The following is a 72,089-nucleotide window of genomic DNA, read 5'->3' as shown; positions in this document are numbered from 1 at the left end:
CGCTTTCTTTGTGTTGGAATTTTAAACTCCGGTGGATTTATGAGGACTATGGTTGACTGCACCTCAGATCTCTTAGCGCCGCCATGACGATCGTGATTGGTTTAAAGAAATGCCAATAAACCTGAGCACGTTCTTCTCCCATCCCAGAATGCTATGTAGACTAGCAAGACCCTCCTCTGCTCCGCAGCGTGTGGATGGTCTGGCAAAGCAAGACTAAAGAGGCTCTAACGCATCAATCAGGACTAATCAGGACTAATCAGGACTAATCAGCCTGTTGATTCCAGCAGGAAACATTTAGTGTTAAGTGCAGACTCCTGCTAACAATCTGTTGTTTCTTGATCTCTTAGCTGGGAGAACGACAAGTGCACCTCCATATTAATAATAGAGAGGAATCTCACCTGAAACTAATCTGATGAAACTCTGTGTACTGGTTCACCAGCTGGAGCTAAGATAATGGAGTTGGCTGTCTGAAACTTGCCAAGGGGACTCGGCTCTTAAGAAGAAATTATGAGCCGAGTGAGATGAGGAACAGGAGAAGTTGCGAGTGCCGGCTTCAGGGGGTGTTCCCACAGAACTGTTGGTAAAGATAATGACAGCAGTAAATGTGTGTGTGTGTGTGGAGGAGGGTGGCTGCTGCATTATTCAAAGTGTTACTGTTCCCATGTCACATTGCCTATAGCTGCATGCTACACTCAGTCTCAACTAGTCTGCAGAGAGATACTGTAGTAAAACTCCCGCCGAGATGCTGTTAACTCAATCAAGCATGAGCACACTTGAAGACAAGGAGCTCCAGATGTCATTCAGTAAATGCACTGTAAAAAAGTACAGACCTATTTACAGTGTTGGGAAGGATACTTTCAAAACGTATTCCGTTACAGAGTACAGAATACATGCCCAAAATGTAATTTGTAACGTATTCCGTTACGTTACTCAATATGAGTAACGTATTCTGAATACTTGGATTACTTCCACATTGAATTGCATTTTATAAGAAGGCATGCGGCCATCACATACAGCTTATTAAACAGGCCTATTCTGGTGTGTTCTTCTATTCCAACTGGCTGAATGTGTACCTGAACAAGCAGATAGATTTTTGTATTTGTAGTCCCGAACTGCATACTACAAAAATCTAACCGCAGTCTAAGCTACCACGAGCTAATTTTAGCTAATGTTAGCTAACATGTCAAACGGGGCTAGTCTTTCAACGGCTCTGTGTCTAGTAAATCAGCATGTAGGAGAATGTAAAGTCGCACGTCAACTATAAAATAGCAAGGTGACCAGTAAAACTACAGCAGACGACTACCCTTGGCTATAAAAATAACTTACTTTAAGATGCTTCTTCAGGTTGGAGGTGGGGTAATTTGGATGCTAAAAGGAAGTTGGTTGCTGGCAAGCAGAAGTTGCACTGCAGTGCACAGTTATATTTCGTTCTCTCTTCTCTTTCTTTAATGTGAAATGCTGTTTGAATTTCCAAGATAGAAACGCATTCCTGCCCTGGCTCTGTTGTGCCGGTTCCGGCTCCATCTTTACCTCTATCAGTGATCACGCAAATAGCTAATTTTTTTGTTTTCATATTGGGGCTTCTGGGAAATGCATGGAGTTGCGAGAGTGAAGAAACCCGTGAAACAGAGAAGTTACGTCATGTAATCCATTGATTTCAACAATGTAACTGTATTCTAAATACCAACTATTTAAATTGTAGCTGTAACGGAATACAGTTACTCATAATTTGTATTCTGAATACGTAACGCCGGTACATGTATTTCGTTACTCCCCAACACTGCCCATTTAGTTACGTCCACTTATTTCTTATTTTTAACTGAACGAGCTTATACAAGTTGTGGATTTTGAACTCAACTTTATGAGTTTTTGAAAGTTAAACTTGCATTCATTGGGTCGACTATTTAAATTTTTTGTCAGATATGTATGTGTTGATTGAACTTGGGTATGTAAGTTAAGTTATCAGTTGAAAAACTTGTTGTGTGTGTTGCAACAAAAAAGAGTCTTCTTTCACGGCAAAGTTAACCTCATTAACTTTAATTTCTAAGTTGAAACAAAGGCAGTCTTCAAGTTGAGTGAACTTGGATTTCCAAGTTAAACTACCTTGAATGTTCTTACATTGTGCTGGAATCTTGAAGGAATCATTAATGTGACAGTTGTCTGGCTGGAGTTAAAGGAAGTGGACATATTTATTACTTGAGAGCTTTGCACGTCATTTTTACCTTTAAGTGACATTTTATGACTGCATTACTATAGCGATAAGTCTGTCTCGCACAATCTCTAATCTAATTGGCTCACACCCCACAGTTGCATTTAATGACTACATATAAGTGCAGATCTGGAAAAGTCATGTGAGGAAAGGAAAAGGGACGAAATAATTCAGTTCATTCAGTTGAGGGTGGTATTCTTGCAACCTTGACATTCTCAAAGTCTCTTTTTGTCTGGTAGACATTCAATTGCTCTCAATTAACACGTAGCAATTGGTGCTATACAGCAAGGGATGTCCGTATTTCCCTTGCAGTGTATCACTGCTTGAGGCAAACCGCTGGTTTTGATTAGCAGCAGCTCTGCCGTGTGTGTGTGAGTGTGTGTGTGTGTGTGTGTGTAGCGCTTTAACTGCTGTGCTGATTCCTTTTTAATGTTTCAGGTAATGAAAAAGCATTTTAATCCAACTTGTGACACTGGTGACTGGTGTGTCTGTCTTCCATGCTGGCATGAAAAGCATTAATTTTGTGAACAGAGGGAAGAGTCTATGTTCTGTCCTTTTTTTTATCACCAAAGGGTACTTTTTGAAGGCAGTTCCATCTGTCACCAGACACCCGCAGCAGGTTGCTTTGAGTTGTCCATTTTATTATGTTTCATCCACGCCCTGCTCCTCTTATGTCCTGAGGAAGATAGCTTTTGAATTTCGTAGACAGACGTGACTGCTTGGAAATGTTTATGAGGCAGACAAAAGCCAATGTGGAGGGGAAAAAGAGATTAGTTTTCACTTCTGCTAAAACATGAATTGATATGCTTTAGCCAGAGGCAACAGATTTAAATGGCTGTGTGTGTTTTTCTCGGTTGTGTGTGTGTGCACACCGGTGTCAGACTGTTAATCAGTTGTATTTGAGACATAAATTGATTAAAGATGTTTAAGTCTGTACTCATATCTTGTAGCATGTTTAGACTTATTACCTCCGCCAAGAAGGTTATGTTTTCGGTTTGGTTTGTTGGTTTGTCTGTGAGCAGAATTACAGAAAAACTTCTGGCCCGTTTTTTTATGAAACTTAGTGGAAGGGCGTAGCATGGGCCAAGGAAAACGCCTTTCAATTTGGGAGAACATCCGAATGACAGGGCGGATAAATAAATTATTTTTCTCTTTCATCAACATTGCGAGATAGGGCGTTTGTGCTGCATTCAAGGGGTGTTTGAATAATCGGAAAAACTTAGTTCTCAGCTAGGAAAATTCCTACTGCATTGTGAGATAGGGCACGCCTTGGCGGAGGTCTGCGTTTCTAGTTGTTATTCTTACTGATGTTGATTGACAAATGTGTTTATTACTTCATTCACTAGGTATTTTTTAAAGGAGTAGTTTCATATTTTCAGAAATATGCTTGTTTGATTGCTTGAGAGATGAGGAGAAGATCAGTGCCACTCTCATGCCTATACGGTTAATACGAAGCTACAGCCAGCAGCTGATTATCCTAGCTTAGTACAAGAACAAGACTGGAAACAGCTAACCTGGCTCTGGCTCTAAAGCGCACTGATAAACACGATATGTCTCATTTATTTAATCCATACAAAAACCGAAGTGTGAGTTGTGGTTTGAGCTGCAGGTGCTGGTAGTTGTTCCCTTTTGGACAGATTCATGCTAGCTGTTTACCCCTGTTTCCTGAATTTATGCTAAGCTAACTGGCTGCTTGCTGTAGGGTTAGGGTTAGCATGCGTATTTCACAAAATGTTGAATTATTCCTCAATAAAGCAAAGGCTTAACAAATGTTCCATTTAAACAGTCTGCAACTGAATAATGTAACTTGTATGAATCTGTTATCCACATTGATAACTGCTTTGTCGGCTTTTTACTTAATCTCATCTTCCAAAAAAAAGATATATTCCCCTCAGCCGCCCAGCTGCTGCCTCTGACCGACTTTGAATAGCTGTACATTCATAGATTCATCTGTACAATTTCATGTTTCCCCTCTTAGACGCTGCTTTTCCTTACTTGCTTTGATAATAGTTGATAAAGAAATATTTACATAGATATCTGCCTTTCTCTCTCTCCCTCTCTCTCTCTCTCTCTCTCCTCTCTCTCTCTCTCTCCCTCTCTCTCTCTCTCTCTCTCTCTCTCTCTCTCTCTCTCTCGCTCTCTCTCTCGGCTTTAAAATACATAACATTTGTTCAATCTCGCCCCCTTTTTCTCTCCTTGCTTAGTGCAAGAGCAAGATAAAAGCCAAAGTTATGTGAAAACATAATGTGAAAACACTTTCATTGCATTTGAATGGGCTTTCCTGGAAAATGCACAGCCTATGCTCTCTGAGGTGTGCAGAGTCATAGAAGAGAGCAAGTTTTTTTTTACTCTGTACGAGAGGTTCTCAGTCAGACCTGCATTATTCACTCACTCTTCAACAGCAGTAACAGCCTGGATATCTCCCCGCACTCCCCCCCACTGCTGCAAGGTAAACAATGATCCTGACGCTACTTAGACATTTTACATTTGCAAATAATTGCACAATTTAATTCAAGAGCTTTTTCCATGCGTCTCTTCTTGACTCAAACTGCCACAAATTCAATATTGTGGAGGCATGCTGTAATCGAAAAATCCAGTCTCACAATGAAAAGGCTCCCACATTATTTGTTATGATGCCTGATATCAAACTTACAGGTGTAATTTATTTGTATGACTCTAATGATGATTAAATTTGTCTTTGTATGTGTACAGTGTCTTTGCGTCTTCTCTACAAAAAGTAGCACTAATTCCACATCACTCCCACCTCAGTGACGACTCTCTCCATCCACGAGAGGGACGTCAACAGACTCTTTAGGAGTCAGAATCCCAGGAAAGCTGCTGGAACGGATGCTGTCTCCCCATCAAACTTGAAGCACTGCGCTGATCAGCTGTCTCCAGTGTTCACTGACATTTTTAACACCTCACTGGAGACATGTCACGTGCCAGCCTGTTTCAAGACCTCAACCATTATCCCTGTCCCCAAGAAGCCAAGGACCACAGGACTTAACGACTACAGACCCGTCGCCCTGACCTCTGTGGTTATGAAGTCCTTTGAGCGCCTTGTGCTTTCTCACCTCAAAGCCATCACTGACCCCCTCCTGGACCCCCTGCAGTTTGCCTACAGAGCCAATAGGTCTGTAGACGATGCAGTCAACCTGGCCCTCCACTACATCCTCCGGCACCTGGACTCCACAGGAACCTACGCCAGGATCCTGTTTGTGGACTTCAGCTCTGCCTTTAACACCATCATCCCCGCTCTGCTCCAGGAGAAACTCTCCCATCTTGGTGTGCCTGACTCCACCTGCAGGTGGATCACTGACTTCCTGTCTGACAGGAAGCAGCATGTGAAGCTGGGGAAACACGTCTCCGACTCACAGACCATCAACACCAGATCGCCCCAGGGCTGCGTTCTTTCTCCTCTGCTCTTCTCCCTGTACACCAACAGCTGCACCTCCAGTCACCAGTCCGTCAAGCTTCTGAAGTTTGCGGACGACACCTCCCTCATCGGACTCATCTCTGATGGTGACGAGTCCGCCTACAGGTTGGAGGCTGACCACCTGGTGAAGTGGTGCAACCAAAACAATCTAGAGCTCAATGCTCTAAAGACAGTGGAGATGGTTGTGGACTACAGGAGGAACTCAGCCCCATCTGCCCCCATCAGCCTCTATGGCTCTACAATTGACACTGTGGAGTCTTTCCGCTTCCTGGGAACTACCATCTCCCAGGACCTCAAGTGGGAGCTGAACATCAGTTCTCTCATCAAGAAAGCACAACAGAGGATGTACTTCCTGCAGCAGCTGAAGAAATTCAACCTGCCAAAGACAATGATGGTGCACTTCTACACAGCCATCATTGAGTCCATCCTCATATCCTCCATCACCATCTGGTGTGCTGCTGCCACTGCCAAGGACAAGGGCAGACTGCAGCGTGTCATTCGGTCAGCAGAGAAGGTGATTGGCTGCAATCTGCCGCCGCTCCAGGACCTGTACGCCACCAGGACTCTGAAGCGTGCTGGATGATTGTGGCCGATCCCCTCCCACCCCGGACACAAACTCTTTGAGCCACTCCCCTCTGGCAGGAGGCTGAGGTCTATCAGGACCAAAACCACACGTCACATAAACAGCTTTTTCCCCTCCACCACTAGCCTTATTAACAAGGCCCGGAAACCACCCTGACTCGCCACCCCTGGCTCTTCATGCCACTGTTCTCTCTCTGCTGTAATGCTCTTTGCTCTTTATTTATTTTATTTTTTTATTTCTATCTTTATTTTTAATTTAATACATACTGTGTACATATACTTATATTGTTTATACTTATATTGTTTAATATTCCATCTAGAGAATGTGTGACGTGCACCAACAACACCAAAACATATTCCTTGTATGTGTTAAAAAACGTACATGGCAATAAAACCCTTTCTGATTCTGATTCTGACTGATTTGTCTCAGTGTTAACTGCTGCCAAACTAAAGGTGAGGATTTTGATGCACGTCTCTCAATCTAGTGCAGGTATTTCAAACTATTTTTCATGAATAACTAACCGCACAGTCTTCTAATCAGTTATTCAGCAGGGGCACAATTTTCTTCTCTCCACCGAGGTTTCCTTATTGAAAGAGATAAGTAAAAGTGAAGATACCCACAAAGAATATTCAGTCTAAATATAGAGACTGGATATTGAGGGATAGGTACAGATCCACAGCAGCATTCAGTTTGGAGATATCAGTTATTCAGTTTGGAGATATCAAATAAGTTTTTTTTTTTTTTTTTTTTATGAGCAGAATACTTTTGTGATGGTTAGCCGTAGCCTTAGGGACTGCTATGGAAATGGAGCCCAAACAGCCTGGGGCCCGGCTAGTCTTGCCATCCAAGATGAGAATATTTAGAGAACATCTGTGTGCTTTTTTTTTATGGTTTGGGGCTTTTGAGACAATCAGTTTCCTCTCAAGTGCCCACTCCTCAACGCCCCCCCCCCAAAAAAAAAAAAGGTCTTGCATTACAAATTCACAAGGTATTCTAAACCAGCACCTGTTCATTGTGCTATTTTTATAGAATGCCTGAGTCGCTTAAGCTAAATAAGCCTCTTTATCTGAGGTTGCAATCTGTCCAAAAACGTTTTTTAATGCCCCAAGCAATTCCATCAGAATTAGCATTTTCTTTCTACCAAATCAATGAAAAAAATCCAATCCACTAGGTTAACCAAGTATTGATATTAGAAAATGATTTGCATTGTTTATTATTTTACTGCTGTAGGGAAATGAGAGTAACCTCAGTGGGAGGAGGCTACCCGTTCGCTTTTCATTTTCCTCAGCTTCCTCGTTGGTATGAAATCCTTATAGGGTGCCTTGAAGGCACTATATATCTCCAAACAAAGAGGAGAGGAGTTTGGAACCTCAGGATTACTCTGTATTGCACCCCCAATCATCTGGGAGGTTGGGAATATGATTGCCTGCAAAAAATGTACAACAAAATGCATATTCTTTCCATTCCTGTTTCTGTCTTGTGGTTTACAAAGGCTCTCGTCTTCACCTCTGTAGGAAAACAACTGAGTTTACTGCAGGGAAAACCGTAGCTAAGAAAAGAATCACACTCAGAAAACAATCAGTGAGGGATATGTGTCATGCGAGATGTAATTAAAACACAAATCGTACCACAGTGTGAAAGCTGATCCACGATTCCTTTTGCCTAATCCACCCGTGAACATTATTACTGGAAGCTGTAAAACTCCACTGACTTGCAGTTCTTGTCATGTGTGGGCAAGTGTGAGAAGCCCATAAAGTGGAGGTTTCCAGGGTATTGCGCCATCCTTAATTGAAACACAATAACCAATCTCAAGAACCGCACTTGCAGAAAAAGACTGCAGTTTAGCATTGTAGCTTCCAGTTAGAAATACGAGGAGAGCAAATAAAACCACACTCATTTCTCTCTCCCACGGTAATCTTCGGCATGATCCTCTTATGCGGACAAGAAATGGTTGTTGAAGTGATGAAAACTGACTCATCCACATATGAGAGGAACTGGGAGAGTCAGACATTGCATTTTTACAGTCAAATCAAAAAGAAAAAAAACTTCTATTCTGTAATGATTAAAAGCATTTGATGATTCTATTCGTAGCTTTATAGTAATAGGCCCTTTTCCTAAAAATCTTCCAACTTCACAAATCATTTTTAAAGGGAGCATGTGAAATCCCTCCTGCACTGTCTTGTTTGTTTAGGTGAAGTCACGGAATGCTGGGAAACACAACAGTCTTCTTTTGATCTATTGCGCTTATTAATTCAATCTGCCTGTGTCTGCTGTTGAGCACAGCCTGTTTAGCATATTCTCATGAAGGGGGAAATAAGTGGAGCATGCTCTTTGTTTTGTGTTATATGAGAATGTTTCACCCCTGATGACTAGGCAAGCATCTCAACATCGTCTATTGTGCTGCAGCGTGTTCACTGACAAAGACTTCAGCGTGTGACTCACCACTTACTCACTCCTGTAATAAGAGCTCTTCCCCAGCTGCTGCTGCAGTCACACCCACTGTTGTTATACACTGGCAAGCTATGCTATCCTATATTACCTCCGAATCAGCTTTGACATAATTTGGCTGCATGTAGGGATTACTGTTTTTAACAACTCACCTGTTTATATTATATTCAGGCTTAAAGTTATGCATGATTAAGGGCCGCTTTGAGTGAAAGGTGGATGCCATCGCAGGTGGCTAACATAGACTTTAGGCTTCATTTGGCCTGCCTCACGTCCATCCATGCTCCACACTTGGCTAGCAGTAATGAATTAATGGTTAAAATATATAGTTAAATCTGGGTTGAAACCGTTAAGATAATGATAAAATGGTTTGCTAAAAGTAATGAACAACAGCTGACAGCTTAACTGTTGAAATGGCTAAAAGTTGAAATAAAGTATTTAAAAGTAAAACAAAGTATTGAAATAGCTAAAAGTAAATGGTTAAATAGCTAAAAGCCATGTGTTGAAATAATGAAAGTAATACAGTTTTAAAATAGTTAGCTAAAAGTAACAAACAGTTGAAATAGTTCATCCAATTCATATTCCATTCATAAGAAGATAGTGGGGTGGTGTCGATGAAGCGGTACTTCAGCTTATCTGATATAACTGTTGTGGTACGTCAAACAAAAAAGTTGTATTATTATTCTAAAATTAGTAAGGACTGCTGTAGAAAATATACCACGTACCTGACAATCCCAAGCCACTAAATCTCTGTTAGACTGCAAGAATGTGACATCAAAATAATATAGAGGCACAGTGTGAAATGTCAGTTTGTCTCCTACCTGTATTATTTAGTGTGAAATGTTGAGTGCGGCTTTGCGTTTATGTTCAATAACCATGATGATGACGGTGTACTTTCCTGCCCGCAGCTACAGTATGAGAACACTACAGCTACAAATTTCCGAGCTGCTCCTCCATCTCTTTCTGGCAAAACCACCTACACTCCATGACTCAGTCTGTGTTTGTTTTAGCTTTAAGGACAACTCAAGCATCTCAATTACTGGGCCAATTCTCACAGGTCATTGTTGTGGAGGGTTTTTTTTGGGATATAAATCTGTCTACAGAGCTTCACGTTGTATAAACCAGGGATCTTCAACAGGGGGTACAGGGCCCCTAGGGGGTCCTCCAAATTATTGTTAATTTTTTAATTTCTTTCAAAAAGTCTTAACATAAATCTAACATATTATTAGCAAATATAAATCCCCACTGATGATAGGCATACTGGCCTATAGGTAAGGTAGTCACTGAGGCCATCCACATGTATGTTTTAACATTCAAACATGATTTATAAAATCATGCCAACAATTATTAGTTAATAATTAATTAATATTATTTTAATAGCTTAGTATTCTATGTAAAAAAAAGTTATGTATAAAGGCTTTAGGCTGCCCTACATGTTGTAGGCCCAGTTTAATATGCAACTCAATTTATACAATAGATGTAGTAGGCGGTCCCTGAGCTGTCTCTCTTTAAGTTGAGGGGCCCTTGGCTTAAAAAACGTTGAAGACCCCTGATATAAACCACAGAAAAAAAGTGTTTTACTTTTAAGAAAGGACATCCTTCCTTTCTGATTTATTTGTCATTACATTTGAACATGTCTTTATTTGCACTATGTACATGTTGCCTTCACACAAGATAGGAAACAAAATCCCCAAAACATAATAAAAAAATGTCATCTTCTTTAATTCGGCTTAAGAGCACAACACAAATAGAGCGCTATCACCCTGGCATTGAGCAACGCATTCAGCAAACGTCTTTGTTGCGTGGATGTGTACATTAACTCATCACGATGAGAAGGAAATAACAACAGCATTGAAACCCATGTACTGTTGTAACACATTGCACAATACCAGATTGCCAAAGAAGCCAGATAAAAACACATCATTTTGAATGACACGCTACATAACACAACGCATGTTCATCGTTATCAGCAATAAAACTTTCTCCGAGAGATGAAAGCAGGTGTACAGAGTATTTCAGTATAGTTACAGTGATGGCCATGATGTGTGCATACACTGATGAGGAATCGGTAGCTCACCACTGGAACGTGTGGTCAGAAGGGCTCAGAGGTTACAAGGGTGTATTGATCAGCTTTTCACATGACCAGAAACTCAATGAGGTGAATAATAGGGCCCCAAACAAATACCTAGAAATCAATCGGTATTCAGCTCATTATCTGACTGCCTTGATGTTTATTCATACAGGCAGCCAAATATACTATTCTATTCTAAATATACAAGGAAAGTCTTGGGAGTCTTGGCTGCAGTTTTATTTAAGCAAAGTGCACTGGAAACGTAGCCTGGAAATCCAGACCCAAATCCGAAAAATTAAGGGTCTAGCATTGAGTAATGAAAATGGCCCAACTCGAGGGGCGGCACCAAGCATGCATTTGAAAATCTCACTGCACGCAATTAGATAACACTACGATAAATTACAACAATGCATGGGGTGACGTATCCAGAGCCCCATGCGCTTAGCTACCAGCGCAGCTAACTGGTAGATTACACTGTCGTCATCTGTTTAGCTCGCCTCTGGCCCGCCTATATCAGATACACCGATGTGATTGGTGCAGCTCGGCTACAAGGGCATAGTTAATGAGCATCATTACTCAATGCCAGAGTGACTCGCTGAGCAAATTCAAATTGTGCTCTCGCGAGAACTCTGGATTTCCAGGGTACTGGAAACATCCCCTCGTGGAGAATAAGGGCAATATTCACTCTTCATTAGCACAGCAGAACCAATTTACATGGTTATTTCAAAATGTTCACAGAGCCATGGATGTCTAAATGGATTGTTTACTTGCAGTTTTTGACAGCAACCAGCGACGCCAAAAGTGGCTTATTAGTGAAATTAATGTGGTTGTGCTATTTTAGGGCTATGCTCCAGAGAGTACACATTCCTTCAGAAAAAGCCATTACGAGGAGCTAATTGTGCACCATAAATGTCAGGTATGACTAATGCAGTACCTGTGCAGAGAAACTAAGCGTATAATGTCACCTCTTGAGGCTTGGACTAGCATCGGCCTGCATCTACAATATCAAAACAAAAAAAGTAATAAGCCCTCCATACGAAGAGAACCAGTGAATTTGTCATTCAACTTCGAGTAAAAAATCTTGAAATTGTGAAGGAGCAAATTGAAGTGTCTCAATGCTTTATCACTGTGACATGTCCTCTGTTTTAATAGCTGAATTGGGGAATGTGGGTTTAAGCATTGCACAAAATATGAGCCCCTTCACAGCCTGATCAATTTTAATCTTTAAGCTTTTTTATGATCTGACAAAAACAAGTTCTCAATCCAATCAATCATGCGTAGCAGTAATACTGCTGGCATACAGCTAGAGTCATGCAAAGAATAATTGATCACGGCTAAATTTAAAGCTGTCACACTGCGACACTTTGTTTACATTATATGCGCCGCCGTGGAGGACACGTAAGGCCTACCTACCTGATTTATAACTCTGTCGCCCATTGTGAATGGCTGATGTTTAATTTAATATTGCCTCACCAGATGCAGTGTTTTGGGGAGACACTGTGCACCCTTTCCCTCTGAAATTGTTTTTTTTTTTTATTTATTTTGTAAAGATTTTTTTGGGGCATTTTAGGCTTTTATTTGTATAGGACAGCTGAAGACATGAAGGGGGAGAGAGATGGGAAACGACAGGCAGCAAAGGGCCGTAGGTCGGAGTCGAACCCGCGGCCGCTGCATCGAGGAGTAAACCTCTATATATGGGCGCGCGCTCTACCAGGTGAGCTTTCAAAGCGCCCTCCCTCTGAAATTCTGACCATCTGGCCACCTCGCATGTGCTTTACTTCAAAGGGTATAAATGAACATTCCTTAAAGCGAGATTAATCAAGGTGCCTTTAGACAGCAGGGAACACAAAAAGACAACATAAAAACTAAGCACATTTGCGTGTACGTAGGCAAACCATATCTGGCATAAACAGATTTTTTTAGCTTTCAGAGCCTGTCTTTGATGGACACCTCAGAGGTCAAAATACAGGCTTGAGGCTCCATTGAGATTCTTGTAATTCATGCCAGTGCATATTGTTCAATGAGTCAGGAACCGCGTCTGATTGTGTTTTCTTTTCTTCTTTGATTTAAATTATAATTAGCAGTTCTGTATTTTCTTTCCTAAAGTTTCTCTGCAAAAGGAAAACCCTCGTTTGTCATGATTTCAGAAAATGCGAGTGTGGTCATCTACTGTGAGGCAGTGAGCCCAGAGACAAATGCAGCCTTAGTGTTTTTGAGTCGATGAGGGCAGTTCAAGTCAGATGGCAGGAGACGGGACTCCGCAGAGAGGCTCTTATTTTAACTGCAGCTCAAATAGCAATGACATAGAGTTGGTTTAAGAGTGATTTTGTGTTGATTTCTAACCCTCCTATACCTCTGCTCTTTAATAATTGCTTGAGTGTGCAGCGTTATCGCCTCAGTCTCTTCTCCTCGATGTGTCTGTCGGGGTCTTGGAAGTTAACACCAGGAAAAAGAGGATGAAGCCAACAGGGGTTTAAGTCAATGGAATGCAAACTGGACTCGAACATGGAACACTTCCATTACTCAAACCCTCTCACTGTCTCAACAAAAGAAAAACTTTGTCTATCCCCAATTCCCCTTCTTCTCACCCTCCAGCTTGACCTCTCTCCAGTCACTGTGGCTAATCGTGGCTGCCAGAGGGCCTGTAGGGAGAGAAAGCTGGAAAGAAAGGAAGGCGGAGGGAAAAACTGTGCATCCCCAAAACCCAAAAAACATTTCCTCGAAGTGTGCAGGAGCAATGCCGTTCCCAAGGGAGCGGGGGGAGGTTGTTCTTTTCCTGGGCTCCTGGGAGGTGTGTTGGAGAGAAGGTGCAGCTGCTATATGTGTCCTGGTTTAGAAAGGTAGGCGATGAGAGCTACCACCACCCCCACATACACACCAGTGCCTATGGTGATGGAGAGGGCAGCCAGGAACAAAGCCCGTCTGGAGGCGATGTTGGCCAGTGGGAAGTCACCTTTGTTCACTGCCTTGCTGGTCTGGAAAGGAGAACATGCAAGAAAAGAAAGTCAGATACAGTTTGCATGGAGCTCAAGAGAAAGGGTGACATATTTAAAAAGCTATTATCTCTGTGTGTGTGTGTGTGTGTGTGTGAAGAAAAAAATGCAATGGGAGGATGAGTCCATTGATCGAGCGGCTCGGCATAACCTGGGAGCACTCGTGTGCATGGCAGGACTAAAAAATGGCAATTAGTGTGAAAATGTCAAGGACCAGAGGTTATGTTATATCGGCTGCAAGCGCTGAATGATAAATGACAAGTGAGAACAGCAGATTTATCATAATATCTCATTAAAGGGGAAAAAGAAAACTCCACAAAGAGCAGCAGAGATTAAGCTATAAAACAACATCTTTCAAGACTCATGAGAGTACATTTTGAGAGTGCTGCTATTGTTTAACATGATCTTCATCAACAACTCTGTGAAAACAGGTGAAAGCTAAACGCTGTAATGCGTATTGAAACTGGTCATTAGAAAGCAGGGATGGTTTTATACTTATTTTCCCAGACAACAAGCCCCATCAGCATGACCCAGTTACCAAGTATTAAGGTTCTAGTGCATTTTTACAATCCACTATAGGCACATATAGATCCTGTGAGGTGTTGCGTTAACCATTCTGCTTAAATAACAGTTGTTTAACTCTGACCAGCCCCAGTATAAAACAACTGAAGTCTCTTAGTACAGTGTGGGTTTGATCCATTGATGAACATATTGATTACAGCAGCTTTAAAAATGCGTTTCTTAAGTTAAAAACTCAGTCTTGTCCTGTCTTTGTCTTTTTCTAGTATCTAATACTATTAAGACCGTTAAATAAATCATCCCTTGGAGTCCCTGTTAATGAGTGAGACAAAGTAAACTATCCCACTGTGTCAACGTTTATTAATTAACCACAAAGGAAACATTAGCTATGTATATCATTCCATACTATCTGGATAATGGATATGAGTACTTTGCTTGAAAAAAACGACGACGAATGAACAGGGGCTTCTCTTGTTCATCCTGCCCATTGTTGATGTGTTCACACACTGCTGCTTGTGCTGGGTATCTTCTAGCTATCTTACTATTTTTGAATGAACTTGCTTGCCAGGAGGGAAATGGAGACAGGAGAGACGCCTGTTTTGATTTGTTGTTTTCATTCATATAGCTGAATAGAGGTCAGCAGAAATTACACACACTGACAACAGTAAGAATTGTTAACAGTGGCTTTGTTTGGACTTTGTTTCCATCTCCATTGTCTTTCCCTAAACTCATTTCTGTTCTACTTTTCTCCAAATGACATCACATATTAATCTATTAATTTTTTTTGTTGTTGATTAGATTCACTGATTTCAAGGCACAACACAAGGTTATTTATTTTACCTATAACACAATACATTTAATTATGAAGTTCAAATATTTCATTTTGATGTCCTTGGCCTCACATATTTTGCTATGAGCAACTATCATAAAGTTAGTTGCGTGGGTTGTTGATACATTAGATGTTACATTGTACATGTTTTGTGCCAGTTAACACATTCACAAAAGTGGTGCTTTTAACAAGATTAGGGCTTCGGTGTGGTGTAGATAATTTTTATTTGGGGTGGGATTCATGGCCGTCGTTATTTAAAAAGACACTTGTTTATTTAAAAAAAAAAAAACTGACTTTATCTATGGACCTTTGGCAGTGGGGGGGGGGGGGACCATCCAAACCCCCCAAAGCAAGGCTCTACACAAATCCTTATTTTGACCTTCGCATGCGGATAGAAGAGGCTCAAATGAGGATTCTTTGCAGGACGCCCAGCCTGGCTTATCACAACAGAACGAGAAGCTCAGAAATCTGGGAGGACTTTGAAATGGAGCCACTGCTTTTCCTCTTAGAGAGGAGCCAGTTGGTTCAGGTACCTGACCCTGTGGCTGCTTTATTTTTAGGTGTGCTCTGCATGGCTAACTGAAAAGAGAGCCTGAGGTAAATGTAACACACCGGAAAGACTGTTAGCGAGTCAATTATTCATAATTTCAATTATTCAAACCAATTTGAAAATGGCAATAACAAACAGCTCACAAACATACATGTTAAACTTTTTTCAATGTATGTGCCAGTATTTTAGTTTAAATTTTTTGTTGTTGTCAATAAATTTAAGATTTACTGATACCTTTTTTTTTTAAATGCTGTATTATTCGAAGCCTCTCCCCATTTGCATAACAATCATGCAAACTGGACCAGAGCAGTCGCCCCAGACAGCAAACTCCCATCCCCTCTACTATTCCCTGTTTAGCTCTGCACTCTGTCTGCAATTTTGTTGCCAAGTCAATTCAGTTAGACGGATGCAAATTACATTTGAAACAAAGCGTGATGTGTTGATACAGGGTTTTGTCTATAATATAAGACAGAAATGGCACATATAATTTATCATTGCAAAATACTGCTAAGCAAAGCAAATGCAGAAAGGACAGATGCCTCTCTAAGTGCATAACGGCTGCTTACTCATTTCAAGTGGTTTGTTATGTATGTCGTAATGGAATGAGAGGTGAGTTCTTGATTGCAACGTTGCATGTCACCGGGGTTGTCTTAGGGTAGGGAGACTTTTTTGGGACATTTATTGAAACAAGATCAGATTTGTTAAACTTTATCCTGAGTTTTTCTTTAGATAACGACGCAGTGAAAACACATTGTCAGTGTCATTACACTGAGAAAGTGATAGGTAAAGGCTGAAGGTAAATGGCCTACATTGTTGTTAGGATTTATACTTGTGCGCTGGTGTGTCTGCATCGTTCTAGCGTATCGCTTTAAGAGAATAGCAGAGCCCATATGTGTGTGTGTGTGGGGAGTGTGTGGTAGAGCGAGTGAGAGATTGACAGGGGTTAGCTTTGGAGCAAGTTCCGACTCCGGCAGTGGAGACGGAGAAACAAAGTGTCCCCCCCCATGTGCTTTCTGACCAGGGTGTGGAAAACTGTAGCAGGAAAGGTTAACCCTTTCCTTGATTTCATGTTGTTGAAGAGAGCGCGGGAAATGAGTAAAAGGGAAATGCGACACTACCAAGCTACGGCCAAGCGGACCAATCACAGTTATTGCACTCTGCATGCCCGCGATGTGTAGTTACATTTCTGAAGAGGTGCACAGCGGAGGGTCCGTATCTACGCGTAACTACGGTGTAGATTCAACGCAGAACCATAAATCAGGCATAAGGTAGCCCTGGCACAGACTCAGTGCAAATAGCTGAGCCTTTCTTCCTGTTATACCTGTATACTTTTTTCTACTTATGAAGCAGCAAGCTCTGCATCACATAGCACATACTCATTAAGAATAATAAATGAACAATAAATCCTGATTGAAACCCAAAGTCAATGAGGTTTTGCCGACATAATTCTGTGACGTTGGTCATCTGTGATGCTGTTCCATCCTCATTTTAGTAGTTTTACGTGACTCATGTTAAGCCAATCTCTGATTTCCTAACCCAAACTAAGTATTTTTGTTGCCTAAACTAGTTCCATTTCACAACATTAACTACGTGTTTAAAACCGCAACCATTACGTTGAATAGAATGGTCACTTTATTAAAACTGCGCGTCACATGTTATGGTCGCATGTTATGGTCACATGTTATGGTCACATGTTTGAAATGGCCACTATGAGACCATATCACTGTGTTAAATAGAAAGCTCCTAAATGTTGTTTTTTGGAGTCATTGGCAATTGACCTGTTGTATCGTTTAGGTATGATGACATGTAAAAAACACTACACATTCGGTCTTTCACCACTGTGCACCAAATGTTTTATTAGTGGCAAGAAAGGTTTTAGAAGACAATGCCTAATCGTCCAAGACAAAGACAGCCATGAGAGCCAGGGAGAAAGACTCCTCAGACAAATGCCTCGAAAGGTCAGGAAGCAAATCTAGACAAAGGACATATATCAAGGCAGAGACTTCAATTTCCAAATCAATACAGTAATTATTGAAACAAAAGCACCGTTATGGAGGCCTTATGGGAAATTAGGCTCGAGTTTGCTTTCAAAACGAGACCGTGCCCTCTCCTTTTGACTCCAGCAAGTTCTTTAGAACATCCTAAAAAGATTCGTAATGTAGCGGTTTCAATTCCCACATCACTGCCAGGAAGTTGAAGGACACATGCTTGTTATGTAATTTGACCAGTGAAAGCATTTATTAAACACTGTATTTGATGCATCAAACTTTTTCCCCACCGAACACAAATAATTAAATAAAAGCCAGTCCCTCCAGGAATTCGCGATGTCGCGATCACAACAATTCGCGCAAATTCAACCAATCACCGTGAATTCGGTGCAAACTCGCAATTTTGACCAATCACGCAACTTTACCGCAAATTTGACCAATAACCGGAGTTTCCCGCGACTTCAACGAATCCCAGCAGTCCAATAAGTAACGTTACTTTAACAAACCGTATGAATGTGTGTCCTAGCCCAGGATAGGAAATTAACTAATAATTCAGCCCAGAGTAGTTTTATTCTTCCCGAAATAAGTTTCCTTTTTATTTTTAAAGAATTATACCCCAAAAAATTGCAACTTCATTGCAACAAAAATATCCTAGAGGGACTGAAAATGGACATGTTGTAGCTCTTTCAGAGGGACACGACTCATATATTAATGCTATAATGTGCACAAAATAGATGAGTATAGAAGGTTGAAAGTGCGTGTGCCTATGCTCTCTTCTCTGTCAGCATCCGTGTATGTCGTTGTGAGGATTTTTCCTTGAATCCCCTTGAGAGCGAAGCAGTTAGAAGCATTAAGTCTTTATCTCCACAACCTTGACAAAATGATTGAAATGAGGCGTCGTAGAAAAAAAGATAACATCTCAGACATGGCTGCATCGAGACTCCTATTGCGATGTGCTCTCGGAAGTCAATTCAGCACCCTTAACAGGTTTTTCTTCCGAATAATAAACACACAAATCCCTCTCTTCTTCTCCTCTCCTCCTCTCTGTGTATGTCTCTCGGCCTCCCACACACAGACAAGCATGCAAATACATAAACTCTTTCACAATAATTAGCACATTCATTTTCATCCATTATTATGACTTGTATGCTGTGAGATAACTTCAGGGGAGTCTTATTTGCATAATCATGGTAGGAATGCGGCTCCTCAACTCTGCACTTTTCAGCACAGCTGTCTCAGAGCTTAGGGAAACATTTATCAGCATCTCCAAACAAAACACTCACCCTATTAGTGGCGATAATTGAAACTCAATTTGCTTCCCAATGAAATGCTCCGAGCTAATTTTCCCGCAGTTATCCACATTATTTTATTCATTATCGGTTGTGTGTGTGGGCGGTTAACGCTGAATCCTAAAACAATAAAACACTACTTACCATAAAGACGATACACAGAATTAAAGATAGGTATAGTCTTTGGCAAATAGGATATGAGCATATTTAAATTAGTAAATAAATGCATGTCTGTTTCTGTGTGTTTGTTGATGCTCTCACTTAAACTCCTCTCCTTGGGAAGCCATGCAGTGGCTCTCTTAGTTTGACAAGATCTGACCTTCCATTGGGACAAAAACACTATTGATTGGCCGTCCACAGACTCTATTACAGTCGCTAAGCTGTTTGTTTGTAAATGTCCTCCGAGTAAATTACGAAGCTCAGGTGCTATCAATTCTAAACTTTTCGCCTCGGCTCATTCTGCCGCCCTTGTCTAATCCCATAATGCATCAGCTTACACTGCCTGCCGAATGCAGAGAGCAGTAACAACAAAAACTGTAGCCATTAAAAAATTGTCCATCCAATTTTAAGCAACCTTTTGAAATGTCGCAATAAAGAAATGTGAATTAACTATGCATATATAAAATAAACTAGGCTACAGTGTAGTTTCGTCAGACGTTGGCGCTATAGACTTTGCATGTAATCAGTAGTAGTAGAAGTAGAGGTTGCTAACCAGAAACAAAACAAGTCGTCCTGGTAAACTTGCCTATCTACGAGAGAAAAATGGAGAGAGGTCTTTAGGAATTTGGTTCAGTTGGGCAAGTTTCGATTGTTTCAGTTAGCTAGTTTCATGTTGTCTGGAGATAAAGACAGCTCATCAACTCTTTTTTGACAAAGACCACCAGGTAAAACTGTCGTAAAAACTTTTTTGCGCAATCGAGGAAGTTTTATCAAATGTTGTCGTTTCCATCCAGCTTTTCTAATGCAATACCTAATGAATGAATTGAAACACGGCTAGTGAAGTTGAGAATAAAGGGTTTGAAGTTTTAAGGCTATATTAACCAAACTGTGCAGATAAGGCATTATACCTTAATTCTGTCTTTTTAGGCAGATTTTCACCCCCAAAAATCATTGTCACAGACTTTACATATGACGTAAAAAAATCTAGATATTGCAGTCTGGCTTTGTTGGTCCAGATCCTTACACTCTTTTCTCAGTACAGATGGTGCAGAAGTTGACACAGAAAATCAAATTCCAGGCTGTGTTCTGACAAAACTGAGAATATCCTCACACCTATACAGAATTAATTCATTTAGTTAGGGGGGCTCCCTGAACGACTGAATGAAATGAAGACCAGTGAAGTGGGTTATTGAGCTATAAAAGGAAACAATCCCAGACTCCCACCATATCTTTTCCTGACAGCTCTTCTAGATGGCACCTTTTAAAGGAGGGAGATTAGCAAAAAAGCCATCCATTCCTAAACACAGCCATCACTTCTCCATAATTACCCAAGAAGAATCAAATTAGCCCCTGACCAGATAATTCACTGACTGCCTTCATCTGCCTCGGACTACTCACCCCCGCAGATAAGTAAGCTAAATGCTCAAGCTTTTGATTGACTGAGACTTGTCTGACTCTAGTGTGTGTGTGTGTTTGCATGTGCTTTTAAACACATGCTGCACGTGTGTGAGTCGGCCTTTTAATGTGTTTGGCCTTTCATGTTGAATGTTGAAAGAGACAGAATTGATTAGCAGCAAGATAAGGAGTGATCCCTCTGCTCTTTGTTTGAATTACATGTCGTCATTGGAGTTGTTTCCTACAGAATTGAAAAGAGGGAGGAATTCCGCGTGAATTCCCTGCTACTTGAAAACAAAGAAGACGGCTGCTGCTGCTAGTGAACAGCGGTCTTTGGAATCGGCTTTAGCCGCAACTCTGGAAGACTTGGAGTTAAGCACTGAAGTCATTCTTAAAAAAAGAAGATGTGTTCGGAGTTTTGCCGACCGGATATGGCAAGGGTTTAATCTATCAACTAGCGTTGCTCTGGTTGGCTATGAGTGCACAGGGAATTTGAAAGACAACCGTTTATCACGCCCCTCGGATTGAGCCCTGCCAATGGTGAGTTCCCAGACCCAACATCTTGATGTGGGTCTGGCTTGTCAGGCTAGTTTATCTATTACCCATTAAGGATATCAAACACCGAAGCTCTGATCCATAAATAGACTCTTTTGGTTTAATTCCTTAACATTCCTTAACATTCAAAAACAGGATAGTTGTGCATGAAAGCCAGATAACTGACTAAACACTGTGTTTTTAGTGTGTTTTCATGCATTTCTTCCGACAAATACTGCTTTCCAAACTACAGCTCCAACAAGGCCGTTTAACGTGTCTGAGATCACCTTTAATCCGTCGGCACACCTGTAATTGGGTTCATCTTTAGTCCTCTTGAAAATGACACTACTTCAAAGGCCGTCTCATCTTAGTATTTTGGTCACCTCCTTTTTTTGGGGGGAATTTGCAGATAGAGCCTTGGAAGAGAATATATATATATATATATATATATATATATATATATATATATATATATATATATATATATATTCTTCCTAAAGGCAGCTTTCAGCCTGTTTACAGAGCATCAAGCAGCCATTACAGATTGGCCTTGAGTTATTGATGGGTTGCCCAGTAAAAAGTGGCCTTGTGTTGGCAGTAAGAGAGTCAGCTGTCAGTCCTTTTTATGTGTGATGAGTATGTGACATACATAATGCTGGGTAGTATATGTGCATGTCTGTTTGTGTGGTCGCATGTCTCAAATTCATGAAGGTGTGTGTGTGTATGGGAGGATGCACCTGTTTTATGTTAGAGCTCAACAAACTGATCATGTATCATTCAGCAGCATGACAGACCACAACTTTGGAGGCGTCTGTATTGCATGTGTGTGTGTGTGTGTGTGTGTGTGTGTGTGTGTGTGTGTGTGGTGTGTGTGTGTGCCCGTGTGTGTGTGTGTGTGTGTGTGTGCGCGTGTGTGTGTATGTGTGTTTGCGTGTGTGCGTGCATGTGTGTGTGTGTGTCCTCACCCCCTGTGAAAAGTAAAATGCTGCGATCCCTAGAGGCCAGAAACAGCAGAGCATGGAGAAGATGGCAAGGCCCAGGTGGTCTCGTGGAGGGACGACTATGAAGTTGTCCTCGCTCTCGCTGTCACTGGAGCAGTCCGTCTGCACAGAGAACACCAACTCAGGTCAAAACACACACACACTTTCTTTCGAAGGGTTAATTATAAGATCGATACCTCACTCATGTTTATATGTAAATTTAGGCTACAGACACTTATCTTAGCATAAAGACCTAAAACAGGAATACAAACAACATATAATCACATCTCAAGCTCACTAGTTAACATTTTTATGTTTTGTTTGTTTAGTCCTTACAAAAGTATTAAAATGACAAGTTGTGGCAATTTACGTCTGGCACATACTCAACCGTAAAAACACTTTTGACTTAATGCAGGAACAATACGTTAATTAATGCATCAATTAAGGTATATTAATCATCATGATTTCTGATTTATTAATGATCATGTCTTCTTCATAGGTACATCAGTAGTTAAAGTGCCAGGCTAAAGAAACTGAATTGTAGTGTTGTAATCTTTAACATTGATAAATAAGATATGATTAATGGTGGCATACGCCCCAATCTTTGTGACCCCTTTCTTGTGTTCAGACACTTCATGAATGGGCCTTATTTTCATTCACAGTAAACTATTTAAGTTTAACTGCAACTTCAGACAAGACATACATAGTTGCATACATAGTTTGACAGTTTTTATTCTTCCCTCCATCATTAACACATCATATATTTGCGGCACCCTTTCGGCCAATCACAATTATCGGTCAGTGCATCCATTTCGTGCAGGTGGGTTGAGGCACATTTCACTGTAAACGATGAAAGAAAAAGTTTTCCTTTATCTGTGTACAGGTAGAGGTGATTTTTAAGTCGACTGGGAGGAAAATCTGAATCTGCATTCATTAAAAAAGACAAAAGCCATTTGTGTAATGGGAAACAAAACAGACGAGTCTCTGCATGCCGGATCATTTCCTTCCACGTAATGTCATAGCTCGTATTCATGGTCTTTTTGTGATGGCCCATTAGTTTCTCATTAGTTTTGAGATATGCAGATTCCTACATTTTGGCATCTAAACAACAGATGGCATAAAAAAGAGATACTGTTGAAAGTACACTTTGCTTTCAAATGAGAAATAGTTATGAATCAAACACACCTCCTTCCTCCCTAAAGCTTTATGAAACTATTTCACGCTACACGCAACATTCCTCACATGGAACTGAAATGCCTTCAGCAAAAGAGAATAGACACTCATCCATCTGCATGCTGTTTAGGGGGTTCTGATCCACAGCAGTCAAGTCAGTTTCAGACAACCGTTAACGTATTGTACATATAAAGTGTATTTTGCCCCACAACAGAGGCAGGACTAAGAATAGAGATTTATTTTCCACAGTGCCTGTAATGAAAAGAAATCACAGATTGAGGCCATGGTTTCTATAAGAGCCATTAAGCTGCATCCTTCACACATCATCCTGTTTGAAGGATGATCCATGTTGGTGGGACATGAGAAATAAATGAAAGAAATCAAGGCTAAGAATGTACTGTTGTGTTAAAGAAATTGAGATCAATATAAAGCTGAATATTTCAATTAGAGATGGGGGGGTATATCGAAAGTCCAATCATCAAATTTAAGATGGCAATCTGACAAAGGAAATTATTTTCCCTGATTTCCATTGAGCAATCTGACATCTTGTCGCTATAATCCTTATCAGTGGGTTTATAACTCTTAATCCCTGCACTTGTTTTTGTGGTTGTGGTGTACCCATTGCCAGACCTTCCTCCACAGCGCTGCAGAGGATGGTCTGGGGGAGTCCACACAGCATTCTGGGATGGGAGAAAAACATGCTCTCGTTTATTGGCATTTCTTTAAATCAATCACAATCGCCTTGGGCGCTGCTAAGCGCCGGACAGAGCCACGGTGCTGCTGCAAAATAGCCTCGATAGGAACTTGTTTTGATGGAACATGTGTACGTTCAAAGGTTTTTAGAGGTCAGAGTTGTTGGTTTTTCCAGGGCTGGTGTTATTGCTCTAAAAAACATTGTAATCCTGACTCACACCGGGCTCATGACTCCCTGAATTTTCAGGCTTCTCTTGGTTAACTGTGCTGTTAAATCAAAGGAGCATAGGAATTGTTTTTACTGTTTTTTTGCTGATTTTTTGAAATTCTTCTATTGCAGAGAGAACAATAAAGAGGTGAAGCAGAACTAGGTACGATGCGGCTCACATGTGGCACCTCAACACCTAGGCCACCAGGGCATCCTCAGCTTGCTTGTTACATTTAAAGGACAACTACTTAAATAGGGTCAGCTTATTACAATGGTGCAAAGGTTTGTGGATGAATAATTTGAAAGAACAAGGGTTGTGCACAGTGTGTGTTTTATTTCAATAAGCAAGAGTGCAGTGTAGTGGTGTTTGCTTTGTATTAAAAGTAAAATTACTGTAACTGGGTGGGAGTGTTGGGAATGAATTTGCTTTGAGAGGTGAAACCGTTTTCAATTAGTTTTAATAACATGCAGCCCTTATAGCCATGTTTCCTGATTGATGGTGGGGATTAGTGGGTGGGTGGTTAAAATGTGTGTGGGGGCCCTGCCTACTAATGGTAGGGGGAACACACACACACACACACACACACTTAATTCAAAAATAGACGTCCTAGAGGACAAAGCAAGTAAATTATATTAAACTCCAAAAGAGACTGAGCAAGCGAAACCTTTCCATCCGTCTCTGCAGCCTCAGAATGCCACTCTGTGTTGTCAAGCTGTGAAGCTTATGGATCTGTTAAAAGCTGTGAACACAGACCCCTGCTGAGATGATCGATATATCTTCATTCTCTTCATAATGCAATGCGGAGGCCATCACACGAGTATAATGCTGCCTACATTCTGCATAATGTCATCCTGCCTTCATGGCCTTAAGCAAACACTATAGCGCAATCTCTGCAGAGGCAGCCTTCCTCTGCCCTGTGCCTCAGAGCTTACTGACAATATCTGCACAGCCTTTTGGCTGTTTGGAGAATGAAAACATACATCATCCAGGGATGCTAGCTGTTTGGTTGGCTTAGGCTACCAGGGAAGCTGGAGAGAGAAGTTAAAGAAGCAGAGGAAGTCAGTGAAGCAGGCGAACAATGAGGCCAGCTGGAGTCAGTGCAGGTCTGCAGACAGGGCTGCATGTGCTCTACATGCAAACTTGTCTGGATGTACAGGAAGGCCATTAATCATGAAACCTTCAAATGGTTGCAGGAGATCCAAAGCAGATGAAAACAGGCTGCCAATCCCTCTGCAAAGCTGTCTCATGGGAGTGTGATCCCACCAGTATCTCATTTTTCCTCAAATTCAAGTCGTCCATGAATTTAAATCCTACAAGAAGCTCGGCAAACCAGAAGTTACAGGTCAGACTGACAGGCTTTGGATTTACTGCAAAGCTGTGTGATTTAAAGTTAACAGAATTTTGTTTTCCTATCTGACTTTTAATGAGCATGTGTGTGCGTGTGTTGACATTTGTTCACCATCTCTCCTATACCTGAGAGCCTTAATGACTATGCATGCCGGTGCTGCTAGCTGTACTCAGATATGTCTTGTTGGGCGTAAATCATGTCAACATGTGGCAACCGATGAAGAACTAATGGATGGTTTCACCACTCTGCCATGACAGCATAACCAAGAGGAGGGCTCGTCTAATTTCTTTGTTGCAAAATTGCCTCCACAACACAGGAAATGTGCCCCTGTCCACTTTTTTTTTACCCTCTGCTCTCCATCCCCAGGAGATCTATCATACCTTTATTCTTGCATCCTGATATCAAGTGGATGTCTTGTACTGTACCTTAACTCCTGTGTGGGAGGCAGGTAATCATATAAAGATGGCATGACAGTGAACATGAGCATTTTAATGCATCTTTGAACTGAACCACTCCACCGTGTACAAAGTATCTCACAGGATGTGGCATTTGATTCTCTTTTTATTTGTGACGCGCTAATGTGTTCAGAAATTCAAACCTAAGGACGACAGAGATCATCCCTGTTCATGATTTACTTATGACAGTAAAATAAATACATAAATATAGACTTAGTCACAGATTGCAAAAAGACACAGTGAATCTGGCTGGAGCACACTGTCATTTTGGGTATTTAAGTAAATGAACCCTGTCACCATTATTTGTCTGTCCCCCTTCAAATATAACAATAATTAACAACACATCATCATACCTAAACGACAGAATAGGTCGTTTCCAATGACTCCCAAAACGACATATGTGACTGTTTTATTTACGAGAGGTCGCTGCCTAACAGCAAACGTAAATATGGGATGATATGAGCTGATTGCACAATCAACGTGTGTACGGTCGTTTTGAATGATATCAAATCAAACAGTTTCTTTGATATGCTTTGAATGCAGATTCATGTTGTGGAAGCTGACATCTGAAATGAAACACCATAGGCCTCTATAGGGGAACAACGTGAATATATAATTTACCCTTCCATAGTGAGTCCAACTGTACAATTAAAGGTTGTATACTGGAGGAAAAAAGGCATATTTTGGATCTGAGCAATGCAGCTTGCTTGCCTGAAAGTATGAGAGAGGAAAAATTAAAACTACACACCACAAACACAAATTCCTGAGCACACTGAATCGGGATTAAAGCACCCACAGATATTAATATTGTCTCTTCAACCATTTTATGAAGCAAAAAACAGCTACACAAAGGTAGAAGTATATAGAGAGTGAGTTCTGATTGCAGACAGAAACTACTTAACAACCAAAGGGAATTCAATTACTTGGCTGAATGCATAAGCAAAGTTAATGAGCGAGTGCCATTAAAGATGCAATACGGCACAAAATTACATTTTCAGCACATTTACAATCCTGATAACAATTCATTGGGAAATTACAGAAAACTATGAATGATGTCATCTTCTGATTGCAACAGTGTCCTATGTCCATGAGAAAACACGCCATTTCATTAGGATCTGGGCCCTCTTAATAGTCCACTCTCATTTGATTATATTTTGACAAAACATGCAAAACTAACACGCACCATAAGAGTCCTCTGCAGGTCATCTGGCCTCCCTGTCTGTGGAGAGGCAGATCCAGCCAAGACAATATACAGTCGCACCCTTTGCATCCTAATGCTGCATCAGTTCAACATACACACTCTGTCTCTGTGCTCCAGGTGGTCATGTTAAGTTATTAGCTCATGGCTCCAGATGTGAGGGTGTTGTCTTAAGGGTTTGTAATTTATCAGGCGGCGTGATTAAGTGCTACCAAAGGGGGCGGCTGGTCAAAAGAAATACAAGCTTTACCACACTGTTTATTAGACCTTGTGATTTACACAGTGCCTGGGCTCAGCAGCCCTATGAGGTCTACCACACTCAGGAACCTCAGAGGGCACTCAGTCACACAGTGTGTGATTCCAATGATAAGAGCCTCGTCATGATGCAGTCCTCTCAAATATGTATTACAATCGTCAGTGGAGGTGCTTGCCTGCCTGCCAGCCTGTCTGCAGTGAATTAATGAACAAAATATTTGTTGTTTCTTTCTCTCCATTGCCCCATGGCCTATTGTTGACAGGTGTGCAATTTAGGATGGTGTAATGAGGCTACAACAGGGGAACACTACACATCATGCTTGGTATTCTCACCGTGCTCTGTAAACAGGCTGAAATGCACAAGCAAAAATGGGTTGGGAAGAAGTTAGCGATTAAATCTTACAACAAATGAAAAATAAATTCTTGACTTATGGAACCAGAATACCTCTTGTATATTACACGTTTGTTAGAATACACGTTTGTTAGAAAACAGTTGTTTTCTAACAAACGTGTAATACTGCACGTGTGACAACTTCTTCACCTCGTACGAACTGGCCCAGCGGCTCCTCGTCGAGAGGCGCCTCACCGTGGTGTAATATTGCACCCTTGTGGCCTAGGAGTTAAGGTGCCAACCTGCAACATGCCCAGTATAACCTTTCAGAATCCATAGGTCAACTCAGGTAGAAACATTGCAACTAACAAAGCAAGCAAATGCATATAAATACATACACGGCAATAGTGTTTAAACAAGCAGGCGAACAATATATACAAATGAAAACTCACACACTTGACCCGAAGGCCACAGTTGGGACTGGATTAAACTGTCTAAACAGCTTTTGGACTGTATACACATATTCATCTTTCCATACAACAAAAACCAGATCCAAAGGTCCTACCTCCAAATACTTCAGCTACAGTAGAACTAAGGCAAGGCCAGAACTAAGACCAACACCTTAAGATAAGTGCCACTCTGACTGAAATTGCTGCATTAGAGTGAAGTATAAATTTTAGAGGGTAATCGATTAGCCTGTGCATATAGCCATTTAATATGGCATATGCCAAGGCTGTAATACAGTGGGGCAAAAAAGTATTTAGTCAGCCACCAATTGTGCAAGTTCTCCCACTTAAAAAGATAAGAGAGGCCTGTAATTTTCATCATAGGTACACTTCAACTATAAGAGACAAAATGAGAAAAAAAATCCAGAAAATCACATTGTAGGATTTTTAATGAATTTATTTGCAAATTATGGTGGAAAATAAGTATTTGATTCAATAACAAAAAGGTCATCTCAATACTTTGTTATATACCCTTTGTTGGCAATGACAGAGGTCAAACGTTTTCTGTAAGTCTTCACAAGGTTTTCACACACTGTTGCTGGTATTTTGGCCCATTCCTCCATGCAGATCTCCTCTAGAGCAGTGATGTTTTGGGGCTGTTGCTGGGCAACACGAACTTTCAACTCCCTCCAAAGATTTTCTATGAGGTTGAGATCTGGAGACTGGCTAGGCCACTCCAGGACCTTGAAATGCTTCTTATGAAGCCACTCCTTCGTTGCCCGGGCGGTGTGTTTGGGATCATTGTCATGCTGAAAGACCCAGCCACATTTCATCTTCAATGCCCTCGCTAATGGAAGGAGGTTTTCACTCAAAATCTCACGATACATGGCCCCATTCATTCTTTCCTTTACACGGATCAGTCGTCCTGGTCCCTTTGCAGAAAAACAGCCCCAAAGCATGTTGTTTCCACCCCCATGCTTCACAGTAGGTATGGTGTTCTTTGGATGCAACTCAGCATTCTTTCCCCTCCAAACACGACGAGTTGAGTTTTTACCAAAAAGTTCTATTTTGGTTTCATCTGACCATATGACATTCTCCAAATCCTCTTCTGGATCATCCAAATGCTCTCTAGCAAACTCCAGACGGGCCTGGACATGCACTGGCTTAAGCAGGGGGACGATCCGGATCGAGGGAGATTATTAGTGGTCTTGTATGTCTTCCATTTTCTTATAATTGCTCCCACAGTTGATTTCTTCACACTAAGCTGCTTACCTATTGCAGATTCAGTCTTCCCAACCTGGTGCAGGTCTACAATTTTGTTTCTGGTGTCCTTTGACAACTCTTTGGTCTTGGCCATAGTGGAGTTTGGAGTGTGACTGTTTGAGGTTGTGGACAGGTGTCTTTTATACTGATAACAAGTTCAAACAGGTGCCATTAATACAGGTAAAGAGTGGAGGACAGAGGTGCCTCTTAAAGAAGAAGTTACAGGTCTGTGAGAGCCAGAAATCTTGCTTGTTTGTAGGTGACCAAATACTTATTTTCCCAAGGAATTTGCAAATAAATTCATTAAAAATCCTACAATGTGATTTTCTGGATTTCTTTTTTCTCATTTTGTCTCTCATAGTTGAAGTGTACCTATGATGAAAAATTACAGACCTCTCTCATCTTTTTAAGTGGGAGAACTTGCACAATTGGTGGCTGACTAAATACTTTTTTGCCCCTCTGTACATATTCACACCCAATGAGAAGGTGACCTGCCAGAGTAGTGGAGTGCGACAGAGTGGATTTAAGGCTGAAAAGCAAGGTATTGTAACTACTAACCGATTATATGTACATCGCAACAAGAGCCTTATCTCCCTTTAGTTTCTTTTTGAATATAAAATCTAAATCCAACAGACTGATGGACAATCATTACCTGACTGCCCCCGCCCCAAAGGGCTGATATTATTTAAAACCTGTTGCATTACAGAAGCATCTCTCATTATTTATTTTCTAATACTCTTGAGCTGCCGTTCAGGCGAGGATTAAGGAAGCACCAGTTAAGTTTGGCAGAGAGACAATGGGCCTCATTTACCAATATCTTCCTAAGTTTTTTCTTAATTTTGTTCTTAAGAAAGTTCCTAAGAAAAAGTCTACGTCTGATTCATGACGTGTTCTTAAACAGCAGAATTGTTCGCAGGTGTGTTCTTAGAATGATGAATCCCAATGTCTTCGTAAATGTAAAGCTTGTGCCTGTGGCTCCTATTTAATGGTGGCCGACAGGAGCAAACGCCCTGCAACTTAAGAAAACACACACAAATAGATAAAACACAGGCAAATTAAGAAAACAACTTCATTAATTTGACAACACGTGCAGCATTCAGCAAACACGCTGCAAATAAAAAATGATGCAAAAAGAAAAGCACGCAATCTCCAAAAAAAGTGATGCAAAAAAAAAAAAACTTCATTAATTTGACAACACATGCGCAGCATTCAGAAAATGCGCTGCAAATACATACAACACAACCAAATACACAAACACGCTGCAAATATGAAACAATGCAAAAAGAAAAGCACACAAACCCAGAAAACAAATGCAACAAAAAAACGCAGCATCCAGATTACACAACGGAAGTTCTCCAGACCTCTAGAGGGAGCAGCTAAGTGGAACAGCTTGATCAAGCTTGACAGGTTGATGAAGAATAATAAGAAGAACAACAAGACGCCAACCACGACCACAGCGACTCCAACGAGGATGACGAATGCGAATCCGGCGGGTGAGCGTCAGGAGAGGACCGAGACAAACACGACGACGGAGACGGCTGCGACGCCGACCACCACGACAAAGGAGAAGACAACGACAACGACGACAACGGCCGAGACGAGGAAGTTGAACAAGAAGAAGAAGAACAACAACAACAAGAAGAAGAACAAGACGCATCCCCAACCACAGCGACTCCGACTCTAACGATGAATGCGAATCCGGCGGGTGTGCGCCAGAAGAGGACCGAGACAAACACGACGACGGAGAAAAAGACTGCTGCGACGACGATGACAACGGCCCAGATGCGGAAGTTGAACAAGGAGTAAACACAGAACAACAACGACAACGACAATAAATGGGAGAAGCAGACGAAGAGGGTGAAGACGAGGAGGACGAGGAGAGGGAAACGTTTGTGTCAAGAAACGGCAAAATTGAAAGGTCCTGAAACGAGGCCGTGGAGAGCCTATGGCACGAGGAGAACATCAGGGCAATTTTCCGCGCCACGATGCCGCTCAAACGGTTCCACGCGTACTCGAGACTGCTGTGATTCGACGACCGACAGAGCCACCAGACGAGCCTCGGACAAACTGGCGGCCATACGAGACGTGTGGGACGCGTGGGCGCGGCGTCTGCCTCTCCTCTACAACCTGGGCCCCGACGTGACCGTGGACAAGCAGCTGGTTCCCTTTCGAGGTGGGTATTTGTCGCCGCAGCTATTATCATTATCGTCGTCGTTGTCGTAGTCGTGGTTATTATTACTATTACTATTTGTTTGTAGCCTGACAAGCTCCCCATTGGCAGGGCTGAATCCGAGGTGTCGGGATAAACGATTGTCCTTCAAAATTCCCTCTGCACGCAATAAATAGATAGGATAGTGCTGCAAGCAACCAGAGCAACGCTTCTTTGGTTTCAAGTAGTAGCAGGGGAATTCACACGGAACCGTGGCAACTTTACCGTAATCGTGTCAAGCCCGTGCCCACAGACTCTATACACGATGTGCGTGGCCTGACTAGACTTAGTTTTTTTTTTTTTTTTCAGCAGCTCACCAGCCAGACAGACACACTGACCCTGGCTGCACACGTAATTTGCTGCCTGTGGAGCGCGTGTAGCTTGTGTCTCGGCTAATTTGTTTGTGTGGCTTTTGTTCTCTTCTTGGTTTTTTTTTTTTTTTCTTCTTTCAACCTCAGGAATCAGGGCGCCCAGGTGGTGCTGGACGTGGTGTGGCTGAGTGGCCCGCACAACGTCACGTGTGACAACTTCTTCACCTCGTACGAACTGGCCCAGCGGCTCCTCGTTGAGAGGCGCCTCACCGTGGTGGGCACGATGCGCAAAAACAAGCCTGAGCTGCCGGCCGCGTTGCTCGACACCAAGGGCTGCGCGGTCTTCTCGTCCAAGTTGGGCTTCACGCCCACCGCCGCTCTGGTGTCGGCAAATTAATTTGCTTGTGTTTTGTCTATTTATGTGTGTTTTCTTAAAGCGCCCATATTATGCTCATTTTCAGGTTCATAATTGTATTTTAAGGTTGTACCAGAATAGGTTTACATGGTTTAATTTTCAAAAAACACCACATTTTTGTTGTACTGCACCGCTCTCTCTCACTGTTGCAGATCCTCTTTTCACCTGGTCTCTGTTTTAGCTACAGAGTGAGACCTCTTTTCTTCTTCTTCTGTACTATCTTTGATTGCACATGCCCAGTAGCTCAGATGTAGATCATGTCAGCTAGCTAGCGCCATAGACAGTAAAAGAAAGGCTGTTTCTCCAACTTCAGTTAGTTACAAGGCAGGATTAGCTGGGAGACTTCTAAATGAGGGCGCACATGTAAGTAGTTCTTTTGTAGATTATGGTGAACTTGTGTGTGTTGTAGCAGTGCTTTGCTATTGAGAACGAGGTAGCATGCTAACGCTACGAGCTAACGGTTGCGGTTAGCCAGCTTGTTTCGGCTTGTGACGTCACAAGCCGTGCCGATTTTGAACAGCTCACCCGGACACTGAAGGCAGGACACATTCAGAAACCGTATCTCACTCAAAACAGCATGGATGGATTTTTTTCAAAGTTTGTATGCGTGTGGAAGCACCAGAGACACAAAAGAACACCCCAAAACCCAGAAAAAGTTTTTTTTTCATAATATGGGCACTTTAAGTTGCAGGGCGTTTGCCCCTGTCGGCCACCGTACTATTTAGCATAGGTAAACCCAATAATTCCCATAAAAGGGCATGAGATGGCAGGGCCGTGTGCACACTAGAGAAATGTCGAAAAGACGTGGTACAGACAATGGAGGCCTCGACTCCAAAAGAAAGAAAAACTTTAGTAATTGTGGTAAGTGGAGGTACTGCTGCAAGTAATTAGCGAAAACCGAGACATCATATTTAGTAGCGTCAGCAGTGGATACAAAGCAGCAAATAAAACCGGTGCATGGAATGCAATTACTCATGCAGTGAACGCTGTGTCCGGAGAAGGGCGCAGAACTGATGAAGTATATAGGCTTAGCACAATTCATACACAATGGCAATTCAAAGTGCTTTACAAATGAGCAGAAGTGTAAGTGTAGTGTGTATTTATTAAAACAAACAACATAATTATGTGTTAAATAATGACAATAATTAGTTACAAAATTATAAAGGAGAGAAATATTAAATTTTAAAATTAGAACGAACGAAAACGTTATAACTACTTATTTTGCGCAAATATGTCAGCTCTCAATTGTGCGTAAGAGTGTTCTTGAGTGTGCACAGATTCTGTTCTTACCTAAGAACAAATCCCAAATAAGAAAACATTGGTGAATGCCAGAATCTTCATGAAAACTGCGTAAGTGGGGTTTAAGAACAAATTTGTTCTTAAGAACGTTTGGTGAATGAGGCCCAATGTTCTGCTACTTTTTCAGGAACTTCATTCAAGACCAAGAATGATGGGAATCTTTAATTTCTTATTTTCCAGTTAACTGCTATAACCACTTGTCTCACATATTATTTTCTTTACTTAAGCTGTTAAACATAGTCATTCATACTAGCCAGGGTTCAAACTTCTCTCTTTAGAGTAAGACCACAGTAAGATGGCTTTCTGCCTTTGTCTTCATTCAATTTAATTTAATTCAACCTAGTAACTGCTACAAATGCAAGTGTTTACTTGTTGATTCAGTTATTTGTACAGGTGTGACAATGGATGTAGAGAAATGGGGTCCACTGAGGCTGTATATGTACAGAGCCAGATTGTTCTGCTGTCAACTCCCAGTCTCTCTGGGATGGGTATAGACAGAAGAGTATGTAGACAACAAATGAACCCATTCCAATCATTATAATTGTGACACAATTCTCTCACAAGCCATGCCAACTGTGGTTCACACAGTTAAAGAACTACTGCCGGTGTTTAAGTGTTTAATGCAAGGTCTCTGCAATGGTGGGCGAGTGCTTCTTCCTACACACACCTTATCACAAACATGGTGATAGGAAGAAGCACTCGCCCAACATTAAAGAGAACTTGCATTGAACACTTAAACACCGGCAGTAGTTCTTTAACTGTGTGAACCACAGTTGGCATGGCTTGTGAGAGAATTGTGTCACAATTATAATGAACTACTGCCGGTGTTTAAGTGTTTAATGCAAGATCTCTGCAATGGTGGGCGAGTGCTTCTTCCTATCACCATGCTTGTGATATTAATTGTGTGTGTGTATGTGTGTATGTATATATATATATATATACTATACTGTATATAGTGTGCTAAATTGTCTGCATTTCATGACTGTACCTCTGGTTGAGTTTACACACATTTGGACCTTACACTGTCCTGCACATTTATTTTGAATCAACTCTTAAGTGATGTTTCAAATCAAGCTCTTTGAGATTGACCGTTGTCCGTTTAAGGGTCAAAGGAGGGAGTGATCAATGATGGTCATTCAAATGGCATTAACAATATATACATTGTGAGCTTTCATCATTTCTCTCTGCTCAATGCCCACAACATATAAAGTGTAAATAAGCAATGTTGAAGCAAACTTATGAGTTACTTAAAAGTATTCTATCTTCAATGATTATTTCTTCATTTTTCTGAGTAATTATAATCATCATTCTCAATAATCCGACCACCTCAAGGTGAGAAGGGAGCCAGGGTTTGAAACTCTCTCTCTCTCTTTCTCTAGCTCCCTTTTTCCTTTGTTGAACTGTTAGATTTGACTTGTCACATCTGCAAGCTATGTGAAAAGGCAGTTGCAAGCAGATCGACATTTAAAAAAATAACCAAACTTTTGTCCCAAATCCTGCACCAAACGTAAATAAAAATGTGGAGAATAATATGTTATGTTGTCTGGAATTCCCACCAAGGCTGCTCCTTTGAACGATTGAATGTCAAAGAGGTGCTTAGACAACTGTTAAATTGAAATGATCCAAGAGATCGGTTTGTCATTTAGTGCTAAATGAGAAATGGGATATCTCACTATAGATTTCTCTATAGAACCCATGACACTGGCTCATATTGGGCGCGGGAAAGGAAAGGAACCATATGAGTGCACTGAACCGCAGCATGACTACATTTTAGATTTAATGAAGGTGTAAGAGCTAATGTCCGCTCAGATTTATTGAGAACGGATAACTCCTCTAATCAAACCTGGTCTGATTTAAAATACTGCAGAGGTGAGGCAGAGGGCAGTTAGAAATATATTCATTTTAAAATTGATCTAACTATTGATTTCACACCCATGCCCATGGTTTTAGCCTTCCAATGCCTGTGCTGAAAAAAGGGATTCAATCAGAAAAACTAAGTAGAAGCCATTTGTATTGAAATGTTTCACAGAGGCAGGACTACCACATCAGGGACATCGTTAGGCCTATTTTAGGGGGGCTGAAGCTACCCCAAAATGTTCCTAAGCCCCCCTAAATAATAATAAGAACAACAATAACAATTTGATTTATCCTCATTGATATATAGACACAACAAATGATGTATATAGCTAAAAAAAATAGCCGAAAAGTCGGAAGTTAGACAGAAGTACAGAGAGTCGTTGTGCTATCAAGATGATGCACCGCACCGTCTCGTTGCATTGGTGTGAACTGGCAGCTTTCAGAGCGCTGCAGACCGGTGCGTTGCAAGTAACTGGGGGATTCATCTCGTCTCGTATGCACCCTCCCCCCCCACACACACATACACACACCGATACACATGCTAATGGTGACAGGAAGTTTGATTACACCTAGTGTGATACAGAGTGAAATTGTAAGTTGTTTTTAATTACCTGCTTACCTTTAGCTATGTTTTCTTGAGGTAAAGGAAAGGGGATATTTTGGTTTGCTATGGAAAACTATAGTCTAGCTAGGGTGAACGAGCGAAATACAAGAAATGGTTAACTTAGCAAGCTAATCACAACTCTTTATTCATTGCCAATAATATAGCCTATCTCTATAGTAGGCATATTCTAAAACAATATCAATCCCCATAGAATGTTGTTGTCACTGAAAACTAAATGTCATAGGGTCCCTGTTAATGCTATTGTACCGTTGTATCCTTCAATTCATTGAGCAGATGAGATGGATATTGGAAGATATTTCAGCAGAGAGAAAGAGAAGCAGGAGATTGGCAGTTGATTCTGAGGGAGCCGGCGTGATTGAGGTCAGTAATGGTCTATAGGTCTAAGGATTGTTTGGTTTTCTTCTAACAATAAGCATTTGTTGGCAGGTCTAGGTACTATGCATAGCCTAAACTAAATTATTTCATTATATTTATTATATATGCTAGCTATATTCTAACCAATTTAACTTTCTTCATTCATTGGCTGTGATAAATTAAGTAAATACAGTGGTGTGAAAAAGTGTTTGCCCCCTTCCTCATTTCCTGTTCCTTTGCATGTTTGTCACACTTAAGTGTTTCGGAACATCAAACCAATTTAAACAAAAGTCAAGGACAACACAAGTAAACACAAAATGCAATTTGTAAATGAAGGTGTTTATTATTAAAGGAGAAAAAAAATCCAAACCATCATGGCCCTGTGTGAAAAAGTGATTGCCCCCCTTGTTAAAACATACTATAACTGTGGTTGTCCACACCTGAGTTCAATTTCTCTAGCCACACCCAGGCCTGATTATTGCCACACCTGTTCACAATCAAGGCATCACTTAAATAGGAGCTGCTTGACACAGTAAGGTCCACCAGAAGATCCTTAAAAGCTACACATCATGCCGAGACCCAAAGAAATTCAGGAACAATTGAGAAAGAAAGTAATTGAGATCTATCAGTCTGGAAAGGGTTATAAAGCCATTTCCAAAGCTTTGGGAATCCAGCGAACCACAGTGAGAGCCATTATCCACAAATGGCGAAGACATGGAACAGTGGTGAACCTTCCCAGGAGTGGCCGGCCGCCCAAAAATTACCCCCAAGAGCGCAGCGACGACTCATCCAAGAGGTCACAAAAGACCCCACAACAACGTCCAAAGAACTGCAGGCCTCACTTGCCTCAGTTAAGGTCAGCGCTCATGCCTCCACCATCAGGAAAAGACTGGGCAAAATGGCCTGCATGGCAGAGTTCCAAGGAGAAAACCACTGCTGAGCAAAAAAGAACATCAAAGCTTGTCTCACTTTCTCCAGAACACATCTTGATGATCCCCAAGACTTTTGGGACAACATTCTGTGGACCGATGAGACAAAAGTGGAACTCTTTGGAAGGTGTGTGTCCAAGTATATCTGGCGAGAAGGAACACTGCATTTCATAAAAAGAACATTATACCAACTGTAAAATATGGTGGTGGTAGTGTGATGGTCTGGGGTTGTTTTGCTGCTTCAGGACCTGGAAGACTTGCCGTGATAAAAGGAACTATGAATTCTGCTGTCTACCAAGAGATCCTGAAGGAGAATGTCCGACCATCTGTTCGTGTACTCAAGCTGAAACGAACTTGGGTTCTGCAGCAGGACAATGATCCTAAACACACCAGCAAGTCCACCACCGAATGGCTGAAGAAAAACTAAAATGAAGACTTTGGAGTGGCCTAGCCAAAGTCCTGACCTGAATCCTATTGAGATGTTGTGGTATGACCTTAAAAAGGCCGCTCATGCTCGAAAACCCTCTAATGTAACTGAATTAGGACAATTCTGCAAAGATGAGTGGGCCAAAATTCCTCCAGGACGCTGTAAAAGCCTCATTGCACGTTATCGCAAACACTTGGTTGCAGTTGTTGCTGCTAAGGGTGGCCCAACCAGTTATTAGGTTTAGGGGGCAATCACTTTTTCACACAGGGCCATGATGGTTTGGATTTTTTTTCACCTTTAATAATTAACACCTTCATTTACAAATTGCATTTTGTGTTTACTTGTGTTGTCCTTGACTATTGTTTAAATTGGTTTGATGTTCCGAAACACTTAAGTGTGACAAACATGCAAAGGAACAGGAAATGAGGAAGGGGGCAAACACTTTTTCACACCACTGTATGTAGATATGCCTAAATGTAGGCTAGGCTAAAGATGAGCATATGCCCACAGATACACATGTGAAAATAAAATGAAAGTAATCCTACATACAGTACATACAGTATATACAGTAATCAGTATGCAGTGATGCCTATTTTTTTCTTTTTCTTGTACTGCTATTTGTCTACAACTTATTAGCTGTCTGGCCTCTGTCAGTTTTTGGACATTTTGGATGTTGTTTCATGTGACCAATTTGCATTTAGAAGTCATGAAATTAGCATCAGGGTTTTGTTTTATCTTAAAGGATAAGACAGAAGGAACACAGTAGAAATGGAAGAAGAGGATATGTCTGTCACTTTTGACTTAGCATATTGGTTTCTTGACTGGTGGTTGACATACAGTATCTCACAAAAGTGAGTACACCCCTCACATTTTAGTAAATATTTCATTATCTTTTAATGGGACAACACTGAAAAAATTACATTTTGCTCCAATGTAAAGTATAAAGTGTACAGCTTGCATAAAAGTGTAAATGTGCTGTCCCCTCAAAATAACTCAACACACAGCCATTAATGTCTAAACCGCTGGCAACAAAAGTGAGTACACCCTTATGTTAAATTCCCATAGAGGCAGGCAGAGTTTTATTTTTAAAGGCCAGTTATTTCATGGATCCAGGATACTATGCATCCTGATAAAGTTCCCTTGGCCTTTGGAATTAAAATAGCCCCACATCATCACATACCCTTCACCATACCTAGAGATTGACATGGTTTTATTTCAGTTAGCCTAATAGCTGGTTTGATTTGCATTGAGAGATGATTTTATGGAAAGTACCCCATGCCAATCTCTAGGTATGGTGAAGGGCATGTGATGATGTGGGGCTATTTTAATTCCAAAGCCCAAGGGAACTTTATCAGGATCATAGTATCCTGGATCCATGAAATAACTGGCCTTTAAAAATAAAACTCTGCCTGCCTCTATGGGAATTTAACATACTCTACACATACTCACTTTTGTTGCCAGCGGTTTAGACATGAATGGCTGTGTGTTGAGTTATTTTGAGGGGACAGCACATTTACACTGTTATACAAGCTGTACACTTAATACTTTACATTGTAGCAAAGTATAATTTCTTCAGTGTTGTCCCATTAAAAGATATAATGAAATATTTACTAAAATATGAGGGGTGTACTCACTTTTGTGAGATACTGTAAGTGTAGCTCTAATACAGTAACTAAAGATGTGAGTGCAAAGATTTTGCAAACGTAAGTTACAAATACCCTGGGGGCTAAGCCCCCCCTTTCTTTCAATCCTAGTGACGTCCCTGTACCACATTTTCAAATTATTATGTAAATATGAAATGGACTGATGAATGCAAACTGCATGCAGACGGTGTAACAGATGGTCTTATCCATAGCTCAAGTGCTATTTTCTTATGCAGGTGAAAATACATGTTTCCATTTTAATGGACCAAATGCATGACTGCAAGATCTAAGATATCCAGGATCACGTCAGGTAGGTAGCATTGTCCCTTAAAGTTATAATAATCCTTCCAATTTTCATGACGTCAAACAATTTTAGACACACAAAATGCAAAATGCCTCACATCTCCTTCAAAATGAAACACTGCATTCAAAATACCATAAACACATCTCAAAGTGAAGCATTTGCATCAAATGGCAAACACTTTTTTTATAATAGTACATTTTTGGATATACCATGTAGGAGTGAAAATAATCTGCTGAAAGTGGTTAAAAAGTGCACTGTAAAAAACAATGCAATGTTACAGTTAAACAGAAAATATTTATTGGACAAAACATCACGTTTGTAAGAGTAGCACAGCGTTTACAGTAGCATGAAACAAGAAAACAAAACTACAAATATATGTAAACCAAAGGTATCATTTGTAGAATAAAGAATGTGTGTGTGTGTTTGTGCGTGCTTGTGTATCGTGGTGGGATGGTGGTAGGGGTGTGGGGGGGGATTGTATGCACAAACAAAGTCTGATTGATTTGTAATGCTGAAATAGTCATTAGATAGTTGCATGCAATATGGACGCCATTGTAAAGCTACTCAAGATGGGCTTTTCTCATGGTCAATCCGTGGTTGATCACATGATGAATAAGTGTGGCCCTGATCTCATCAGAGATGGCTCTCCTTCCTCTTCTTCCCTCTTCCTCCTCCTTGTCGTCCCCTGTCTCTCCCTCCTCCTCCCCTTGCTCTCTGTCTATTGTTGGCATCCATTGTTCAAAACAGGTAATCTGACCTTTGACCTCTGTATAGGCCTATACTAAAGCAGTGATTGGTTAGTGTTCAGTTATGACATAATGTGTTTGCACATGTGAGTGTGTGTGTGCCCTGGTAAATAAGTGTAGCATTTTGATTGGTTGTGTTTAGAAAAGGAAAGCAAGTCACTTCCTGTTAGATTTTTGTGTCTTAGGTAGAGAATTGTGTGTAGTGTTTTGAAAAAAGTGTTTTATGCAATTGAAAACTGAGTGAAAGGCTGAGAAATAGCTTATGGTTTTGGAGATTTGCTGTGTAATTTTGCACTTTGAGTGAAAGGTTTAAAAAATCGTGTGACATGAAAAGATTTTGTGTGTAAGCAGTTGAAAAAAACTGTAAATGTATTTCCACTCATTAGTTAACTCTCTTTGCAGTAGTTAGCATTATCCCTGAAGGAGTCCATTTCAGTAATCCAGAGAATAGAACATCGTCATTTTGAAGAAGCATATTTAAGTCCAAGAAATAGCTACAGTGATTTAAAGTATAAATAACACAGGTTGCATGAGTTGCTCACCTCTTTCTGTTGTATTTCTGATAGAGTAGCTGCTTGAGGCGTGTTTCCTGCTCCAAATGATCGATGAACATGTAATTTCAAATGGAACTCTGGGACTTATAGGGCCTTATTTCAGTGATCTAAGTGCCTGGCGCAGGTGCGTCTAGGGCGTGTACGAATCCACTTTTGCTAGTTTAACGGCAGAAAAAAGGGTTGTACTTAGTGTCTTCATTAACCATAGGCGTGTTTTGGGCGTAACATGCAATAAACCAATCAGTGTCATCTCCCATTCCCTTTAAAAGCCAGGCACGTTTGTACCTTAGCGCATTGCTATTATGATGGCGGATTTTCTAAGCAGAAAGGAGAGATTTTCCGTTGTCTCTCAATTCTCTGTCCCAAGAGGTATTCCATGTATATATAAATATGCACAATAATACTATTTCCCATTGTAATATTTTTATTTTTAATCTTTTGCATGTTTGTGTGCTGCTGCGCATTCCTGTGTGTGTGTATTTTACTAATGCGCTGTTAAAATAACAATGAAATGCTGCGATATTGACTTTAGACCAGGTTTTTGTTGGTCAATGACGCGATCACTTTCCGCTGCCTCAAGATAGCAATAGCCCAAGAATGCGCTTGAACACACCTCCCTGTAAGACCAGCACGCCCATGGGCGCACAGATGGGTGCAGGTGCCTTTGCTATTTAAACCACGTGGGCGCTGGATGGGAAATTGACAACTGCGTCGGTCTTAAACTAGCAAAGACACTTGCGTCGTGCTTTGTGTCGTGCTTTGCGCTGCGCTGCACAGCGTGCAAGATAGGGCCCATAGTATTATGAGGAAGTTCTCAGCATTAATACCAGTTACCACAGGTGTCGCCAAATCACTATGTGAAAGAGTTAACAACAAATAAATTTCCTGATGTTGAAAGATTTGTGGTCTGCAAACCCAGACATTACTGAGGAAGAAGTGCAGCAATGGGATCTGGTAAAAATGGAGGTAAGTCAATCCCTGCTGGTTCATTAACCCCAGTCAGCTCCTCAACCTGAGGCTACCAGCACTATTCACAGGGATGAGTGGTTAAAACGATGCCTGGACCATGGCCTGTCTTGTTCAACCACCTTATTCTTCCTGGAACTATACTCTGCTGTAAGATGGACTTACTTTGCAAGGTGTGTCAACATACAGAAGATCCACCCGACATAAGTCACAGAGCCACAGGGGTATAGCCTCCAAGCTTGTTATGGTTCAGCAAGGAGCAACAGTATGCTGTCTCCCCTCAGCCAGGACTGTGTAACTGCATTCACAAAATGTCAGATAAATCTAAAAACACCGTAACAACAGCATCCTCAGGGCATTTGCAAAATGTTTTCTGTCAACACTGACACACTGTTTTTTGACCAACAAAACCACAGTAAATAATCACTTTAATTTTAAAGCAATACATACAATTTAGTTGTTGTAATTGACATTTTTCTCATTAAACAAAGCAGCAATTTGTCCATGGCTCATAAATGCAACCTGGTAAACGCTTTTGCGCCCACTTCAGGCGTATTTGTTTCACAATGTGCCCGTAAAAGCATGGCGAGGTATGTACAAACAGGCCGCACTGAGGTAAAAGCATGGACTGCGCTTTTCCGTGTCATGCATATGCATTCACGGGAGGGTCAAGGGGAAAATGGGAGTTTCCCACAAAGAGATGGGAAGCGTAAAGTGGCTAATTATGTATTCCGCGGTACGTACAAAAAACGCCCATCAAAGTGCGCCTCTATTTTGCGGTGAAAATTCTCCGCCTCTTAAAAGCAGGTGTAAACCTGGAAGCGGGTTTCCTCGCATATGCCTCCTGGTGAAATGGCAGCAGTAATCCGAGCAAGACGAATATAGGAATATAGGTCAAGGAGACGAGCTGAAAAGATTTTTGCCACAAGGATCACACTTTTTCAGTTGAGCACACTAAATCATTAAGCATTACAGATAAATTAGCCATGCAATATTACAGTTACTGGAAGAAATCAAAGATGACATTGAATCTCCGACTCAGCGTTCACATTCCATTCCAGCAGTGAAACTCCTCGCTACATTACAAATATTGGCATCAAGATCATTTCAAACAGTCATAGCATCAGCAGTGGGCATATTGCAGTCTGTACTCAGCCTTATCATAGCACAAGTACTTAACGCTTTGCTACAGCACAATTTACGGTATAGTGGGCGGAGAAAGGCGCTGATTACCCGAACTGCAGGTTTGGTAAATATGACGTAAGCTGAAGTATCACAGCATGCGCTTTCTGCGGGTTGGCCATGGCGCTGATCACGCTACATTCGCAAATGTACGTACATCTGGCCCTAAGTGATTTGGGCACAGCAAAACACTGTTTCATGCTAGAGAAATCGTCTGACAGTGTGTAAATATAAATGCAGTTGCAGTTTCTTGGACATGAGCTCACCTGCCAGTGAGCAATAATGGGACTCACAGGGGGCCATTCGGCAGACCCCCCGTGCATAATGTACACTTATCAAGGCTGGAGCTAATAAAAGGAGACAGATGAGATTGTTTTGGTTGTGTGGCACAGAGGCCTCTAACATGGAAGAACCTTAGCTCTGTTTTTCGTGCTGTCGACCTCTGAAGGCAAAATTCTGAAGGCAGATGCACGAATGCCACCTCGCAGTCCCAGGGGCCCAGCGCCTTACTTAGGGGTACTTCAGCAGGGCTAGTGCTTATCATCACGGACCCTGTATTCATTAGACCAGTGGTTCTCAACCTTTTCGAGTCGCGACCCCCCAGAATAATGAGGTTGGTGTTCCCGATGGCCCCACCCCCCTCGACAACGAGAAAGAGAGCTGCAAACTGGTGTAAAAAGCTGTTTCCACATGCCTCCCCTGCTGATTTGCTCTGATTAATACATGTAAACAAATAACGTTTTAATGACAGTTTAGTTTCAGTTCCACTGAACTGAACCACTGCATTAGACGTTCTGCTTACTAACTGTCCTGTTAAATATTGTTTAATCAAATATTGTGCTTAAAAAGAATGTTTTTTTTTTCTTTCATGTTTTCATGCTAATTGAATGTGATTATAGCTTGAAACAAGCTAGCGCGGACAGCTGATTAGCTTACAACGCTAGTATTTGGGGCACAGGGAAAGTAAAAACAAATCGCTATTTATACCACTAAAAAGGCTCAAAATATCACCAAACTTCAAAGGTAGCATAATGAGGGTCCCTAAATGTTAACCGACGCATTGAGAACTTTGTAAGTGTACAGACAGTTTATTGAACGAAGAGCTGCGGGAGCTCTGTAAAAGGGCTACGAGAGAGAGGGAGAGCTACTGGTAGTCAATGCCGCAACACAGCCTCGTACTTTGGGAAACTGGTGGTGTACCTGCGGACATTGTGAAGCTAGAGACCAGATGGACAGTTATCCACTGAGTAAATACAATAGACAATTTATGCAGAGTGCGATTATTTCAGATATATTGAGCAAATTGCTTTTGATTTTAGTTTGCATTGGCAGCTGTAAGTCATGACTGGTTTTCAAGACGGCGGCGGCATGTAAACATGAACGCGAGTGTCTTTATAATCTATCTTTTCAATAAACTGTACACTTACAAAGTTCTCTATGCTTCGGTTAACATTTAGGGACCCTCATTATGCTACCGTTGAAGTTTTGAGCCTTTTTAGTGGTACAAAATATTTGTTTTTACTTTCCATGTGCCCCGAATACTAGCGTTCTAAGCTAATCAGCGGTCCGCACTAGCTTCTTTCAAGCTACAAACACATTCGATTAGCATGAAAACATGTGCCAGAGAACAATCGAGTGGGTACACATCTGTTATTAACCCCTAGCTTCATTTTGCGCCGGAATTGTCCTTTAATGAAAAAGGAGGAAAAGAAAGTGGTGTAACTTGAGGATATACAACGAACAGAAGTCTCTTATGATTTTAAATCAATAAAGGGATGTTATGTGGAGATGTAAGGCATGCAAATGTTCTTAACAAAGAGAATACATTTTGTAGAAACGCTTTCAGAGAATCTTACCGAGAACAGCTATTTCAATGTTTTTGGTGTGTGAATAAAAGGTTTGCCCTCTGCAGCTATTACTGAAGTAAGAACAAGAGGTTCAAATCATAGGACTGCACATTTCTCAAGTGATACCATTAAACACTTCCAGTAGTTTTTTGTATAATGCATATCAAGTTTGACAGGTAGGGACATGAAAACAAAGGAAAGGAAATGTATATCTCCTTATTCTCCTCAGAGGCTGTCTGCAAATGTACTCATGTACTTTGTTAATTGGAGAACTTGTGCTGCTTTTAATAAATCCATTTATAAGTAAAATGCAGAACTCTTTATTCCACTGCAGTAGTTTCCCATTTTTATTTTTTGGTGATGGGTTCTAGAAACAGCAGGCTTTTAATATCTGCAAGTTAAAGGAAAAGCAAAACGAGCACATCTTGTACCGCCTGAAGTTAAAGACCTTTTATGAATTGGTGAGGATTTAAAGCTTATTATTTTACACTGATTCCCGTATTGTGTGCAGCTCCTGGTAGGCAGCGGCATTCTTCCATAACAGCCTGTACCTCTTAACATCCTTCTGTCACTTCCTCAAGCCAAGTCTTCCTCCAATTCTGAGCGAAGTTGACAATAACTGATCACCGTAATCCTTCTAATATAGCAGGTTAAATATTGAGCTGTACATGCTGCTGTATCGACCTTTGACAGACGTTTGCCGTAAGAACAGTTTGCTACTCTCAGACAAAGCTACAGTAGTTAAATCAGCTTTCTGGCATTGTCACTCTTTCTGTCTCATCTACTTAAAAAGTGCTGATGAAAACTTTTCAGAGTCAAAAAATCACTCCACATCGCAGGATTATGATTATTATGGATTAGGCATTGTACAAGAAGCAGATCCAGTTAAGCAAAATGATTGGTGAAAAACGTAATTTTTACCTTTTAAACTCTTTTCTTGCTGAAAACTTTTGAACTGAATCAGGCAAAAGGCATCACACCTTAATGATCCCTTTCTTAAATCAATACGACTCACTGAGGAGGAGCTGCATATAAAGAGACACAAAGAAGAGGGATTTTAAAAAAACTTTAAAGACGCAGTTGACAGGTGGAGTGTGAAAAAGGAGCAGCGGTACAATCTCTGAAAGATGTCCCTATAGGCCTGGTCACACCATCTAACAATTTGTGAGCAATTTCACGTTTAATAGCCACATCATTTTTGTGTGGCAGTTTATACTTCAGCTGAGGAGAAACCCAGCTCAAATACAATGCTAAAGTATGAGCACTGACGAAGGATATAATGATCAGCAACTCTTTTAAAGATGTTTTTTTTACTGCCACCATACCTATAATAGTAGCAAATGTTGCCCTTTCATGTATCATTGCTATCAAGCTGTCAGTGCCTTATAATGTTGCACTAAGCCACCACACTGTCACTCATACTTAAAAATAAAAAACAACCATCTTTTTCCTCAAAAAAAGAGCTAAAATTCCTCCATCCACCGATACAGACACACACAACCGCTGTGTATCTGAAGAACTAAACAGTTTAGGTTATACCAGAAACTTGCCTGCACATAAAGGCATCATGTTTCATCCCTTTTGTCTCCCAATCCTACCCTCCTCAAGAGAAAGCCTCCACTACCTAAATCTTTTGTCTCATTTGTACCTCCCTTAAAAAGAGAAAAAGAGATTGGATTCAATTTCAGTTCAGTTGTGCTTCAGAGTTTTCAAGGGGAGGTTTTTAGCAGATAAATTCAGTATTCTGCTCTCATTCATCATTTATCTAATCATTTTATCTAAACCACTGCACATGAATTAAAATGGTGAATGTACAGTATGTTGTACAGTTGGAAAAAAAACATTATTTGTATTCACTTCAACCAACAGAGGTCAATTAAAACAGATGGGACATAACGATACCCATGAGGAACGATAATTACTCACACAATTACTCAACAATAATTACTCACACTCAAACTTCATGTGAACTTTGACACTTTGAAAAAAAGAAACTTTTAGTTAAACCGTCCTGTATCATTAATTTCAAACAGCTATTACAATCTCTTCATTTAATTCATAACCAATGCGAAGTGGCATTTTTTCTTTTCAACAATTTCCTCAATTTTTGAAAATTGAGACTCTCCTGGATAATGTAACAATCCGATAGATTTATGTTTATGTTTATTTTATGGCACAAGGTTTAATTATTTCAACTTTGTTTCTTCGGACCGGTCTAAATAGGCCTACTACGATACCCATGAGCCTCGGTGAGAAGATGCCAGTCAGAGTAGTGGCAAAATAAAAAATATTTTTCTTGTTACAGTTGAGAACAAAACACGGCAATATAGCTGCGGAATTCATACACATTTGAATTGAACCAGCATTTAAAACTGATTTAAGCTGCAGATTCTGATTTTAGTAATCTAGCTTCCAATGTTTCTGACCAAAATGTACTTTGGGAGTCATATTGTCATTGATATTGTTTGATCTTGCCTCAAAGTTCTATGTACAACTTTCTAACAAAGAAACAGATATTTTATAATGCAATTCTTAATGTTTTTGAGATTTTAGTCTTTTCAACAGTTGTGGTCAGACTGTAATTGGGCCTTTAAAGGAACCCTGTGGAGTTTTTGACCACTAGTAGTAGTTTTCACAAGTGGGTCCTTTTGTTTTATTTTTTTGTATCATGCACGTGTGAGCATGTGGGCGACACAAAACACATTCCTGTCGTGCCGTTTCACACTTTCCCGCTGATTAGCAGTTAGCGGCAGCAACATAGGCGGTAAAGAGCAATGCTGGAAGCTAGCAAACATGTACAGTATGTAGTTGTTAACATACACCTCTGGTGCAACTCAGACACATCATCAGTAATGTATCCTGGGTTCATTGGGTGTATCGGGTCTCACAACATCATATGCCTTCGCCCAGACTCTCTTGCTCGGGTTAACATATGTAAATATTGCACAAATTAAAATCCAATTCAGAAGATCACCTCTCTTAATGTTTTCTAAGGAAGGAAACACATTCAACACAATTCTAAGAGCTCAAGGATACACATGTATTGAGTTTGTACACATAACCTTTGTTTGCAAGAAAACTCCTCAGGGTACCTTTGAGCTAATTAATATTACTGCCAAACAAACAGTGTGTTAGATACAAGCCCTTAGAAGAGAAACTTGGTGCAAGCATAAATAAATAATGAATAATAAATGGTTGGGAGATAAATGTTGTGTGCTTGCTAACAGGTTAAATAATAAATACATATTGTGCAGTGTTTTGTTGTTTTGTGCAACGTTTAAAACGCCAACTAATCCGTGCATGTCAGCTGAGGGCCTTTCTTGTCAAAGGTCTTTGCATTGTGCCTGAGTGTGAGAAGGCTGGCGGACACACACTGCTCTTTGTGGTGTCAATGGTCTACTGCTGGGAGGCTACATGATAACTCCCACTGTGTATTTTCCTTTTTGCATTTTGTCACTGATGCCATTTTTGATATGCTTGCTCATTTGTGAACAGGAAGCGTGTGGAAATATATGAACAATATGGTAATGTAGTCACTTAACCTTTGAATGGCTAAGAGGGGCCTCCAGTTGGTGCATACAATCATTTCTATCTCATCTCTTCTTTGTGTGGATCCCCCTATGTTTACAAGTGAAAAAGTACAACGGGAAGAACTTAATCACGTCAGAAAATATATTTATTTGATAATTTATTTAGGCTATTTGCTCTTTGGCATCTGCACTGCATCTGCAATGTTTTTTCTTGAAGTTAGTGAGCAACCATGTCTCTCTGCAGAGCCCCCGAGCTATATGCACCCATGTCACGTTGCATTTCAGTAGCTACATGTTTATCACAGCAATCCAGGTTCATTCTATCAGACTCTCCTGTGTGTGGCAGTCAGTCCATTAGGTCTTGCAGCCAGGACACTGGTTAAACTCAACACCCTATTCTGCCTGTCCAATCCCCTAAATCCTTTAGAGTGCTTTGTGCTTAGCCATGCCAGTTGAAAGTGAAAATACTGTGGCTAATGCTGTAGTTCTGTAGTACCTAATATCCCTGGGTGAGCCAGGCATGGGTGATTTATTCGACTGTGAATTTTACTAGAGTTGGGAATTGAGGCCAAGGTCAGTGGATCAAATGGGATTTGTGGTTAGTAAAACGTCAGTCTGATCCAGGCGTCGAGCATAACGATACAAGTGTACAAATACCACAGGGATACCAGCATGCTCGCTCTTTCTCTAATTTAGCACAAACAGCACTACACTTCAGGTACCCAAAACACTGAGATCACACAAGTTTCTTCCTGACCCCCAGATAAATGTACCACACTAACTCAAATCCATTCATCTGCATGGATCTCATTCGTCCTTGATGGTCAAGTAAGTGCTACACACTAAACACATTTTTTTATTTTATGAAAATGATAAAAATTGACACTGAATTTCACAAAAAAACTGTCTATTTACAGCTGATCTCGTTCACCTTAAAAACAATCCATTCTGGTCAAATGCAAGCTTTCTTTGCTGCTTCCTTTATTCCACTCATGTTTTTTCTCTCTTACCTCATACTCCACATACTCCTCCTCCTCAACCTCATAGGAAACGGTTTGGATCTTGATGTGTTCGCCGTCCTCCAGCAGCTTCGCCTGGGGGTCCTCGGTGCCAGGCGTGTCCGCCCCCGCTGTGTTGGATGCCTCCTTCGCCTTCTTTTCTGTGAATGTGGTCTCACAGCACTCGCTTTTATATTCCTTAGCCTTAATGCTGCCACTGTCTTCCTTGTACAGGATGAAGTTGGGCCTGTAGAATGCCTCTACAGCCAGATGCAGTGAGGTGGCGTCCAAAAGCTGCTGAGATTTCATCTTCCCGTTGGTATTGTAACTACTTCCGCTCACTACGTTGCCGTTATTCACCTTTCCTCCTCCTCCCTCTCCTCCACCAGCAAAGTAATTAATAATGTTTTCCTGGTACTGGTTATTAGGGAAGTCACCCCCATAACCGTTGATCATGTGCTTACTGTTTTTGTCCAACAACGGGTTCTGGAGCTCACTGAGATTCTCCATAGCAACAGGGGTCAAAAGGTATGCAGGGGGAGCTTCTTAGTGATGCTAGTTCTTGCAAAGAGATGGGAAAGTGACGAGTGAAATAAGACAGGATGTGCTCCTCAATGGCGTGTGCTGATTTCAGTGAAGGCGTTAATGACGTTCAGCATTCAGCGCTCTCAGATCTGGAGAGAAAACACACAGACAGGGAGAGTTTTTAGATTCAATATAAAAACTGCAAGGACGATTTTATTTGACATCTACCAACAGGTAACCGAACAATTGCTCACATTAGATCAAAGTTGTACCCGTCGTTCCCTCAGCAACAACAACTTTTTACAGCATCCCACCTGTCAAGAGTGGCACCCTGCAGATGATTCAATTAAGTTGAATTTGCTTCCTCACTTTAGACACATAAAGTAACACACACACACACACACACACACATACACTTACCAGAGTAGTAACAGCAATACATCAAAGCGTTGCCATCTAATTTGATCGTTATCGCTCCATTGTTTAGGCCTTAAAAGGTGTCATCAGCCTGACTTTCTAATATGGATCAGTTGAAGCCTATAAAGCTCAGAGGGCTATAATCTTCTACTGAATATATATATATATATATATATATATATATATATATATATATATCCGATATTTACTCTAGGAATATATGATAAAAGTAAAAAATAAATAGGTTGAAGATATGGATCCCAGTTGGCAGAGCTTAAAGTGTCATTATTTGTGTATTTTTATAGTAATCACGAATGATGATGAGTCATGTCTGCCTTATTTCTATGGAATCACTAATGACCATAATGATTTGAATATTGTACTGCAGCCTGTTCTCATTGAACCAAAGTTTAGCACTGTAATTCGTAAGCATTCCATGTTTGTTTTTTTTGCTGTATTCACTACATTGACGGCGCTGTATAAGAACGCGGCTGGCCGTGAAGGGAGGAGGTCGGGGAGGATGGAAGGGAGTTAACATAGACCCACAGACTCAGAGCTGGAAACATTGCAAGCTCGCCGCGGCTCGCCTCGCAGACAAGTTGTCGACAACTCATGAGTTGAAATAACATACAATGTTCTGCACGTAGCCTAGCTAGGCCTACTGTAGGTTTGGTGTATAAATGTAATATGTTTAAATGCAATTAGGTCGAGCAGACAGTCTAAAACATTGCAAGCTCGCCTATAGAGCAATACTGACTCAAGTGACTCGCACAACCCGATCAGTTTAGTGAGTGAATCAGAATAACCCAAATCTTTAAAAGCAATCGAGTTTGCCAGGCCTATCATATTCTGTGGACTAAATTTAACCATAATGTCTGCCGAAACGACCGGCAGCTCGCGGTGCTTTGTACCCGGCTCAAAGTCACCTATTTTCGGGTAACTTAACCACCAACTACCGCTGATACAACAGAGGTCTGTAGCCAGCTAGCAACTGCCACTCGGCGTCTTGGAGCTCGTAGCCAGTTGTCGTCATGTGACCAGCCGGCGGTCTACTAATTTCGTAGGATATCATACGTTTTGGTGTGCATAAATTTTCGTACAATATCATATGCACCTGCTCTGTGCGTCCTGTACTGTAAGCATCTGAATATGTATTTGTGAAGTTCAATCATTACTGGATCAATTCTAGCGTCTGAATTTGACCACGTCAAATTGAACAACCAGATTTTCTGACTTGATCAATATATATATATATATATATATATATATATTGGGCACGTGGAAATGTACATGAAATTGACTATTGAAAATTTCAAAAAGAAAAATTCAAACATGAGTTCAGATAAATGCATTTCAAAATAAAGCATTTCAGTTCTATGAATTCAGTAGAATTTAAATCAGTTGGTAGAAAATGATTATACATGAAAGGATTTATGATTTGTGCATTGTCATGGTTTTGTATTTTGAGGCGTCAGAGTCCTTCACAGTTGGCCTGCTTTGTGTGAGGAGTCTCTGGGTGTCTCGAGGTTAGGATAAGATGAAGACCTTGATGATGTTCCCGACTCCCATGGTAAATAATCTGGACCGAAGGTTACACATTGCTTTGCCTCTTGCAGTGGCGAAAGAAATATTCAGATCCTTAACTTAAGTAAAAGTACAACAAAGCTGGCGAGGTTAGGGCCTTAAATGTTCTGACATTTCACCATAAATGTAAACCAAAAAAGCACATCTATACAGTACACACAGATGGTTACAGCCTTTAGAAGTTGCATACTTTAGCCATTATTGATCAATCTTCATAATACTGATGCAACCATACAGTAGAATACTTATATTTGCTCTGGGTGTCTCTCCCACAGAGGACACCCTGTGGTGCTCAGACTAAATACTTTCCACATGATTAATATGCCCTAATCAGCTGTAAAATGAGGCACATAACATTTAACTATCACAAGAATCAAAACAAAATTATAAACTTCTTTTCTTCTCAGTTTTTTCCACACTGCAAAAAAAACCTCACCAGGGTTCTCCTTCTTAGCTGTCACCCTTGACCATTGTCTGATCAATCTGCATTTAAAATAGAAAAGCCAAAAGCAGATTATTTCTTGGGGGTCCTGACCCCAATCTTGCATTTCTAAATGCTTAAAGAGAGGGCATTTTCAATCGAAGACAACAAGATTACACATAATGCCAAATAGCGTTGTGGCGATGGGATATGGATAATAGCTTTTTGTTGCACAGGTTAATAACTTATACATTAATCATCATGAACGATTCATATATTTCCTTTATCCTTTGGTTAATCATGGTCAGAAACCTCTGCTGATTCACATTCAGCAAACATCCTCTTTGTTTTGCTTAATCTTCAAATTCTGTGTCATACAATAAAAAGAAGAGACGTCCATTATAAATGGCTTTCTGCGAGTGGTTCAGGACGTGCAATGAAATTATTTATTTCAACTTCTTAAGCTCCATATTACAATATGTTATGGAGCTGTATCCATAGCCTTCAATCAGACAGAAGAAACAGGCTGACTGCAATAACCTGCCGTGTCTTTCATTCCCACTTTTCCTTTATGCAGCATCCTCTGTCACATAACACTTTAACTCCTGTTTTAATCTTCCATTTACAGTGTAATCATCACTTGCTTCTTAGATTCCCTTACTCATTAGTAAGGATTTTTAGTTTGCTGTACTTTTCATGTTTTCCTGCCCCATGAATAAAACACAAGCCTCATGCTCCCAGGCTTCCTGGAGCTCACTGGACAACCAACAAAGTTTTCCTCCCTGTTGGACCTCCTGCGTCGGAATGTGCTGACATCGTTGTTCCACACCAGTGCGCCCTTTGCTCCACGTCTAGCTCCAGGGATCGCACAATCTTGCAGTTCTTGAGTCAGTTGAGTGAAAGTGTTTGTAAAAGAATATTTTTTCCATTATGAAGGAAATCTTAATAAAAAACTAAAGATGAGCAGGTGCTGAGGTTGCCATCTACTTAGGATGCTATTGTTGCGTACATTGCTGCTTTCCTGGAGTGGGGTGGTCTCTGCGAAAGGTTCAAGCCCCGTGGTGGCGTCGGCCTTGCTAACGTGTCCTTAAAATACTGATGATTTGTTGCTGTGTTGGCTGTGAGTTCCTGGGTGGTGTTGACGAATAATCAAAACTGATTTTGTGGAAATAAACTACATTTCTTGAATTTGTTCCTATTCATTGGTTCCAACTGGGTGTCAAAGGCAACTTTTACTTTAACAACGCACCCTTGTGAGTTTTTAGAATGTCAGAAAGTATATTTTTCAAATCAAGAGGATGGCCACTTAAGTTGAAGGGGCTACAAATAGCATTTTAACATCAATAAATCACCACCGCATTAATACTAAAGCTCTGCTGTGGATACCATAATAAAATGAGACAGCGTGCCAGAGGACAAGCTACGTCTACTGGCTTCTACACCACAGTTTAGATTTGTTAGTGGAATTTTGCAGCTCAAAGAGATATTGCCTCAACAGCGCAAAACAGCATGTTGCTCTTCCAAAGAGCTAAAGATTTAAGAGACAAAAATTACCATTTTGTTTCCTGTTCAGTAAGTGATGAGCATCAGCTATTGCCAACAGATCAATGCAAATGAACTCTCTGACATGGAACCAGATCCAATGGCTGCCATGCATATTGTCATAATAAGTATCTTCCAAGTACTTCCCTGTTTCTGCCACTGTAACACTTCTGATCTGCACAAAGGCTACGAGCTGACAGCGGATTACTTTTCATGTCATTACTTAGGGATGCTCTGAGAAATCTTTTTGGTGTTGTCATGCTTCCAAATACGTTGCTGCCGTGTTGTTGGTGCAGAGAGGGGCAGTGTGAATAATCTATTTCAGCGAGAGCTGAGCAATGTAGGACACCTCGGAATCAGTGGAGAGTCATAGAAAGAATCACCGCTCTGCGTGTTTATGTGCGCACATTTGTTTGTGGGCGTTTGTGTTTTGTGCATAGACGGCTGTGAGTAAATATACATGTGTACCAGTGGGTGGATGTGTTTGGAAGAGAAAAGAGAGAGAAAATGGGGAACAAAAGAGAGATATCATACTCAAAGGCGATTCTCTGGTTGAGTGCACTTGGGCATGTTGGTAGACAGCAGCGGCTGGGGGTGTGCAGCTGAAAGCGAATGGAGCAAACGCTGTGTGCGAGGAAAACAATCCAGCATGACAGAGATGGCACAAGCACCGGCCTGTGTGCTGCAGTGCTGCTGTGTAAGAGAGCCCAGAGGTGTTTGACAAAAGGAGCTAATAGATTAGTGAACAACCTGTAAGCATCCAGGTGTGCGAGGGGAAGAGTGGGACCGTGGCATCGCTAACATGCCAGCCATGCTCAGACATCTGTGCGCTTCAACCCCATTAGACTCCAGTCAGCACACTCTATTTCCCTGTGTCAGCCCATTGCCAATCAACCTCAGACCTCTGACCCTGAAGCCGAGAGCGGCTATTATCGGCCAGGCCTTGATGCCAGTGTGGCAAGATGCAGCTGAATACCAATGTGTCTTATCTGTCGGCCATGTTTACCAACCCATTTCATCCGGCTTGTGTCTCTCACAGATTTTCCTTTTCCTGGATACCGCATCTGCTCCCTGTACTCGACAACAACAACTTCATCTTTCTGTAATTTCATTTTGGAAGTGCTGGCTGGCGTATAATGTGCATAATACGGTAACGCCAGGTAGTTATTGATGATCGCACATTGGGATAATGCATGAGAGCTCATTGCAGAAAATGCAAATACATCCCATTCGTGGTGAACCTTACCCCCTGGCCTCAGCACATGAAAGTCCACTGACAGATTAAGCAACAGAAAGGATGAAGTGAGTAATGGGCTTAAAACCGCGTTGACTGATCCCCTTATGAACTATTATCATCAAAGGAGACTGTGTAAAAATGTCATAATCCACTTGAAATTAATCTAAATCCTATTCCTGTGTCAGCAGCCGCTGCTGATAGTCTGTTCCCACTGTCTACACGTCTATCTGTGGAGCTGATAAGACATTAAACCCTTAGCAAGGAACCTTCCACAGAGGAGTCAGGACTCCTCTGGACACTTGTCTCCTCTCCTCTTTTATCACTTGGCTTAGTGTTTTCCACACCTCCATCACATGATATAAAGTGTTCCTTCATGTGTAAATCCTCCCCTGAAAATCTCAGCCACATGTGTTTGAATAATACAATGGGAATGTTGCTGTCAATAGCAGCCTAAATAGCAGGCTAAATTGTTTTCATTGCCTATTGATCTCCAGTAGCTGATGGCAAGACACCATTAATTTAGATTGTGTTTTGTCTGTAGATAGATAGATAGATAGATAGATAGATAGATAGATAGATAGATAGATAGATAGAAAGAGCTCCACAGCTAACACTTAAAATCAGTCATTGAAGTAAATGTGTCCCAGATTGAGCCTGAATTTTAGAAACATGTTTTTTTCCCTCACAAATTACTACTGAAGCTGTTAGTTGAAAACCAGGTACTTTTTGGTGAAGGTTTAGCAATCTATAAGGACTGCAGTTCAAGCAGCGATCATACCTGACATCACTTGTGCCATCCCAATTGTTGCAGAGGGAAAGGGTAGGGATTGATAGCTGTGTGTGTGTGTGTGTGTGTGTGTGTGTGTGTGTGTGTGTGTGTGTGTGTGTGTGTGTGTGAAGAGAGAATAAGCTCCTTGCTGCATACCTCTTTTTTGCACAAATTGCTAAATATTTGCTGCAACATGTATCCCTGTTATCACCTTATACAACAACTTACTGCATGCTGAAGATATTAATAATAATAATAATAATAATAATAATAATAATATATCCTGAATGTAGACACTGAACCACTCCTTTTCACGCTCTTAGCTATTGTCTGTCTTTCTTGGCTACAGGGTGAAAAGTGTTCTGACCAATCTCCACAGAGGAAAAAAAATTACTATTACAGTACAGAGAGTCACTTGATGACTTCATGCCAAAGGCATATCGCACATTATAACACACACAAAGAGAAGAGGATGGGATTTATGCTCCAGGAAACTGTGTGCAGAGTTCTTTATCAACAACATCCTCCATCACAGCACACATTGCGATGCGACACTTCATCACTTCTTTCTATTAAACACTGACATGTGATCATGTGCGTATAAACGTAAAAACATATTTTCCGTAAAGACAATTTACTACCCATCATTAGACAATTATTGTCAGCTTTAAGAACGCGCGCTATTAAAAGCAAACTCAAACATCTGGCCAGCGTTTAATTGGTGAATGAATGTCCTACCTTTGAGTTCTTGACAATCCAAATATTGTTTGGAGGATGCAAACACTCGCTTGTTTCCGCCTGTACATTGTGGCTGTGATGCTGACGGTGTCGCCCAGGGAAAAAGACATTTCTACGACTTTCTCATTTCAAGAAATAGTCAATCATTTCGGGCTGAACAGGTCTCCGCTCGGCAAAACGCCGCCGTCACAGTCTCGTTATCTCCCTCTCCTCCTACAAGGTCTCTCTTCCCAATAAAGCGTTTACCTTGAGACTGAAATGTGGTCGCCTTCGTAAAGTTAAAACACCTTCTGTGAGAGAGAGAGAGAGAGAGAGAGAGAGAGAGAGAGAGAGAGAGAGAGAGAGAGAAACAGGGAGGGAGGGATGAATTCTGCAGGCGCAGGAGAGCCCGATATGCGCTTCACAAAGCGAGAGAGAGACAACAACGTCCACCCTCCCTGCGTGCATGCGCTTACTTTCACCGAGTTCCAGTGTGCAAGCGAGGTCAATGTTCTCTTAGAGCGGATGTTTTTTTTTTCCTTCCTGCAAACCATCACCACGCAGCAGTATCCAAAACACTGGACAATTAGAGTACAGATCATTTCAGTCACCATTTATTTAAATCAAACCCTACAGTATGGGTATAACAAATACCATATAGTCGTCACTAAATTTAGAAGTGAGCAGGGTTATGACTGGGTGGCTGGATTGTCATCTCTCATGAGTTAAAGTCTCTCAGGACAGCACCTTTCTTAAACTGCCACTGCAATTAACTCTGAGTGGACCACTGATGTCTGTCGTGAGCCTGCTGATTTGATTAGTTCAAGGGGAATTAAAGCACTCTCTGACATTTTTGTGGCACTCAAATTAGTCACTTAGAGTTTATTCAGTTTTAAAAATAGACTTGGAGAGACTAATGAAGACATAAAGAGCCCTGAAGACCTACGTTCTCAATCAGCTTCTTATTATGAGTGATGAGGTCCTGCATGAGCAAAACATTTTCTGTTAGAACGTTTTTTATTTATTTTTTTATTTTTGAATTAAATGACATGCATTTCTGCTGTTCTTACTGGTTTGAAGTGGACGGGGCTCAGCTGGATAAAGATGATGTCATATACTTCTAAGTGCCAATCAGATTCAAGCAATATTGTAATCAAAATCTGATGGCAGTTGTGGCTTAAGTTGTTAGGCCCCTGTCAACCCACTTTGATCAAAACACACCAAGGGGGTGGAGTAGCTCGGTCTATGGGAACTTGGCTTGGGAGAGATGCCGGTCTGCCTCATTGAGCAAGGCACCAAACGCCCAACTTCTTGGGGCACTATCCTGTGAGGAAGCCACCTCGCTCTGACATCTCTGTACATAATGCACATTAGCGATTTAAGATCCTTTTTAGGGAGGCTCAAGCCCCCCTAAATTTCATCTCAGTCCCCCTAAGAATTATAATAATAAAAAAAAGTGCATCAAGTTAGAGTTTGCAAACTTGTGTGATCACAGGAAAGGAAAGGGTTAACAAAAATGTAGTGTCGGCCAATCGGAGGTGGTTGTGCCAGACTCCTGCCTTTGGCTGAGTCTCGCTCTATCTAATCTGTCAGAGGGAGAGCAGGAGTGCGGTTAAGAAGTGTAACGTTGGCAGTCCCCAGAGAAAGAGAAGAAGTTGGTAATTAAATGGCGCAGATTAGAACCCAAATTGAAACGTAAGCAACTCAAATTGCTGAATGTTATAACATTATGTCAAATTGGTCGTTATTACTGCGACTTATAAAGTGTCAGGTTTAGTTCCATCATCATAGTGTTAATAGTGTCAAAAATTACTGATTTAACGGGGGGTTAACACTGTTGCAAGGCACTGTATCTGTGTCACATTTTCATTAGGGCCTGAGCCCCCCCTAAAGGTCTGATCCTAGAATCGCCCCTGATATTGTGTGTGTGTGTGTGTGTGTGTGTGTGTGTGTGTGGCAACAGAGTAAACAACTTGAATTCTTCCTTCATCCTCCAGTTCTAATGATGCAGATTAGTTGAGTTTTAAACTAATTGAGTTGAATTCCCTCCCTCCAAACCAATCTTTCTGCTAAATGCAGATATTTCAATTTATTAAATCAAAACTATCCTCTCCTATGAAATTACCCCTTAGACCCCCCCTTCTTGTACCTGCACTGCAGAGCCTTATTGGTAAACCCCCCCCCCCAAAAGAAAACAGCCATCACTGCACCATGCAAGTACCTGACAATTATGAAACTGTCCCCCTGCATCCAAATTTTGGACACAAATCATATTGACTCTATCCACCATAATTGCTTTGAGTGGTCCCTTTGACACCGCCATATAACTTGTTGTCAATCTCAGCAAGCCTTACACCTCCAGTCATGCTAGTAATCATATTTTACTCTTTTACTGAAACATACTGTTGCACTGGCCATCACTAATGTTCTCTATTAGAAAATCTGTCAACACTAATCAGCTTCCTGGAGACTTAAGAATTATTTATTTCCCTGAGCTGATGCCTGATCATCCACTGTAAATCTCCTCCTGCCTCTTCTGACAGTTATTAATAAGCGTATTGTTTTTACCATCCATGCTATAGATTTAATGCACACATGCACTCGCAAATCAAAACTTTCTATATATGGCTAGCTGCCATTTTATCTTCAATGTCTTTTTGTTGTGGTTGGTTTAGTAAAAAAGAACAAAACATCAAGCATACACGCACAACTATAAGATGTGAGGAAAAAAAGTTTTTTTGATCTGACTAATCCAAAGCTCTCAGACTTCACTTTCTGTGTGCATGTTTTGCTTTTTTTGTAGATTTTTGTAGCCATGTTTTGGAGTACAAAGAAAGCAAGACAATAATGCACACGGAAATTCACCAATTATCTCCTAAAGAATTTAAAAGGAAAAGGGAGTTCTATTAATGCTGTGTGGAAATGAAAACTGAAGAGTGCAGCAATTTACTAGCTTTGTGCTGAAGGACTCTGCTCTATAAATGTGTAGTGTCATTTGACTGCTGTTTTTTATATTTAGAAATGTGATGTGATCATAAAAAGCTGGGCCCGTCATCATTGCAGTGGTCTGATTTAATGTAGATGTAATATAAATACTTTCTGATTTATAGGCTATAACTCCTAAATAAGTGTGGTTTATGTTCCTACTGTTAAATGAAGGTTATTATTTAGAGTTCAAGACAGCCTCCACGGGGTTAATGTGTAGTTCAAGGAGCTCCTTTAAGTGAATGCACTTCAAAGGTGGCCTTGCACCAGATCTGGAATCCTACATCCTACATCATTATCTGGGATTTAAATCTGCTTTAACACCCGTGGAGTACGGTGGCTGACAGGGGCAAACACCCTGCAACTTAAGAAAACACACCCAAATAGACAAAACACAAGCAAATTAAGAAAACAACTTCATTAATTTGACAACACATGCGCAGCATTCAGCAAACGCTCTGCAAATACACACAACACAACCAAATACATAAACGCACTGCAAATACACACAACACAACCAAATACACAAACACGCTGCAAATATGAAACAATGCAAAAAGAAAAGCACACAAACCCAGAAAACAAATGCAACAAAAAAACGCAGCATCCAGATTACACAACGGAAGTTCTCCAGACCTCTAGAGGGAGCAGCTAAGTGGAACAGCTGGATTTTCGACCCCACGGGGAGAGAGAGAGAGAGAGAGAGAGAGAGAGAGAGAGAGAGAGAGAGAGAGAGAGCAACTGCATAGACTGTAAATATTAAGTCTATGTTTGAGATATGTTTTCTCTCATTTGGTGGGTGTGTCTCGGCTCAGGTCACAGGTGATACTCAATCAGCAGAGGCGTCTGTAAACTTGTGGCAATAAAACATTTAAAACTGCATCAGCGTTTAACGTTGACGTTTGTTTAAGCCATATTACATGAGAGGGTTTAATTTCCCGCCTGCACATATAAACACAAAACTGCTTTGCTAACTCCATCGTGTTGTAACTAAGACATCTGCTGAAAAAGTTATTGTATTCATTAGCATGATTGCCGTACTGTTTAGTTCACAAACATCCAAAACACCAAAGTACGAAGACATAGGGACCAGACGCGAGCTTTTATTTTGAAAAGCCGAAGCCTCGGGGACGGCACCAGCCGGAAGGGCATGAGACGGGAGCATAGACTGTATATTACTAATATATTATATTATTAATAATAATAATATGAATTTAATATACAGTCTATGGAGTTCTCCAGGCTGCAGCCATACCCGACTCTAATAAAAAGGCAGAGCGCTCTCTCCCTGTGGGGTCGAAAATCCAGCTGTTCCACTTAGCTGCTCCCTCTAGAGGTCTGGAGAACTTCCGTTGTGTAATCTGGATGCTGCGTTTTTTTGTTGCATTTGTTTTCTGGGTTTGTGTGCTTTTCTTTTTGCATTGTTTCATATTTTCAGCGCGTTTATTTGCTTGTGTTGTGTGTATTTGCAGTGCGTTTATGTATTTGGTTGTGTTGTGTGTATTTGCAGAGCGTTTGCTGAATGCTGCGCATGTGTTGTCAAATTAATGAAGTTGTTTTCTTAATTTGCTTGTGTTTTGTCTATTTGTGTGTGTTTTCTTAAGTTGCAGGGTGTTTGCCCCTGTCGGCCACCGTAGTGGAGTCCTGACCATTATCTTGGCATTTTGGTATTGACAATTCCTTCCTTTAATGTGCAGTGTAGTGTGCTTTTGGCACGTGGACATGTGCAGTACAAGACGGGAGGGGGGGGGAGTCAACAAATAGCCAGAAAGAGGGAGGATCAAATATAGTCTTGTAGCTGCACTGATCATTGCTGAGGTTTGACAAGGGGATGGACAACAGGGGAGAGAAAAGAGCACAAGCACACAGGGAGGTGGCTCTGACGGACTGTGTAATAGCCCGAGCGTTCTGAAACACAGATCACACCTCCATTTCAACATTTCCCCCAAACCACCCTCTGTTCTTACCCAGCGGTGTCTGTTACTGCTTTTCCACTCTCAATATATTTCAGGGGTTTTTTTTCTACATATTGTCTGTCATCTACTGTCTTATTTTTCCCCCGCCTCAATATCCCTGCAATCATAACTGACAAATAGATTCTGATCCACTGGCCAGCTGCAATCAGGTGTTCACCAGAAACCTATCAGTCATATATCATACACAGCTTTTCTTCCTTCTTTCACTCCTTTTATTATGAACCCAGCTTGGCCACTGAACCGCTGTCACGCCGGACAAGTTAGCCATATCCTCCTCCTGCTTGTCGTAGGGGGTCATTCAGCTCGGCGCCACACCGGCAGCAGGCAGGCATGGCTTGCATTACAGATGAGCTGCAAGAACCAATTTGTTTGTGTTGAGATGACTCCAATTCCTTGGCCACAGGACATTAGTGCTGCAAATTAATATCCCTGGGCTCAGCGGCTCACAGCTCTGTTTTGAGAGAGGGATAATGGCAGCTGCATGGGGGAGAATCTTTTAAGACCTTAGGTACCTTCGTCTTTATAAACCCTTGTTTTCCCCTCCCATCTTTTTTTTCTTGCTTTCCCATCATGGTTTCATCTGTCACCTTTTGAGACCTTCTCCCAAATGAGTTAAGAAGGTAGAAGCCTCATCTACAGTGTCGTGCTCAGAGTTACAACATCTCGAGTCACTCTTATCTCTCAGCAGACATTCACAGGGAGGAACAGGAGGCAATACAAATGAGAAATAATGTGAAAATAAAGTTTTGAGAAGCCATAACTTTTAGAAAGCTGAGCCAGATGATGGTGATGTTACAGATGCTGGATGGTAATCACCGATGTATGTATCCTCATACATTATGCAGTATTTACATTGCATGTATTACATGTTTAATCTGTGTGTAGGGTGTGTTGTATTAATTGTTCTTCTTTCTTTAGTGTAAAACACACTTGTGTTGACACATACTAAGTTGCCATAATTTTGTCAGTAAAAATGGACTGCCATCTGTTCTGTAACTTTAACATTGATTATGATTATTGATTATGCCAGCACCTGCACCAGCACATGCAGCAGTTGTTTAGCTGCCAGTAGGTAACTGTGAGCTGGCTACAGACACCACCAGATGACAATCCTTTCAGGGGCCATGGTTGTTGAATTTAGCCAGTAAAAGTGAGCTTCATGCAGCGATGACAGTTAAGTGTAGGCACCAAAACGACTAGTTAAGTTTATGAAAAACAAATCCAACTTGAAAGCGCTGTGTTATGTTGACACCATGTTTCATGTTGAGATTATTTTCCGTTGGATATTGAAGTGCATAAATAAGCTTTTTGGCATGCCTAGCCGAGTGGCAATGTATCCATGGTACTGAAAGGGGGATTTAATTCTTGCAAGTTTTGTTTTGTTGTGCATTTGAAAACAACCATCCCCTCCTTTGCTTTTTTCACAAAAAGCATCCTGGTTTTAGTGTTATATCTGTTGTTTAATCCGTTTCTTAGGCACAACCAGACTGTGTCTGCTGGTTGCCTGGCAACGTTTTTTTCCAAGAAATGCTCAATCACATCGGCTACAACGGGGAATAGTTTTTTAGAGGGGTTAAAAAAAGTTAGATTAGGCTACATACTAATTTGCTTAATTAGCTTTTGAGCTAATAGTAGGAGGATATCTTACAGAGCCCGGCTAGATGTTTCCAGTCTTTATGCTAAGCTAAGCTAACCAGCTGTATGACTGTGTCTGTACAGGTTGCAGCTACATATTTACTACACAGACGTAACAGTGGTATCAATGTTTTCATTTAAACGCTCAACAAGAAAGTGAATAAGTGAATCTCTTTAACACACACAAAGAAGAACTAAAAAACAACAATTACACCAATAGAATATGCAACAGCTTTGATATGTCTGTTATGTATTCAATTAGCCGCCCTGCAATATATGCATCGAAAAAAAGTTACTTTGTGGTAAGGAGTTTCAAATATGAAAAATAAATAATGTGTATAATATTCTATAGGCTATTTAAAAGTTGCCCAGAATCAGCTTGAAGTCATGTTAAATGCATAAACTAATATATTTATGACCCTCAGGCTAAAGTGTTCGATTGTGTCAATAGCTGCAAGATGGGTAGAGTCTAACCTTCGCTTTGTGTGTTTAATGTGGCTATTGCAGAATAGCTGAAGGTTTGCATGCAGCATACTAAACACAACCACCTCGAGGTAAACAAACTAGAGATTTTGGGTACTATAAACTCTGTGCTGAAGGTAAAATCAGTAGGTAAGACCATAAGTCATGTGTTGTGTTGTGTCATGTGTCTGTTGCCTGCATGCTATCAACACACCATTGTCATCCCTCTGAACTCAGCACATGAAGAAAATCAAACTAGAGTTTTTTAATTGCAGTTTCATCTTTTGACTTCAAGTCTGCAAGACACTTGCCTCAGTGATTTAATGAAATCCCATTTATATTTACAAGTTACTCCAACTTTGTTTACACATTCATGGAATTTTACAATGAATGAGAGCCGATCACAGTGCCTTTTCAAACTGATATTTGTGTTCTCTCCACCAAACAAAATGGAGAACAAAAAAGGTGCGAAAATAGTCAAGCTACAGTAGAAGTGGAACCATCCTTGTAGCTGAACACACACTGCTCTAAAAAGGCCTTTGAAAGTCTTTCATGAAACGGTTGCCATTTGAATATGAAGAGAGCAGTCATAGCAGATTATTGGAGAAAGCACTGAGGCTGTCAAGACATATTTCTCCACAGCAGCTATGTCTTTAGTGTAAATTCATGACGAGTCCTCAACGATGCTTTTTTTCTCGCCCACCACCATGTCAAACATTAATTGTTTTTACACTCCTAAGCACCCTTCTGTTTATATTAACTAGCCTTTTAATATGCTTCATTGGAAATCCCCTCATTAGTTTCTCGGTTCCTTTGTTGAGATTGACATTTTGCCCACTTTTTGCCTTTAAAAATCATGCCCCAATTTCCATTTTTCACCACAGATCCATTTATTTCTTTGTCGATTAGATTGCTAAAAATAACTCTCTATACTGTTCTGTCTGTAGTCCAAATAAAACCCCACCTCTGGGTATTTAGTGTTCTCATAAAAAAAAGGGTAAATACTTGTGCCTTTGAAATCAATTGTTAATTTGACATTGCATCTTTATTGTCACTTCTAAAATTGTTCCATATGGAGGAAGTATCTTCTGTTAACCACACACAGTATAGGTAAGTCATTCAAATGTTCATATCTTTCTTTCTTATCTATCAAAACTGTTCAGACGAATGAATTCATGGTGCATAAAGGTGGAAGTAGACATTAAAAGCAGTAGAGTTAATTCAGCCATATAGACCTACTCAGACTAAGATTAATCCTTCACCACAATGTGATGATCAAGAATGTGGAGACCACGGTGGGTTTTTTGGTTAATTTAATAGTCCGATGGATAATTGCTGCTTGTGACAACGATCGTTGCAGTGTATTTTATTGGTTTTTTTTACATTTCGCACCGATGCAGTGCATGTTCTGAAATAAAAATAAACATTGCCCTGATGTACACAAAGCGCTGTTTAGGTTTTTTTAGTCAGAGAAGCTACGTAGGCAGTGTAATTATTTTTTTTTTATCCGTTACCTCCAACCCCCGTTTTGAGTCGCCGTATCCACCCCCTCCTCTGCGCTCCGGGACCTCCTACTTTACAAATTAAGCACTGCGCCTGCCTAAATGTGAACGGTACTGTCTTTATAAACTATATTTTTAATAAACTGTCTGTACACTTACAAAGTTCTCAATGCTTCGGTTTACATGTAGGGACCCTCATAATGCTACAGTGGAAGTGTGGTGCTATTTTGAGCCTTGTTAGTGGTATAGAAATAGCGATTTCTTTTTACTTTGCCAGTGCCCTGATGACTAGCGTTATAAGCTAATTAGCGGTTTGCGCTAAAACTGGTCACATTCGATTAGCATGAAAACACACACATATATATATATATATATATATATCCCAGAGAACGGTTGGCTCGGTACAAATGTGTTATTAAACATTATGCGCCGGATTTCTCCTTTAAACAGGGTGCTGTGTGTGATGCTGTATTACTCTTTTGCACATGCGGGTCACTTTCAGGCTGGCCCAGTTCATACTTAAGTCTGATGCGGACCACATTTTAGAAAGTAATGTGAACAGTCAGTCAAAAAAAGAAAAACGGATCTGGCAATAAATCGGAATCGAGCATTAAGGCCTGCAATCAATTAATGTAAGTACTGACCTTTAAGGCTGCATTCTCTTCCTGAGTGTCAAAAGGGCCAATGTTTGTATCAGTCTAATTGGTATTTTGTCTGCACTTTGCATTCAAATTAAACCATATGCCAGATACAGTGCAACAATAAGATACATTTCCACTAATGGCTGCACTCAGCCCACCCTCCTCTTTGATCAGGACCCTCTCCATTTCTGTTGTATCACTGCCAGCCTTTGGATGTCCTATTAAGCATCTCTCTGGTTCCTTGATTTTACCACCTGCCTGCACTTGTTGTGCTGTGACTCTTTCAGCCACCAACCAGCACCAGTCAGCATCTCTGCTTGTGTGACCACGGATAACCCCTAAAGGCTGCTTTACAATCGCACTGGTAAATGTTTGAAAAAGAGTCTCACAAACAAATGAGTCGGCATGCATTATTGTGACTGCAGCAGCACAGTCTCTGGCAATGTAAATTGAATTATCTTAATGGAAATATATTGCAGAAACAGTTGCACAGCTGGGCAGAATGTGCCTCTATTATTATTATTATTATTATTTTCCCCTGATAGTCTGTTGTGTTTTTATTTGGCAGTCCTTTTCATCCTTCTTTTGAGGGAAGGGAAACCTGCTTCTTCAGGGGTTAAGAATCAGCATGGAAGCAAAATCAAACTCATACCCATATACACTTGCATCCTTCAGTTGGTATCATAAAAGAAGGGTTCATGTCAGAATACCAGGCCTAATTTTACCATCCCTGGTGCTCAGCAAAGCCTCCTGCGGCTGTCTCTGACTTGATCCTGGGTACGTGATTGGCAACTGTTTAATGAGCGCCTGTGTACCTTTGAGTACTAGGCCCCACTAATGAACAGCATATCAGTATTGCCCTATTAGCAGAGCATACAGTGCTGGCTACCCTAGGTAATCAGTAGAGCTGCGTGTCCAAATGCCAGTCAAAGGGCACAGTTGATATTTCATGCAGCTCCTTGTGTAAAATTCTGATCATCATTGAAAACTTTTAGATAATCTTTTTCTGTGGTGATGTCATCTGCACAGCTTAAGGGTCCAGAACTGATTTTAACACATGCTGTGATAGCATTGTATTTATTGATGCCCTCCCAATATTTATCGCACATTCCAACAATCTTGCTGAGTTCATGTTCTTCTTTTCTCTAATCAGAAGTGACATACAGATATATTTTTAGCTTGTGTTGGAAAACAGAGAGACTGCAGCCCTGGCAGAATTTGGAACATTGCTTCTATACTGGGAGTCAAGACGGACAAATAGTCTGAGTAGTCGAGACAGGGGGGTATCCAGATTGCTATAGGGAAAGGAATGAAGACAGTTGCTGCAATGCTGGCCTGGTAGGAGAGAAGGTGGTGAGCATTGCTCATAAATTTTGGAATATGTCACATATTCTTCCTGAGTTTAGTAAATATTAAATTTAAGGTGCTTTCTGCCTGTTATTAAACCTTTCCTTTAATAATCCAAGCCCTGACGGTATGAATAAAATCAGACCAAATTCTCCTCCACCATTCCTCCTATAAATCCATGAATGTTAAGTAGCTAACTAACTGTCAGATTAGAGTCTTACGCTCACTGAAAACTGCCTGAACTCACCTTACCCAAAGTGGCTGACGATGTATTTCTCACTACGAACTCCTCTGAAACCTCAGTTTTAGTTCCTGATCCAAGCACAGTTTTTCATACAAGCAATCATAACATTTTACTAAATTAACTTAAATTAGCCAGCACTGTTGTTAATTCAGTCCTACCATAAAGAAAAGACACATTAGTTGATCTACCAATAGCAATTAGTCTCTCCATGTTGTTATATAGAGTCCCCCTCAATGCTCATGTAAAGGGGTGATTGTATTTACATTTTTGGCATACATTTCTGCTTGTATGCAGATGACACTCAGCTGTATGTTACCATCAATCCTGATGATCACTCAAAGCTGTGTGACCTGCTGGCTTTCCCCTCACATGGGTTGTACTTCTCTGCTTCCAGGATCATGTGCTGCTCTTCTTTTTTTGGGCTTTCAAGCTGCAGGTTAACCAGGTTACTATTGTTCTTTTAATTTATTTATTTACTTGGAGGGAGTCTGGTGCATACTCATCGACTCATTTGCATTTCTTTCCCCATTGTTCTTTTCCCTTTCTGTTCCCACATAAGCATATTTGGGCTATCAACATAACAATACAGCAAACTATTTTGAAAAGTCTCCTCTTGTAGTACGAAAAAAAGAAATAAAATCCACAATTAAATTTGGTTTAAACCAATTAGCTATTTTTTTTTAAATCTGAATTTATTTTGAGAAACATCAGTAAAGACTGCAGTCATAATTGTCATAATTGTGATACTAAGCTTACAGTAACACATAAACTGGACTTGACTATTGAGTTGAGATCAACAAAAAGTGTCAAATGAGTTTGAAACATATCTGCATATTTTTAACATTGTATACTGACAATGCAAACCTGTCTTACTTGTGCTGAAAGATAGATGTTGGACTCACATTCATTGTGGGCAGAAGAAATCTCTGGATGAGTCAGAATGCACAATTAGGGATGCAGCAGGAATATTCACAGCTGACTGCTGAAGGAGGCAAGGGAGTCTAATCATCAGCCAAGGCTGAGTTCAGAAACACACACACACACACACACACACACACACACACACACACACACACACACACACACACACACACACACTGACACAGACAGACACAGACACACACCTGGAGAGGAGAGAGTAGAATGACTACAACACAAGACACAGAATCAGGACTATGCTTCACTGGTCTCTAGCTCAAACTGTTTCTAGTGTTGAGCTCATTTTGACATTAATATAAAATAGTGTGAGCTTTCCTTGTAGAGTTTTCTCTACAACTTTTATAATTTACTTATTTAAGCAAAATGTGTAGATGTGGCTATTTCAGCAAGAACAAATGGTTCCAACAATATATTTCCAATATATTAAAAATATTAAAGGCATGCCTGCAATTATTAATCTATGTGACTATATACTGTATATACTGCTGTAATTATGATGATATTGTGTTGACAAAAGGTTGATCAGAACATATTGCATTTCCTAATATTCCCTCTTTTTTCCAGTATTAGCCATCAAATTATTTGTTCACACTTAATTGCTCTAGTTAAAATCAATGTGTTAAGTCGTGCAGTTATCCAACTTCTATTCAAATATCGAGGCCTATTCATTTACATACATTATTATCTCTTCACTGCACTGTGATTTTTTTGATCCACAGAGTGGCCCCAGTTATAACAGCACATACTCTCAACTGAATAAAATCAAATATGGGGTTGATAGGAATGAATAAGTTTGTGGACATGTGCTTCTTGTTAATGCCTCAAATTCAATTAAAGCCTCATTTAGCACATCTCATATAGCCTAAACTCACTAAAGTGGGTTTCCTATCACTTTCCAGAAAGTGATGACACCCTCCAGCGACAGAGATTATGACTGAATGACTCAGCCGGAGGTGGATATTGGAAATAAAACTGAACTAAAAGTTGCTATACCACGCTGAGAGAATATGGCTGTCAAGGCCTCTTCTCTGTAAATTCAATTAAAATGTCAGACTTTGTGTTGGTCCATGCATAACGCCGGGGTGTATTATATATGTTAGAGGACAGAGGAGTAGAGCAAGTGGGTGGGAAGGTTGGTGATTCGAGTGGCTGCCCTGTAAGTAAATTACTTTTTCCATAAAGCAGCTTGCAACAAGATCCTCGAAAATATGGAATAGCAGCCAGGAAGTTGAATGAAAGTTTGGTCAACTCCTCTCAATCTGCTGCACTGTTGACGCCATAGATCAAAGATAATTTCTCTTCGGTAAAGTGTATTTAGAAAAGTGCATGATTTGATTAAGATTATATATTTGTACTAAAACTGCAAATTGTTTATTAGAGTAAAGAGCACATAGTAGTTGAAGCTGATGACCTGTGTTGCAGGTCATTTGCAGTCCTAACCCACTAAATGTTAATGGAAGATAAATAAATAAGTAAATGTAACCTTGATATTTTATATATCTAAGCAGAAAGATTAATTACTTACAACATGATTACTGACTTTGTTTAGTATTTTTCACATTGCCTCTTATGTCAATAATAAATAGGAACACATCCAATACTCAAATAGGCTACATATCAAAATAGTTCATTGAAAGTAACTAATCAGTAATTACTACATCTGCATGTCGTGTGTGAAACCAAATCAATTGCAATTTCTTGCAAATCATCTTCGGTTCAGTAGACAGACAGAGACAAAGCACAGCTCTGTATGAATAACATAAATCTGCCATTTTTACAGATGAGGATTGATTAATACAGCTGCCAAACCATTAGTCCTGTCATGGAGGAGATTTATTCACCCATGTTGTTGTTTTTTCTTGTTTGCTAACAGTCAGATGTTATCAGTATTCCAGCACCAGCCTGCTCCAGGTATGTCGTAGATTATCACTGAAATGATGTTGAGTGCTCTGACATTATTTCTGACAACACATGCAGGGAGTGACTCACCCTGACTAATTTGGTGTATGAGAGAGCAGGGTATACATACAAACAAGACTAAAAGTCCAAAGCTCTGTTGCCACCCCTAAGGACTGCAGTGTAATTTACAAAACTGTTGGATACATGTGGGTACAAATAACTTGTTGATACCACAACTTTTCCAGTGTACTGAGGACAAAAAGGTAAACATTTTCTCCTGTAAGTGACATAGGAGAAAAAGCTATTATTTGAATCAAAATAGTTTATCATCCTGGGAGCATGAGTCAATATGTTTACATGCACATAATATTCCGGTTTTTGACCTAATTCCGACTATGCTGTTTACATTGCTAATGAAAGTGAGTATTCCACTAATATTCCCGTTTACATGTAGCCATGAATTTTTTTTTCAAAGTTTACCAGCGGTGGTGGACTTGTTGGACTGTGCGAACACAGCATCCCTCTTTCATTCCTTCAATCAGCTTCTTGAAAAGGTCGGCGTAGCAATGTGTGCGCATATCCAAAAACCTGTTGATATCTAAGTCTTTGATAGTGTTTAAAAGTAGCTGTGCTTCTCAAGTAACAAAAAATAGCTAGTGCAACACAGATGTCTTCTTACTGGATGGTTTTATTACTTAAGGTGCAAAACAGTGACTAACGTTTCGATGTAGAGTTACATCTTCATCAGAGTCCTAGCTGTGCTTCTCCTTCTTATCGGGTCTGCAGCATGGATGTATTAAGGTCTCCAGCCTTGCAAACTGTTGGCTGGTTGGTTTGTGTACAGAAACCATAGCAACGCACAGAGCTGACTATAAACCTGCGGTGAAAACCCAGATTGAGACGCATATTCCGAATGTGCTGTTCAAACTATGCCTCTAAAAATAATGATACCGGAATATCACACATGCCTTAATTGGAAAATGCTGTATTTGGAAAAAGGCCTTATTCGGAATATACAACCGGAATATGCTGTTTACATCAAATTCACAATATTGTCATATTCGGAATAATAGTGGAATATTGGTGTGCATGTCAATGTACTGAATGTGCGAAATAAATTTGCATGGTGCATTATCAAGTGAACGAAGCTGACATTTTTAGCTCAGGGTGGTACAAGAGCACAACTCACAGAGTATCCAAAATGAAATGGGTACATCCTTTGGGTAGATGAATGATGTGTGAATGTGTGCAATTACTGTTCATTAGACTTTTTATAGTTTACATGACATTACATTCATTAAGCACAGACAGTTTTGTTCAAAGTGGCTAACAAGAATTGCATTCAGCCTCGCTAAGATACATTTTTCTTCTATTTTTAGGAACAGAGAAATGAGACGTTAGGAAGTGCCAGTATATTTCTGATTTTGATCACATTTTCAAAAGGCCATCGCTGAAAACCTATGGATTTGCCCTCTGGAGAACATGAGCAACAGATGGCATGGAGTGCTGCAGGTTAACACAAGCTCAATAGATGTTTATGTTTGGTTCTACAACATAAGATACGTCAGGAAATACCCCACTCGTGAATTTTGAAGCTTGTATGTGTCTTAAAAAGGCAATTTGTGGTGTCATCAGGTTGAGCATGCAAAATCATTTGGAAGCCGTTGAAAGCTAGTGTTGGGGATATACAGTATATATGC

General features: G+C 40.7%; 1 protein-coding gene across 1 annotated transcript; it reads right to left on the bottom strand.

The window, feature by feature from the left end:
- Positions 1–13,536: 13,536 nt before the first annotated feature.
- Positions 13,537–50,057, bottom strand: syndig1l (synapse differentiation inducing 1-like). The gene is made up of 3 exons (XM_078274762.1): positions 49,560–50,057; positions 21,966–22,103; positions 13,537–13,719 (listed from the first exon to the last, which is right to left on the bottom strand). Exons 1-3 carry the CDS (start codon positions 50,055–50,057, stop codon positions 13,561–13,563), a joined length of 795 nt encoding a protein of 264 aa, XP_078130888.1. The 3' UTR covers positions 13,537–13,560.
- Positions 50,058–72,089: the final 22,032 nt, after the last annotated feature.

This window comes from Sander vitreus, chromosome 18 (genome assembly GCF_031162955.1).
Source record: "Sander vitreus isolate 19-12246 chromosome 18, sanVit1, whole genome shotgun sequence".
In the NCBI taxonomy this organism is placed as follows: domain Eukaryota; kingdom Metazoa; phylum Chordata; class Actinopteri; order Perciformes; family Percidae; genus Sander; species Sander vitreus.
This window is presented reverse-complemented; position numbering and strand designations above follow the sequence as displayed.

Excerpts from the sequence above, each read along its gene's own strand:
- syndig1l (XM_078274762.1), bottom strand. The coding sequence starts at position 50,057 with ATGGAGAATCTCAGTGAGCTCCAGAACCCGTTGTTGGACAAAAACAGT. Across the intron at positions 22,104-49,559 it reads AGGAGTATGTGGAGTATGAG|ACGGACTGCTCCAGTGACAG; the intron begins GTAAGAGAGAAA and ends TTCTCTGTGCAG. Across the intron at positions 13,720-21,965 it reads CATTTTACTTTTCACAGGGG|ACCAGCAAGGCAGTGAACAA; the intron begins GTGAGGACACAC and ends TCTCCTTTCCAG.